This window comes from Triplophysa rosa, linkage group LG2 (genome assembly GCF_024868665.1).
Source record: "Triplophysa rosa linkage group LG2, Trosa_1v2, whole genome shotgun sequence".
In the NCBI taxonomy this organism is placed as follows: domain Eukaryota; kingdom Metazoa; phylum Chordata; class Actinopteri; order Cypriniformes; family Nemacheilidae; genus Triplophysa; species Triplophysa rosa.
This window is the reverse complement of record NC_079891.1, coordinates 818,496-876,421: the sequence shown is the minus strand read 5'-3', so window position 1 is coordinate 876,421 and position 57,926 is coordinate 818,496. Positions and strand designations below refer to the sequence as shown.

General features: G+C 40.4%; 2 protein-coding genes across 9 annotated transcripts in view; both read right to left on the bottom strand.

Annotated features, from left to right (window-relative positions):
• Positions 1–24,052: 24,052 nt before the first annotated feature.
• Positions 24,053–49,276, bottom strand: eng (endoglin). 3 transcript variants are annotated; one of them, XM_057325755.1, is made up of 14 exons: positions 49,159–49,276; positions 48,282–48,444; positions 37,570–37,703; positions 32,485–32,616; positions 30,695–30,878; positions 30,461–30,626; positions 29,951–30,050; positions 29,608–29,791; positions 29,393–29,541; positions 28,145–28,366; positions 28,002–28,068; positions 25,953–26,060; positions 25,795–25,842; positions 24,053–25,712 (listed from the first exon to the last, which is right to left on the bottom strand). In XM_057325755.1, exons 2-14 carry the CDS (start codon positions 48,334–48,336, stop codon positions 25,576–25,578), a joined length of 1,686 nt encoding a protein of 561 aa, XP_057181738.1. In that variant the 5' UTR covers positions 48,337–48,444; positions 49,159–49,276; the 3' UTR covers positions 24,053–25,575. The 3 variants fall into 3 exon arrangements, with proteins under 3 accessions (XP_057181738.1, XP_057181747.1, XP_057181754.1); XM_057325764.1 differs by having other exon boundaries at positions 48,282–48,497; positions 49,159–49,214; XM_057325771.1 differs by lacking the exon at positions 49,159–49,276 and adding an exon at positions 48,941–49,053.
• A 4,489-nt stretch (positions 49,277–53,765) lies between these two features.
• The window catches only part of ak1 (adenylate kinase 1), a 10,973-nt gene continuing 6,812 nt past the window's right edge, over positions 53,766–57,926 (bottom strand). For 2 of the 6 annotated variants that reach the window (XM_057355531.1, XM_057355539.1), the window contains exons 2-7: positions 55,827–55,859; positions 54,941–54,976; positions 54,470–54,633; positions 54,218–54,334; positions 53,950–54,141; positions 53,766–53,853 (exon numbers count right to left, since the gene is read on the bottom strand). In XM_057355531.1, the coding sequence (XP_057211514.1) occupies positions 53,785–53,853; positions 53,950–54,141; positions 54,218–54,334; positions 54,470–54,633; positions 54,941–54,976; positions 55,827–55,833 (585 nt within the window). In that variant the 5' untranslated portion in view covers positions 55,834–55,859 and the 3' untranslated portion in view covers positions 53,766–53,784. Of the gene's footprint in view, positions 53,854–53,949; positions 54,142–54,217; positions 54,335–54,469; positions 54,634–54,940; positions 54,977–55,826; positions 55,863–55,898; positions 55,964–56,043; positions 56,101–57,926 lie in introns of those variants that run through there. The other 4 variants (XM_057355555.1, XM_057355563.1, XM_057355546.1 and 1 more) reach the window with 3 other exon arrangements.

Sequence of the window (57,926 nt, the reverse complement as noted above, 5' to 3'; positions counted from 1 at the left end):
CTCTCTCTCTCTCTCTCTCTCTCTCTCTCTCTCTCTCTCTCTCTCTGTCTCTGTCTCTGTCTCTCTCTCTCTCACTCTCATGTGCAGAGCGCTGTAATTATGAACATTTGTCTGAGCCGCTGTTTACTGAAGAGATCGTGTGTGGGGGGGGGACGTTTATGTAACCTGTGCTGTGCTGCACTGTGACTGAAAACACAAGAGATGTGATGTGAAGTACAGTGTTTTACAGGAGGATAATTGCTCTCTGTGCTCAATAACAGTCTAACCTCACTTCTCTTCTGTTTTCTGTTTAAGTCTGCTGAACACTGTCCTCCTCCAAAATCATCACTCCATTGCTCATCTGTGCAACCACTTTTAGTTACGTTTTAAAGATATGTGACTGAAAAACTTCTAGATGTATTGTGGTCATTTCAGTCCAGTGTCTGTTGAATTTCAACAAAATCAAACCTCAGGAGTGACATAAAGTCATCCAACAGCAATGTGAAAGACTGACAGCATGACAAGACACATGAACACTGAGATCAAAATCCAGATTAAAACATGAAAAATATGTTTTGAACTTTTCCTAAACACATGAAATATGACTTGAAAAATACAGATCATGTTTTATCTGTTATTTCACATGTTTCTACAGTTTTCATTTTCTGCAAATAAATGCAAATATAAACAATATTTGTTTTTCAAATTTGTGCAAAATATTGTTAGTAGTTCACAGAATTAAACAAAAATTATCATTTTACCTAAACATAGTAAAAAAAATTCCACAGCTGTATATGAAATATAGCTTACATATGAGATGACATGACATTATTGCAAACTATATTGTCTTCATAAAAAGATTGAAGCAGTATATGCTTTTTGGAGATTATGAGATGATATGATGGATAACATATGGTTAATCATTCTTATCTAATGCTGCGTATGTCATTTCACAAATCACTTCTACATGATGAACAGTATGAATAAAAACACAAATATTGTAATAAAAAGTAAGACGGTGTTTTTCACATGAGAGATGAATAGAGGAATGAGTTTGATGAGACCTCACACACACACGCCGCTGGATGTGTGTCATCATGACTGCTGAAACCTAAAACACATCTTCAGTAATGCTGGACTGAATGTTATAGCCGTTTGACAGATGATATAAACATTTATCATCACATCTTAGCTAAAAATGAAATAAATCAGCTGTCAAAGCATGTAATCGTAAACTGATAAGTAAATTTACATTTGATGTGGGTTTATTACAGTCATAAAGTACCAGCCCACATGCAAAATACTAAAAAATAATCAACTGTAAGAAAACTGTTAGTGTTTTTGAACCACAATAAATATTAAATTACTTTAATATACTTTAGTAAACACTCAATTATACTACAGTCTTCTCATGTGAGAGCATTTTGAGTTTAATGAGTTTCATCAGACGGCCTTCACACCATTGACGGTTAGACCCTTCAGTATTCCTTTCGTTGTAATTATTGTATGTTTTACGATTCAAATAAGAATTAGCCGCTTCATGAAATACTTCTGAGATCAGGCTGGGTCACAACACACTTGAAGAGCTTCATACAAGTGGCTGTCAGATGCATACTACATGTAGTAAAATGAACTCGTCGTGCGTGTATGAATGTAATTTATAACACACACGCTGTTTTTAAAGGACGTTCTTGTGTAGTTGTAAAAGAAGAGATGTTCAGCAGTACAGTATTGTCAGAAGAGGAGTTCTAAGAGTCTCAAGAGTCCACATTAAACACATTGTTCTGTTAAACATGATTAGTGAGCAAAACGAATGTAAACATTCAGCACAACACGATGATTTGCCTGCAGTTTATTACAGTACTTGAGTAAAAGTGGCTGAGGACAAACATTCTCACATTAGTCCATTACAAATGAAACGGATGAATCTTGAGATCTCTCTCGTACAGATGCCTATAGTATCAACAGAAAACTTCTGATCAGCTTTGTACAGCCAAACTTTCCCTAATAACGAAAAACATTTCTTTCTCAGACATCAATGAGATGAAATGCAGAGCGCATGAAAACGTCTCAACTGTGTCTCAGATATTTCTCCTGAGAAAAAGAATCTCACAAATGTCTCCATTAGTCTGTCTGTCTGGAAAAACCCAGCCGCTAAATACATTTCTTTCTGCTTCACAGCATTCGTTTCATCTCATTTCATTGGTCGTCCTCAAGTTCAGTTTTCCGTTTAATCCTACATCGTGTTGGGAGGAATTCAGTCCAAGAATTAAAAGCCATTTTCAATGCAATTCTGAATGGCACGCCAGACTGTTTCGAGCGATTCGGAACACGTCAGTATTCCTGTAAGCTCTTGTTCTGAGAGGAGAAACAGTCCGTCTGATCTGAAAACACTAAAAGTTCAAAATCATATTAAGTGTCTCTAATGCTGTTATCAACAGAAATATTTGTACAAAAACCCTTTCACACGATCCATTTACAGGTGCGATATCTCCACCATCATGCCTTGAAATTCAAGACGGGAGTTTCTCCTCCGTTAGAATGATGTTTTGATCAAAAACACATTATCAGACAGACTGATGGTTCACGCCGGGAACACAAGCTGAACTTGTAAATGGATCTATAGACGAATGGCTGAAGAGCATCCAAACACCGAGGCCTTTTAGTCAAATCAGATTTGGGAGCAATTATGTCCATGATTCTCCGCGCTCATCATCCACGTCCCGCCGGACCGCCATGGATACAGACAGCACGCGTCTGGCAACTGGACTGTAATTGGACAGCTATTTAAGACACATGGCATCATTTCCCCGCTGGATGTAAAGTAATCTCCTTCAGATGGATGTCTTCAGCAGGAGCATGATATCTACAGTATCTAGAGCTAAAGTGTTTTTCTTTCAGCTTGTCATCACCGCGTGAAGTGTGATTGGATAATAGACTTTGGCACTCATCGCATGTGTTTGCCTGTTTCTTACATGTTAAACCTCATTAAAGACTTCATGAATATGAGTTTCAGTCTGAATGTATTTGACATGAAGACATATTCACAGAATAATGGGCATTATCTCACATTTAGATTTACAGTACACTGCTTTTATTTTGATAAACTAGTTTTGAAACAATCCAGACAGCTTGAAACCAACACAAACGTCTGCTGGAAACTGAAAAACAAGCATCAACAACATCAGTTTATTCATGTATTGTGACTGTAAACACTGTAATAATAAGAAAATACAATGAGGTCAAAAATATTCACAAAACTGACTTTTTACCGTAAAAGACTTTCTGTTCTATGTAAATCAGCACAATGTCAGCCTAAGGCGTTTACAGAGAGATATTTCCATAAGACCTTTTTTATTTTTTCATAAGGTAAAGTCACAGATGTATTTCTGATGTAATATATTTATATATAATGATCATGAACAATCTCAACATCAGAATTCATGTTTCTCTTCAGCTTTAACATTATTCACATTAATCACATTCACATCTCTTTCGCTTCATTCAAAGCGGGTGAATGTTGCTGATAAATCAGATGTCAAAGCACAGCTCTGTTTCAATCTGCTTTCATATGCTGCTGGAAATGACTTGGACATATTCAAGGTCTTTGACTGAATGTCTTTCGTTGTGTAAAAGAAGATTTTACAGACGTGATAAAGCTTCTCAAGGTGTTTTCATTGTGACCACGGCCCTCAGTTCACCCACACATCTGATCTGCTGAAATGTGAAGCGTGCGCGCGTGTGTGTGTGTGTGTGTGTGTGTGTGTGTGTGTGTGTGTGTGTGTGTGTGTGTGTGTGTGTGTGTGTGTGTGTGTGTGTGTGTGTGTGTCACATGATAACAGAGGTAACAGCTTTGTATTACTGGCACTTCTTGTGTATATTGCCTTATGTAGACGAATCGCTTGTTGTTTTCCTCAAGTGGCTTTGGATAATAGTGCGTGCCAAATGAATAAATGTAAAATGTAAATATATTTGATATTTTCTATACATAACAACACTAAACAATGTGTATGAGGGAGAAAACCAAGCTTTGACATGACACATCATGAATGTAGATGTTGTGGTAAACATCTGATCTCAGAGCAGATGATGTATGAGTGGGGACGAGTGTTCTTATAAAAGTGAAAAGGATATTTTATGAGATTATTTATATTTTATGAGACCTGAGCCGGTTCGTGCATGAAAAGCATGCGATTTAGAATAAAAAATAATGCAGAGGACAAAAAACAAGGGGAAATAAGAGAGTATCAAGAATTCCTTGTTGTACTAAATTATGCAAGACTACATTACAAGTGTAGTCCAATTAAACTCTAATATGAAATATTATCCTGTCTGACTAAAGACACACCCACATGAATCCAGCAGAAGAGATTCACTGAGACAAGAAACACAAAACACAGATCAACACTTGTCTGTCACGAGCGTCGTTATATGTTTATTGTTTAAAAGTGTTCACGACAGAAATATTGGGAAGCTGAGATAGAAAACACTTTGCTTCATGAAGGTCGTGATAAATCAAGAGTCCATTATGCTTTTCTTGAGCTTTAACACTTCCACTAACACACACCATCTGTTTCTACAGCGTGTCGGCTTGTTTCTAATCACCATGGTAACACATTTACATCCCTCTATTACAAAGACTATGATACGAAGATACAGACACTGTTACAAAACACTTTGAAACAATGAAATACCAGAGGAAATATTTTTATAGATATTCACACATTTATCATTCATCTGTGCACACTACATTTTGACACACTTTGTGTAAAACAATGCACATCACAAACACTGGAATTATTTGTGGATACCATCAATTATGACAAATGTTATTTTCCATTGTCAGACGGTCTGGTGAATAAAACTGACTGCAGTGTCTTTCTCCAGTCCAGAATGAAGGGATTAAAGGCCACAGAGGAACCTCACAGAAGAGTTGAACGGATGCCTGGACCCTGACGTATGCCCTCAGATATTACTGGACCTTCATAAGCCGCCAGCAGAATTCATTCATCACGACCCACGTGACAGTCGACAGCGCCAGCGGCCCATCCGTCCCGTCTCATTATGTACTCGCCCTCGTGCAGTTCAGTGCATGAATGCCTCGTGACATCAGCACCTCCCCTCGTAACATCAGCACCTCCCCTCGTGACATCAGCACCTCCCCTCGTGACATCAGCACCTCCCCTCATAACATCAGCACCTCCCCTCGTGACATCAGCACCTCCCCTCGTGACATCAGCACCTCCCCTCATAACATCAGCACCTCCCCTCATAACATCAGCACCTCCCCTCGTGACATCAGCACCTCCCCTCGTGACATCAGCACCTCCCCTCGTGACATCAGCACCTCCCCTCATAACATCAGCACCTCCCCTCATAACATCAGCACCTCCCCTCGTGACATCAGCACCTCCCCTCGTGACATCAGCACCTCCCCTCGTGACATCAGCACCTCCCCTCATAACATCAGCACCTCCCCTCATAACATCAGCACCTCCCCTCGTGACATCAGCACCTCCCCTCGTGACATCAGCACCTCCCCTCGTGACATCAGCACCTCCCCTCATAACATCAGCACCTCCCCTCATAACATCAGCACCTCCCCTCGTGACATCAGCACCTCCCCTCGTGACATCAGCACCTCCCCTCGTGACATCAGCACCTCCCCTCATAACATCAGCACCTCCCCTCATAACATCAGCACCTCCCCTCGTGACATCAGCACCTCCCCTCGTGACATCAGCACCTCCCCTCGTGACATCAGCACCTCCCCTCATAACATCAGCACCTCCCCTCATAACATCAGCACCTCCCCTCGTGACATCAGCACCTCCCCTCGTGACATCAGCACCTCCCCTCGTGACATCAGCACCTCCCCTCATAACATCAGCACCTCCCCTCATAACATCAGCACCTCCCCTCGTGACATCAGCACCTCCCCTCGTGACATCAGCACCTCCCCTCGTGACATCAGCACCTCCCCTCATAACATCAGCACCTCCCCTCATAACATCAGCACCTCCCCTCGTGACATCAGCACCTCCCCTCGTGACATCAGCACCTCCCCTCGTGACATCAGCACCTCCCCTCATAACATCAGCACCTCCCCTCATAACATCAGCACCTCCCCTCGTGACATCAGCACCTCCCCTCGTGACATCAGCACCTCCCCTCGTGACATCAGCACCTCCCCTCATAACATCAGCACCTCCCCTCATAACATCAGCACCTCCCCTCGTGACATCAGCACCTCCCCTCGTGACATCAGCACCTCCCCTCGTGACATCAGCACCTCCCCTCATAACATCAGCACCTCCCCTCATAACATCAGCACCTCCCCTCGTGACATCAGCACCTCCCCTCGTGACATCAGCACCTCCCCTCGTGACATCAGCACCTCCCCTCATAACATCAGCACCTCCCCTCATAACATCAGCACCTCCCCTCGTGACATCAGCACCTCCCCTCGTGACATCAGCACCTCCCCTCGTGACATCAGCACCTCCCCTCATAACATCAGCACCTCCCCTCATAACATCAGCACCTCCCCTCGTGACATCAGCACCTCCCCTCGTGACATCAGCACCTCCCCTCGTGACATCAGCACCTCCCCTCATAACATCAGCACCTCCCCTCATAACATCAGCACCTCCCCTCGTGACATCAGCACCTCCCCTCGTGACATCAGCACCTCCCCTCGTGACATCAGCACCTCCCCTCATAACATCAGCACCTCCCCTCATAACATCAGCACCTCCCCTCGTGACATCAGCACCTCCCCTCGTGACATCAGCACCTCCCCTCGTGACATCAGCACCTCCCCTCATAACATCAGCACCTCCCCTCATAACATCAGCACCTCCCCTCGTGACATCAGCACCTCCCCTCGTGACATCAGCACCTCCCCTCGTGACATCAGCACCTCCCCTCATAACATCAGCACCTCCCCTCATAACATCAGCACCTCCCCTCGTGACATCAGCACCTCCCCTCGTGACATCAGCACCTCCCCTCGTGACATCAGCACCTCCCCTCATAACATCAGCACCTCCCCTCATAACATCAGCACCTCCCCTCGTGACATCAGCACCTCCCCTCGTGACATCAGCACCTCCCCTCGTGACATCAGCACCTCCCCTCATAACATCAGCACCTCCCCTCATAACATCAGCACCTCCCCTCGTGACATCAGCACCTCCCCTCGTGACATCAGCACCTCCCCTCGTGACATCAGCACCTCCCCTCATAACATCAGCACCTCCCCTCATAACATCAGCACCTCCCCTCGTGACATCAGCACCTCCCCTCGTGACATCAGCACCTCCCCTCGTGACATCAGCACCTCCCCTCATAACATCAGCACCTCCCCTCATAACATCAGCACCTCCCCTCGTGACATCAGCACCTCCCCTCGTGACATCAGCACCTCCCCTCGTGACATCAGCACCTCCCCTCATAACATCAGCACCTCCCCTCATAACATCAGCACCTCCCCTCGTGACATCAGCACCTCCCCTCGTGACATCAGCACCTCCCCTCGTGACATCAGCACCTCCCCTCATAACATCAGCACCTCCCCTCATAACATCAGCACCTCCCCTCGTGACATCAGCACCTCCCCTCGTGACATCAGCACCTCTCCTCGTGACATCAGCACCTCCCCTCGTGACATCAGATTTCACATCACATATCAGGCATTTATTTTCAGGTGTTTAATAATAAAGTGTATGGTAAGGTAAGGGGTAGTGGGGAGGTCCTTATTATCCCCCAGAGATGGAAACTCGAGTCCGCAACTTGGACTCGAGCGGAAGCGGTACTTCAGGCTTGAATCAAAATGTCCCCGTGTTTTACTCGCCCTCAAGGCATCCTGACTGAATATGAGTTTCTTCTTGAAGAATAAAGCAGTCGGAGTTATAACACCACGTATCATTTTACTTCCAAGCGGTAGAATGAGAGTGAATGTGGGGCAATTGCGTTTGTTATAAGTCTCTGTGCATGTTCGTGCATTCTCTCAGTTTCGTGGACACGTTTTGTTTAGATATGATGTGGTGTCATTTATGTTTGCGTTACGTCGTTGTTGTATGGCCAGTTGCCATTTTGGTGAAACGCCACCACTGACATAGAGTAACATATGAAGGCTTGACCGATCCTGTAAACGTGAGCATTAATAAGACAGCACACACGCATGGGGATTTGTGTGTTCAAGCTGCATTGTGTTGTGCAGCTCATTAGAAACACATGAAGCATCATTAAAGAGATCAGCCCATTTTGACTGCCAGAGGAAGCATTACTCCACGCTCCTCAAATGTGTTTTCACATATAGAGAAGCAGCGTTGAGTCTAATGACTTTTACTCTGATAAGTAAATCACAGATAAATAACTCCGACCTAAAGCCCTTTCCACAACATTCACTTCCATTTGCCTCCCGAGTTCAAAAGAATAAAGGGGATGAAATATGTGAAGAGATTCATTGTGATGTGATGCAGAAGTTAGACGTGTGAAGAAGAACACACATGAAGATTGTTAAAGGTCCAGTTCACGGTCTGTGTGTGATACGCCTCAAGCAAATGAGCGATGTGATGACTGAAGGAAATAAATCATCATGATATTGATGGAGCTACTGAAGTTCCGGCTGACCTGTTTGAAGCTCGACTGTGCGCTGTGGCACGTCATTGACTTTCTCCTCCAGAGGTCCAGAGGTAAAGGTCGAGACATCTGGAGATCGATAGATGCCCCCACCGGAGCCGATCGGTTACAAACCCCCACCCGCTCTGACAGACCACATGAACAACAGCTGGCCAATATTCAATTTATCCAAAAACTCATTCTTATTCACAACTCGTTCCATTACAAAACAACAAACTGCTCTTAACACTGAAGTGAAAGAATTGACATTTCTTCAGTCCCTCAAGTCAAGTTAGTTCAGAACTTAACCAAGGCCTTTCGTGGTTTCTCTCCTTTAGATGAGCGGCGGGTGTCATTACATCACAGCACACAGAACCAGAGCGTTTCACTGGACTTTCTTCTTTCAGCATCAGTTGCATCTGAACCTCGTCCTCAACAGCATCAGCAGCGTGTTCTCCCACCCGAAGCCTCAAGTGTGTGCCGCTGCAAATTGGATCGAATGTAATTCAGTTCTCAGAAGGAATTCATCGATAATGCTGAGGAACGGCTTTCACAAGAGAGCGCCCGTCTTGTTTGGAGCGTTTTGCGTCGGCAATGCAATCTGGCCTGATAAGTCATGCATTTCCACGCTGCGGCGAGCCGCGATAATCAGTTGTCCCACCGCTCTTTGCCTCTCCATCTTCCCGCTCGTTCTCATTTTCCGACGATGCGGCACTTGAGAAAGAATCGCTTTTCCATTGCAATGTCTCCATTAGAGCCCAGACGCCGGCTTCACGCAGAATTCCCAACACGCGTGTCCACACATACATTATAACTACACTACAGTACACACTCGCTCTCAGTTCTTCCTCCACATCTCAATGTCTTCAATGTCCCGACGCAGGAAGAAGACATTTGAGATCATGAGATGACTTTTCTTTCTGACATGAGACTCATTATAACACTGTTTGGGTTTGTGTTGAAGTGTTGTTATTGACCAATGTGAACGCTTTTCCATTGAGCTCGAGTAGAGAAGTACAGACTCATGAGGCATGTTTATTTGTTGTGTAGTCTGTTTAAGCAGCGACAGAGATCAGTCTGACATGATTATGGGTTGTCATGTTGGGGAAGATCACTGAATCCGGAAGAGTCCGGGCGGGATCAATTCAATTTAACTTGTCTCATTTCATCATTTCATCTGTTTGACCAGAATCTGTGACGAACACAAACACAATCTTTGTTATTTTCTGGAAACATCTGCGCAGACGCTTGTTCACCTCACAGGGATGCAGAGAGAAACATCTGCGCAGACGGATCCTCTCCTGCTGCTTCTGGAATTTAATGAGCGGCTTCAATTCCCTCCGAACGGCGGCCAGAAACCTGCTCCGGGCCAGCGGGCCGCTCACACACCCTCACAGTTACTGACGGATGAGCAGTTAAGAGACATTCTGTCATTTACATCACAGTAATAGTGATATACGGCGTGCTGAAGAGATCCACAGAAGACTCAAACGGCTGAAAATAGAGCGTGACTGTCAGTCCATCTGCTAATTATCACACGTGTGCGTCTTTATAACACGTCTTGTGCAGTTGATGTGAACAGATCAGGTGAAATGAACTTTCACAGCAGCGAGCGAGTCTTCTCTCTCAGCAGCAGGTTGGGTTGTGTGGTACGACCGCTCTGACACATCTTTCACACGTTCACATCTCTGTGGACCCCAAGCACCGGAAAAGGCATTGTTAAAAGTGAAAAGATGGATGTTCGGGTTCAGCCTGTGGGAAAACCTGATCCCACGTCAGTTTTAATGGAGCGGCCTGTGAGAGACCAGCCTCTGGAAACTACTGGATAAACATGCTCATCATCATCATCATCATCATCATAGACTGAAGAACACAGACATGTGTGCATTTCATGTGTGCAAAGATTTACAATAATAGTTCAAGTTCCTTTTGATTTGAATTCCTTTTTGAGTATGAATATTATTCAAATACAGTAATCATTTTTATATACATGGCAAACATGCACAAGGTCAAACACAGTTTGCATGGCCCGTCACAGAACAATATTCTAAATTCACATTCCTTGTTAATCAAATACTAGTATCAGGGTTACTTTAGTTCACGAAAACTAAAATTCTAACTATTACATTTCTGTTAACTGAAACAACATAAAACATACAGTAGGCATATATACTCTTTCTAAATTGTAAACTAATCTAAAATTAGAAATGTTGCCTAAGCAATAAAGTGAAATATGTTTAAGTTGCGACACTAACAATGTTTACTGTAAATAAATAAAAACTATACTAAAACCTAAATAAATTCATGATAGAGCAATATTAAAATTATAATCGTAAAAAATTTACAAATAATAAAATGAAACACATCATAAAAATGTCATTAAAATTAACGTATATTGTTAAAATATAAGACTAAAAGCTAACTGAGACCAGGGTTGGGCCGATAAGACAATGCCATGGTCCATCGCCAATGGCTGATAGACATGACGACGTTGAGCCGGTGTCATGAGGTCAGGCGCGCAGATGGCACTGGGGACCACTCTCACTACGAAAGGCGACAAAAATCATTAAATCTGAGGAATAATCCGGGTTTCCGCTATGTACATTAGCCTCTTAATTATTTTGCCGTCACTGCTTGAGAATCGGGTCGGGGCTGACGCTAGGTAATAAACCACGGTCACCATTACTTTGTTCCCACCTTCTCAATCATGGTGCTGCCACCGACGTTTACGTTCTCTGCTCTCAGTAGCTGTGTCCCAATTCGGGGGCTGTGAAGGCTGCATTAAGACCGATTGCGTCACAGCAGCGCGACTGAAGGCCGGTAGGACTGTCCCGATTCAAAGGTTGCTTCAAAAGCAGCCCCAAAATGCCACCTTATTTCTGTGGGTTTTTAGGGATAGAACGAATGTATCCTTCACAGCCTCGGCTATCCCGAGATTCATTGCGCGCCTGTAACAGCTTGACATGTTTTAATAGTCATGCAAAACTTAAATAAAAGTATGTAATTCACAAAAACGGTCCATTTCAGTGTTTTAATATTATATATGATGTTGTTCATTAACATTATTTGGTGCATTATTGTGTTTTAAATTATACATTAATAAAATATATGTTAAAAAATAAAAGACAATGAAGAATGTGGGCTAAAAGCTATAGATTTTGATATGATCGGTGTTCTTAAACTTAAAGGCGGGGATTTCTCTTAGCCCTTGTTGATGTTTAAATCACCAAAACAAACACACCCCTACCCCCATCTGTTGCTTTCGTCAGCGCTCGGCTCCACTAATGTCTGTCCTGTGCCTTGTGCTCCTTACTGCTGATTGGCTACAAGGTTGTTTTGGTACTCGGCCCGACTTTTCCTAAACAAACGTAATTCGGAAATCGGACACCCCGCCTTTAAATGGCATCTTTAATCTTTTATTTAAAATAAACACTCTATTTGGTTTGCTATCCCATCCTATCTTTTTTTTTTAATAAGACGTTAATACTTTAACAACGTATTTCATCTTAAATATTGAGTTGCGTCGGAGCCAGGTGGTCGAGTGGTTCATGCGCCGACATATGGCGCCGGTGCGGCCCGAGTTCTAATCTCGCCTCGTGGTCCTTTATTGGTTATTTCTATCATTTGCGTGTCTTTAATTTGTGGAAAAACTGCCTCGGTCGCGTTTTGTGGACAGGCACCGCGACGGTCTCCTTCCTTGGGGTCCTTACGGGAGACCGAATTGCCATGTGTTTTTGTTTTATTTGCATCCAATAATTTATTTATTTTTGCAACCAATAACACAAAAACATGCATTTAGTAAGTTGCCATCCACCATTAAAAGGAAAAATAATAAGAAACATGCATATAATAGTGGGAACATATAGTTTGTTTGTAGAATTGTTTGTCTGTCGACTACCCAGCACAATGGATGCAGACAGACTTCAACAACTGTGGGGTTTTGGTTTGTACGGTAAGTTTCAGCAACAGTAAATTAATGTTTTTACCTTTTTATCTTACATATTAAACATAATTTACTGAAATAACTTTTTTGCATTAGATAGCAGAAATGGAGGTGAGGGAGAAGTGGACATAGCTCCAAACAGATGATCTGTGGCACCTGCGTAGGTATCGCGCGTCATATTTGCCAGCATATGCTATTCAGCACTTGACATACAAGAGGAAGGCCTATGTGTTAATATGTTCTCATCATTATAAACGGCCTGAAAAGCCAATGCAAGTAAAATGCTTTCCCGTTGTAATTTTCAAACTACAGGACAGTGGAGGAGGTGAAAAGAGGAGGAATTGTTTCTCTCGTCAGTGATTCCGAAATCCAGGTTTGTATATATTCATCTGGAGCACCGGGAGTCTTCCCGGGTGGCGCCGCTGATAGGACGAATGGATGGAGTGCCCCGTCCCTGGAACATGGACAGAGCTGGTGTGTTGTGGTATGTTGCGAGGGTGTGGTTGGCTGCTCTTGGCAAAGATGTCCAGGGCCACTTTTTAGTCCAGGCTGCCCCTGTATGTATTATAACATTTTAGAGGAATTCAAAAATATGCATAGTATAGATTGCTGGAAAGGTCATCTCAGTAGCCCTAACTTTTCATCCTGCATTGTCGGCGCATGTGGAGGACCTCGTAGCAAAAATAAGCAATGTTCTGTTTGAGGGCAGGAAGGAACAATTGCTAGAAAACATTCAGGTGGTTTTTAATGAACTGATTCCAGAGGTACATTTATTTTGCAACAAATATATTACTATTGTATATTACTATAACATAATTACTATGCGTTGTGAAATTTACATGACCTATTCTGTTGTTGCCAAACAGCTCAGCATTCTGATACTGAGAAGAACCGAAGGGTTCAGTAAACTTTGAGCCGAGATGTCATTTCTTGTGGAGTGTGTCATTAAGATCACCAGATAGATTCTCCAACAATTCAACACAGCCACAGAAGTGAGTTCTGAGTCTTCAAGCTGTTCTTTTGTTCTCCGACATTATTCATTTGATATTTTTAAAGGTTTATAAATGTCAAGTTTTGACATACTTTTGATGTTTTGCAGAAATCCTTTGCCTACCTTTGGACTGCAACAATGTTTAAAGGGATAGTTCACCCAAAAATGAAAATTCTGTCATAATTTTTGTCAGTTCAAACCTGTATGACTTTCTGTCTTCTGCAGAACACAAAAGAAGATATTTTGAAGAATGTTGGTTACGCCATTGTTCTGTTGTTCCATTGTTTGGTTTGCCACTTTCTTCAAAATATCTTCTTTTGTGTTCTGCGAAAGAAAGAAGTCATACTGTTTTGAAATGGCAAGAGTGTGAGTAAAGATTACTTTTTTTGTGTGAACTATCCCTTAAAAGGCAGGGGTCCCCAAATCTGTTCCTGGAGGGCAGGTGTCCTGCAGAGTTTAACTCCAACCTGCAGTTAAAATTTCTTACAATTATAGTGTCCATGATGCTTTAGATTTTGTGTAAAAAATGTAATATCTGTTAATTAATTTAGTACCAGTCACGCTGTACTTCCCTTCGGGACGTCCCAGTCCCACGCTGACAGTTACTTTTGTATTTCTTACTGTTGTGACAAATTGAAGTAACATATTTAATAATGAATTAATGCCAGTGTTTTAAGTGTATTGTATGATGTTAAATACATTAAGTGCACAATCAACATGCTTGAAATATTGACCACATAATTATAATTAACACCATAATTATAACAATATGAATTACTGAAAATATAACAATGTTTGTATTAACTATAATTAACTGCACATGTATTGCATAATACAATAAATTGTAAGCACAACAATGCCTAACACGATGTAATGTGTTTCTCTAAATATACTAAACAAAACTGAAGATAAGATTGCTGTGACAGTACTTTTTGTTACAGACATGTATTACTAATTTAGACCAAAACACACAGTAAAATTTGTACAGTATATAATAATACAATAATAATAAAATGGTCTTATACAAGCAATTGTTTAAAAAGAAAAAAAAAACAATAAAATATTGTCATACTAAGACCTCTTTGCAAGATGTAAACACTGGTCCAGAAACACTTCCATAATTAATCCTTATATAATTAATATGTAACTAGAAAATCTACGTGGTTAGCTAGCGCTAGCACGTGCCGAACGTTCACAAAAAAGCACAACAATCTGCAATGTTTTACATAAGCGTTATTGTCCAGATATTTTGGTTGATCTTTTAAATTGTTGTAATTGATGGTGTTTTTATGATTTACTGTTGTTTTGTTTAGTTAAGCAAGTGTCGTTTATTTTAGCAAGAAAGAACTAAGGTCAGTAATCAACTTCTATGCTATAGAGGGTTAGCACGTGTCGTCACTTTCCCACGTGAACACTGGGCAAAATGAATGGTTACAATATCATTAAACTCAATTCCGCGCAACATTTGAGTGTCTAAGAACACCCGATTCCTTTGTAAGTCATAATGTAGTCGTAAGGATCACCGTCGAGTCCAGCTGCTTGTAGTTTCAGCAAATAATTACGTGTTTTAGTCCCGTTTTTCGTTCCTCCTATTTAACGCAGCCATTTTGCCTCAGTTTTACCACTCAAGGGAGCGTGTCCCGGCGTGTTCACGTGGGAAAGTGACGTCATTGCATACCCTCTATTGTTGATAGTAAGCTAACTAAAACAGTAAGAACGAGATCTCTTTGATTTCACTACCTATAGCCTCATATACATACTAGCATAGCAAGCACTTAATGTAAAATACGTTAATGGTAATTTTAGCAAAGTTCTAGTGAAATGAATCGTAATGTAATTTTGTAAGAATTGCAATCAGGCGCTAGAAGAATACCCAAAGACACGTTCTTTCAGCCAATAGAATCCCTCGGGGTCCTAAAGGGGATCGAATTCGAGGGGAGACTCAATACCTCATGACACCGGCATCGTGATTCCAACAAATGTTTCACTTTCGTCACGTGACACTTGCTTCTCGGGGTCGGTGCTGCAAATCGCGTTGTAAACAAATACGAAGAAAGCTGATGGGCATAAAACCTCACACTGTGCAGATCAAACTAGCCTGACTTTATAACTGTGGAGCTCGCGCTGTATAAAGAGCACGCCTGGCTTTATAACTGTATAAAGAAGACGCTTGTCTAGTCAATCTGCGTTGTATAAAGAAGACGCACCTCACTTTATAATGCCACAGGCGATGGACGAGCCTAATTCAGACATAATAAACTACTGCTAACCCTAACCCATATGATGACAACCACGAGATCTTACATAGACAGCAACTAAACATCATTTATTTGCCTTTTAGGACTCAAAGATTAAGAGTAAAGCTACATACAAATGTGTAAATGTGTGACAGTCAAAATTTGAGAAAAAAAAACGAACAAGAAGATACAAATCTCTTATGCTATATATTATAAAAGTCAGTTGACTTGACTATATTTGTCAACTACCCACATACAGTATACTTCCCAGAATGCACTGTAAACAATATAATATCATGTTGATGGTTCAGAAGTCGATCAGATCTCTCTAGTTTCAACAAGTCCGTTTTTTATAAAGCTCCATACAGATCAGAATGCTGCCTAACAAGGGTAGTGTACAGTGTAGACAACAAGACAGTCGAGTGGGTTTCAGAACAGAGCTCTTCTGCCATTAAATGAACTGAACAGTCCTGTGACAATCCTCCAAATCCTTGTGTCGTTTATTCTGCTTGTTTTGTAAATAACATTAGCATAATAGTGACCGAATAATGCTTAATGGAGCTTAATGGAAGATCTCAGAAAACAACATTTTGTTTCATTGAATTGTTTGTCCTGATTATGTAACAGCTCAATTTTTTATAATGTAACATTTCATCAAATCTCCAGGAAATGACATTAGGAATCACGTGATTGGCTGAATGATGCAGCGTTGACTTTCTACGCTTGTGTACTTTCTGTCTCTCAGTTTCTCGTGCGGCTGAAAAGCTCACGATGTTTTTACATTCACATTTACATATTTGGCAGATGCTTTTACCCAAAGCGACTCACATTGCGTTATACTACATTTGTTTTTTGTATGTGCAATCCCTTGGATCGAACCCATGGCCTTGGCGTTGCTAGCGCTGTGCTCTAACCACTGAGCCACAGGAAAGGTTTTCTTCAGTGACGCTCTCTCTCAGTGAATCTCAAAGCAACACGAGAGCAGGTGAGACTTGGATGTGTGGAGGAGGACCTTCTCTCTCCCTGAGCTCCTCTCAAACTAAAGGCCAAGTGACAGTCTGACATAAAGTCAATATCAGCCAAAGGACGCCAGATATTTGATGGGATTGTCCCCTTTGTTTCCTCTCTATATGAGCGTACAGGAGGGATCACGTCTGAACAACACAACCATATCACTGACAACAACGCCAGCGAGCTTCTAAACACATTCTCAAAACATTCTTTCATAAAGACTTATTATCCGTGAACCAAATCAATGAGTGAATCACAACACTACAAATTAGGGTGGTACGGTGTAGCGTGTGTGTATGTGTGGGAAGGGTAAACTCTACGGTACGGGGACAAAATGTTTTTGGGACATTTTTTTGTCCCCATGAGGAAACGAGCTTATAAATCATACAGAATGAACTTTTGTGAAAATGTAAAAGAGCAGACAGTTGTGTGTGATTGTTAGGGTTAGGGGGAGGGAATATGAGATACAGTTTGTACAGTATAAAAACCATTGTGTCCATGGAATGTCCCCATAAAACATGGAAACCCAACATGTGTGTGTGTGTGTGCGTGCGTGCGTGCGTGTGTGTGTGATTTTATGTGATATTAGGGTTAGGGTTAGAGGTTAGAGTTAGGGAATAGAATATACAGTTTGTTCGGTATAAAAATCATTACGTCTATGGAGAGTGCTCGTAAACCACATATGCAAGTATGTGTGTGTGTGTGTGTGTGTGTGTGTGTGCGTGTGCGTGTGCGTGTGCGTGTGCGTGTGCGTGCGCGTGCGTGTGTGTGTGTGTGTGTGTGTGTGTTGTTTACAGAATCAAACAGAAGGTGAGTTTCTGACGTCCTCTCTGTTAAAGTGAAAAAGCACATGATTATTTTACTCGTCCCATGTGGTAAGCATATCTTTCTGACCCGCTGTGGTGTTCAAACATTCAGATTGATTTGTGAGCAGTATCCGAAGCGCTTCAAGACCTTCAGTCAACTCCACACTGGTTTTATGACTTTATGAAGTTTTTCTCGGGGTCTGTTATGGTGTCGGGTGGAGCTGTGGTCGGGTGTTTATCTCTGGGTCCACACCTCGTCCTCCCGCTGTAGCTTCTCCTCTTCCATCTCTCATTCATTCTAACTCCAGCCATTGACATTGAATAGAGGCGGTTTGTTTACGGGCTGTTTAGCATTCCAGTCGTCTTCACAGTCAGCTCAACGTTTACCTAAAGCAACTCCTGCTGATTTCTATTTATGTTTTGCTCGGTTATTTTCATATCTGCTGTCAGGTGGGGGTGGACGGGTGGGTTACGGCTGATTTTCTGCTTTCCCTCGCAGTAACAAGGCGTTCTGATTATGAAAAGTCAAATGATGGGTAGAAGAGCTTGTGAAATGACATGATGGCTGTTGTTTGTGTCACATGTTGTGTGTTCTTTGGCTCATGTGAATATTTCAACAGCGTCGTGTCATTCGTTTGTGCTCAATCACTGTTTTTGCAGTGGCGGCAGCGCTCACAACAGTTATTCTCACACAAAAATATACAATATTCTATCATTCTTATACTTCATTAAACCATACCAGAAATACAAAACATTATAACCTCAAAGCTGTACATAAAAAAAGAACACATTTGACCTCACTTGATGCACAGATATACTCCACTAAACATCTGTCTCTCCACATCCAGCAGATATCAAACAATCCATCTTCAAATCTCTCTCTTCATTTAACCAGTTTAATAACTTCTGTACAAACACCTCAGACGATGACATATCTTGGGTTTATTTACCATAACAACACACATCACATCAGCTGCTGAATCACGAGTCAACAGTGCCGCCATATTGAAGAGGTCAACGCTTTCAATGATTTATGATCAACATTGACTGCGTTCCATTTTGAAGGGCTCATCCCTATGCCCTAAGCCCTTCAAAGGGATTACCCTCCCGAGTGAGAGCTTCAAAGGGTTGAAGGGTGTAGGGCACCAAACAAGTGTTTCTTGAAGTGCCCTTCTGCGTCATCATTCCATTGCCTTAAGGAGGCGCCGTCGCCACACAAAGAATGATGAAGGCGCGAAGTGTCCGTCGGCTGTACCTTTTGAAATCCTTCATTCCGAAGGGCCCTTTGAAGTGGCCAGTTATGAGCAGGACCCTTTGGAAAGATATATCCCACGCACCGATAGAGATCTCCATTCACTTATAATAACTTATGAAAAAAGTGTGGGTATCAGAGTGCATTATGGGTATTCTGTAGCAGTTGACTGCGCACATGAGACAGGAAACACATGCAAAAAGATTTCATTTGTTACTGTGAAACATGGTTATGTGTCAGGACTCAATCCTGTGAACTTCTTCAGTACTTTGAAACATTAAATCAAACACAACTGTGCTAAAAGTGAATCTGTATGTTTTCAAATCATCTAATCATTTCAGTGTCATCTAAAAACTACTTCACAAATATTTTTACAATCAAATCTAAATTAATTTGCTCAAAGAATAAATTGGCACAGTGTCACTGGAGGCACACAACACATGAAGTGTTTCATTGGATGTTTACATGCACCCAGTTTCATCAATCCCAATGAATTCAATCTGACTGCAGATTATGAAAGTGCTGTTTACATGTCCCCTAAACGTTGCAATACGATTCAAAAATGTGTTTCATATCCATGAAATATATATTACGAACTGAACTTCTGCGCAAGCGCACAGCTAGGGTTGCCAGATTCGCGTAACAAATCCAGTCCAATGACCCTTCAAAACAACCCCAAAACTCTCAAATGACCTCGCATAGCCCAATGATCAACATCTGATGAACAACATTATTCCACTTTCAACCGCGACAACCGTTAAAAAAGTTCCCGAATGACCAAGTACTTTAAACGTAAGGGGACCTGGCAACACCGCGTCCAGCGTCTAACATCTCACTTCAAACTTCGTCTCTGGATGGATGTTTAAGTCAGTATAGTCAGTATTTTCACATTTGCAAAGAAACCAAAGTTTTCAAATAACACGGCGCTCTGTGTTTGCTTTATGTAATGTTATGAAAGAACTCACGAGCCCTGTAGAATGTTCAGCGTTACCTTAATAAAGTGCGTGACATTTCCGTGGATAAAACATGTCCTTGTAGTAAGTTTTGTGTGATTTTCAGTATTTGACGCAAACATTAGATAATTAAGACATGCGCAGCACTGCGCATGTGCGCGAGGTATTTTTAAATCCGATTGAGTAAATACTCTGATTCAAGCGTTTACCTGCTTCATTCTTTCCTCTTGATCGGTTGCTTTCGGTCTACACCACCCCATGAAATTTCAATGGTATCGTCCTCAAGCGGATTGATTAAAGTGTTTACATGAAGCCATCAATCCGATCGCAAGTGGATTATTTGGTTGCAGGTAAACATGGCTACTCTGACACTTCTGTTCTTGATTTTAAAATATTATTTTGTAGTTGGTGACTTTCGTTCTGAAGACAAAGACCTTGTTCTCACAATTAAAAATACCTGTATGAACACAGCAAGCACAAAGTGATTTTTGAGTAAGTGAGGGTGTGTTAAAACAGAGAATATCCAGACAGCAGGACACTTTACTCCCGTTTCATTTTAATCTCTACTGGAGGGCATATGAAATATATATGTGTCGCTCTGAGCAAATCCTCAATATGAATGTGTTTTATTTTCACATGCAGTTCTGACACACACACACACACAGAGAGAGAGAGAGAATATCAGTAACCATGAGAGTTGATGAGAAAACGTTTACACACTTCCTCAAGCATGACCTGTGTGCATTCACACACGTTCAGGTGAAAAACACGTCTCATGTGAAGAATTAACATTAAAGAAACTTCACCATATACTTCAAACATCAATACTTCTCTTCTCATTTGTGTCATATTTCAATTTTCACATAAGTTCTGGAAGCACGTGCAGACATGAGCCTGTGACCCAAACAAACAGAAGCACAGGGTCAAAGGTCATGACTCATACACCTGATGTCATGTCAACAGAGAAGTCGAGAAAGAAAACAAAAGTTGTACTTCAGACGCTCTCGAGTGTGTATCTGCATGTATGACCGTACAGTGAAGGTTATTTGTAGAGTGCATCAGTTTAGTGTACATACTACACTAGACCATCAGTACAACACTTCAGTCTGAGAGCACTACACAGTACACTACTAACCCACATCTGTACCAACACACACACACACTTCACTTATAAACACACACACACTTCACTTATAAGCACACACACACACACACACACTTCACTTATAAACACACACACACTTCACTTATAAGCACACACACACACACACACACTTCACTTATAAACACACACACTTCACTTATAAAAACACACACACGCACGCACACACGCACTCACACACACACACACACACACACACACGACAGACTCTCTCTTGAGTTCAAAATCTGAAATAATGTTAAATCTCTTCTGACTGTTGTGGCACATGTATGCTCAGACGTGATGTCATTGAAACACTTCAGTGAATAAACACACAGTTTGTGTGTACATGTGTGTGCTTGTGTGTTTATGTTGATGTAGATCAGATGTAAGGCCTCTGGAGGACACAGACATCACAGTTGTACATCGTGTGAGATCATCTGTCCTATATGAAAACCTGAGAAAATATTCACATACATTCCCTTTATTCCCCTACATCTGTATTTGTATTACTATGTCTGTTTTATTGTCTGTTTAACGACGTGTTTTCTGAATTTGAAACGACGTTCTACTACAAAAAAGCGCTAGAGAAATCAACTTGACTTCTTCGGCACTATTTCTCTGCGCGGATGAATCAATGTGACGCTTTGTTAACTACCTGTTCAGCTGAAGAAAAGTCATCTGCGTCAGTCTCTTCGTATCGTCTCGGATGTCTCCATTTCTCAGAAGTCCTGCTGATATAAATTCTTGTTTCAGCACGACACAAGTTGACTTTTCAAATGACTGTTGTAAGAACAATCCACAAACACTATTTAAAAAAATAAAGTTAACTTATTCAGTGTTCTCCATTTGTTCCAATGTCATGATATATATATATATATATATATAAATCATTATTAAATTGTGAAAAGTTTGGTTTACATAAGGCCCACTTCGTTTTATGTATATGATATTTACTCACACACGTGATATAACCGGGGTCCTCTTCTCTCTCGTGACGTCATCGCGCAAAGCCATAAAGACGTTTACCGCCAAATCAGATCCTAGAGCTCAAATTAAAAATCATTATTATAAGTTTTCCGTTGAGAATCGGGGTTACTTTGTGCTCTTTTATGTATTTATGAAGATTAATGATTTGCTGAATAACTTGTATTTGGTTATTTTAACCACAGAAACTACGGATTGCTTTTTAAGCGTTTTTTTGTTGTTGTTGTTGTTGTTGTTTCCTAATATTATAAGCAACATTTAATACTGCTATGAGTAAGGTTTGAAGGTTTAGAGTCAATACAGTCTTTCGCCACATGAGGGCAGGAAAATCCCTCACATCGGGTGCTTTTTTGTTGTGTTTTTTGAGATTAGAAGCTTTAATAGTTTGCCAATCATGATGAAATCAAATAAAATGAGCAGAATGGGACAGTAAGAGGGATGGAGGGGGTTAAAGGGACATTGTTAAAGAATATCGAATACTCGCAATGTTTCAACAGACTACAATTTACAACTACATTCTTACAGAGGGTTTAGAGATTCAGAGATTTTAACTCCTCAGAGTGGTAAGATTCAAGCAGGCATTTGCCCAAAACACGACCAGGAGGTGTCTTCCAGAACGATATTTTAAAACATTCTCTTAATATATATATATATATATACAGTATATATCTCCCATCACTTTCTTTTTCCACAGTGAGGTCACTTTAAATAGTAAATTTGAAGACTACGCACTTTCACGCCCTATCACAGATCTCTTCGCCGTTTATAAAGTGATTAATATTACTGCTTTATTCCCGAAAGAATCGTATTTTCCTCTTGTTTCTCTTGCACGTGAAATTAAGCTCATTAATAGGAAATAATGACAGACAGCACTGAGGTTGATGAAAATGTCTCCACTAATGAACTATTAGCTACATTATGTCCTATGATTTCCTATTTCAATGATGATCTCATAATTCATTCAGATTAAAATACAGTTTGAGGGCATGCATATATTTTTTAAATAATTGTAGATAATTGTGTTTATATCACAGCCATGACAAGTTAACATCATCAACCAAAGAAATGGTTTGAGATTTAAGATTTAAGTTTCTGTCATTTTAATTGGGTCCAGCATTTATTAAGTGTAATGTTGTCTGTATTATTCATACTAAATGACACTCAGCATGACGTTCAGAATGTGTCCGTGTCACATTTTTCTCAAATGGAGCTGAATATCATTTTGCCGCCACATGTGAAAGTTTAAATTGGTCAATGTTTAGAACCCTCATAGGCCTTTACACTATGAAGAATGACTGCAAGACACTATACAGATGCTCCCCAGAGTCAGTCATCTTCTGTAAATATGTGTTTGCAGATATACTGTGAAACTTTTGTTCTGTGCTTGAATTCAACACAAACATGATATCAGCTTCCCCAAAACAAACAGACAGTTGTGTGAGAACCCAGAAATCTGTCTCTCTCATCATCTCAACTCCAGCTTCAGACTCATCCGGCGCACTTCACATCAAACTCCTGATATCATGTGTCTGATAATAATACAGGTGTTCCGGTGAGGATCAGACTGACCAATCACCCGTTTGAGAGCACCGATTACATGTTCATACAGTATAATGATGACGTGTGAGATGAGTGAAAAATGAAATTAAATGGAAAGCAAATAGAAACGTTTGCATCCCAAATATTGCTCCTGAGGGACAAAAATGTCAGAAATGTGTCTGTCATGAGAGTTTGAGAAGAGACGTCAACAGTGTGCCAAACTGAGCTCAGATTTGTCTCGTCTGCCATCAGAAGTCAATATTATTGAGTTATTCTCAAACTTTTCTCAGATGATTTGACCTTCAACATCTTCATCAATTACAGTCTCCTGAGCAATGAAGGAGCAAATAAATGACTATTAAACATGATCACTGTACGTGTGTGACAATCTAACATCATTATAAATCTGTGGTGTTTCTCTCCAATACAAGTTCAGTCATTTTCAAAAGTTGAAACAAGGAATGATTTCAATATATATATAATTTATTTATTTAAAATATAAAATGAAATGTATTTAAAATTGAAAATGCTTTGATTTGTGGTGAAATGTTGTGAAGTGGAATGTGATACAGTACAGCAGAATATGATGATAAACCAATAAGACACAAATCAAGAGGTGTTGTTTTCCTACTTTAATTTAGAAAATAATATGATGCAATAACATGAGAGCAATGTCACAGGCAGAAAACATGAAAAATTACCAATTTAACAAAAATGAGGGTTAACATAATTTAATTGATCAGAATTTTACATAAAGAAAAAAAAACAATTGAAACACCTTGAAGTTCTTCTATGTTCTTGTTTTCTAATGCGATATTAAATTGGGGCCGTTTTTATCCAAGTGTAAATTGAATCGGAGCTGATTTTCCAGCACATCAGCATGAGAACATAAGAACCCACGAGTTCTCCGAACAGGACATTCCCAGAACATCACTGCAGAAGCAATAAATAAACTCTACATTGACATTAGGAGACATAACTGACAGGATTTCATGATTAAAATACTTCAGAGGATGAATATGATGATGAAGATACATTCAGTAAGTGCTTTCAGAAAAATGTTGAGAAAAATGACAATATAAAACTATAAACATACAGACACGGTTAATTATAGGAACATAAAAAAAAGAATATGACAGATATTGCACAAATGCACAAGTGGCATTTTACACACACACACATTTGGGTCTAAAATGATTTTTTGATGACTTTTTTAAAGAATTCTCTTGTTGATTGTATGAAGCGGTCTGGACAATCTGCTTGTGAAACAAGGGTGTAAACAAATATAATATTAATTTACATTTGTTAGCAACACAAAGATCGTGGGTTTAATTCCAAGTGAACACACAAACTGATCAAAATACAGAAAATGAATGCACTCTTGGTCACTTTTGGATCAAAATTGTCATTGTTGATTGAAGCAATCCTTAGATCGACGTTATCGTGTATCTCTCACACAGAGAAAAACGCAGATCTCCAGATACATGAATAAGCTACATCATAACTGAACTCCAAACATCCAATCTTCATATTCTGAACTCTAAAAGATGTTGAGTTGACAAAAGCGAGCGTTGGGTTAGAAATGAACCGCTGACCCGACCGTCGTCTGAATCAACTCAGCATGTTTTAGAAAGTGGAAAACGTGTTCGATTTCAGTTCACGGAAAAGAACTCGGAGGTTTATTCTGAGCCCCAAAGAAACTCAATTGAACTCAAGTTCAGGAATTTGATGGGAAGCGGACATGAATCACAGCTGTTAGTTCTCTGATTGACTCAGAGTAGCCTCTTCCCAAAACACCCCAAACGAATGAGACGCTCATGACAGTCAGAGCTGTGAGAGAGACATGCGTGTACTGTAGGTCGTGAGCACATGGATGAATCAGACGCTTCGAGAGCGAACGCGTGCGTCACGGAGACCAGCCGCTGTTTGTCTTTTATTTTGCCTCCTCGACCGAGGAATGCGATGAATTTCCGGTTGGTTCCCGAGGGCTTGTGCTTTGTTTTTCCTGTCGCTGGTATCCAAGGTTCTTGTGTTTTTTCTGGAGGCCTGATGACTTCCGCTGGCCGGTGACTGACGGAGGTGCTGTGAGGTAAAGGAAGGTCTCAGGACCGTTATGCCACGCTGCTGGTGGGCGTGCTCTGAGTGCTGCCGATGCTGGCGTTAGCGCTGCTGTTCTCAGACGCTGACGGATGGGTGGACACCGGCTGGCGTTTGGTCAGACCGCACGGGCATCCCGACAGAGACAGAACTGCACCAGACACACACACAGAGAGAGAAGATTAGAGCACCAAATAAACACGGACGGATCACCATCAAAACAAAGAGTTTACCTGAGAGTTCAGCCGCCGTGGATCTCATGTCCAGACCTCCAGGATGACCTGAAACACACGTGATCGTCCCAGTTTGCATGATTACTTACTGAAAGCCTGTTCGAGCTGAAACTGAAGTGCAGGAGAAGAGAGACGGCGGCGGAGTGTCTGTTACTCACCTGTGCGGATTTTAATGAACCATAAAGCCCCGGTGAGAAGAACTCCGATCATGAATCCTCCGAACGCGATTCCCAGAACGGCCGAGAGTCCAAACTCAAAACACTGCTCTGAAACACACCACACGTGTCAAACGCACTCCGCCTCACTTTCCATAAACATGAAATCAAGTCAATCATTTTCACATCAAATAAAAGATGAGCTCATTATCTCATGAGGCCTTTTTCTAAAAGAAACGATGAAAGCATTATAGTGTCTCTGTTTAAAACGTCCAACTTCCAGCTTTAGGGAAAAAAAACATCAAAATAATAAAAGCTCAATCGTGTGTTGTGTGTGTGATAAAGTCCGAGCACAAGAATGTTTGTGAAAACACCTCGACTGTTCCACTCCCGGATTCGTACGGGCCGCAGAAAGACGCGGACTTGTATTTGTGCGTCTGAGCTGAGCAAACACAGTCCGGAAACGTTGGACGGGTGGATGAACTCCAGGCTCTTCAAACAGGAAAGACGTCCCGAGATCTCACATCCCGTCTGGAGCCTCTGGAACACCACAACACATTCTGAGGCGTCCGCCGTGATCTCTGTCAGATGCCGGTCAAGCCTCGGTCATTGTTTCAGCAGCGGATAACAGGACTCAGTGTCACAATATAACGGTGAGGACTCATCTGCCCCTCTGAAGAACAACACCTTTTCTTCTTTGTGTGAAGCTGACAATAGTGACCCGCGATACCAGACCTCGGACACAATAAATCCCCCGCTGGCTCATTATTTCTGATTGGGGCCATGAGGTCAGCTTCCTAACCCCCCCCCCCCCGTCCTCCTCTGTGACCTCGTCGACGTGTCCACTGACAGCGTCACATCCAATCTAACGGAACAATGCAAATATTTCACAGATCTATTGTTGAATGATGCTGGACGCTGAACCAGAGGATGACCTCAGGGTTATCAAAGGGGTCAGGATGCACTGGACATTCCTTCTCTGTGATTGACACACACACGGGTCAACATCAGCTCAAGACACATGTACATTACTCAACAGAATCGGCAGAAATCGCCCAATGTTGGAACGCCCCAATCCATCATGGATTAAAAGAAACAAAAACTGTCTGCTCACCTCGATTCACAACAATAAGATTATAATAATGATTGATATCTTCAGATTTCTACACATCTATGGGTCAAAGGCGTTAAGATGTCCGCATCAGAAGAACTTCACAAAAGTGATTTCAGGTCCATAGAAAGCTCATTAAATGTAAGTGAAATGTCTAAGTTATGTTACATTGTCATTCAGTGTAACACAATATTTATGTACATGTTCAAACAACATGCGTATTGACTTCTGACTTCTATCTATCCTAAAAAACAGAATAAAAGCCTAAAAAGCTCTGTATACTGTGGTGGGCTACATGAGACCAGTTGATCTGCACTTTTTGTTGCGCTTACGTTGCTCCAACTGCTTCCATTGTTTCCCTCGTCTGTAAGTCGCTTTGGATAAAAGCGTCTGCTAAACGACTCCATGTTATTCTGACTTGTACATATCAAATAAATAAAAGAATAAGGGAGCATATTACATTTTATTGGGCTTTAAATGAGTAAAAAACTCTTATTGACAAAGGATAGTGGCAATTTCTTTTTTTTTTTATGTAAAATTACAACTAATTAGCATTTGGGGTGAACGTAATTAAGTCTTTTAATATGTCATGAATTGATTTTTGTTGTAAATAAGATCGTTACTCTGAATGACATTTTAGTGGCCGTCTTCTGTAAATCAGGGGAAAATGTATGATATTTATTTATTGCTCAGAAAAACAAAAGTGCAATAAAAATGTTTTTTAACAACAACGATTTAAAGCCGTATTACACTTATTGTTTTTATGCTTAAATTCGTCTTTGACCCATTTACAAAAGATAACTGCAAATAACCAGCAACTGTGTGTTTTCGACCCGAGATAATGATGATAGATTTCAGGTTTAAATGTAAGGTGTTTATCATGACATCACGCATGTTGTCGCAGAAAGAGCTGGTTATGTTGTGAAGAGCACTGAACTGACTTGGGCTGGGTATAGAAGATCTGATGACCTGCACGTTCCTCTTCACCTGCGTTTCATTCAAGCAAATCTGAAAACTCAACACAGCAGAATGAAAGAGGAGTTTATCAATCGAATGAAAGTGAAGATGTTTCTGAAAAACAAACCTTTGCCAGGTCATGACAGAGTCTGACGGCACACTCCAGATCCCACGAGCTGGACGGCACGTCCTGAAGAAGCTCTAGAGAGAAACTGAGTCTCTTCGGACAGTCTGGAAGGAAACAGGTGTCTTCTTTGAAGGAAATATTCCTCACCAGCGGCACGGAGCGAACCCAACATCTGCTGACTCTGATCCTGAAAGAGATCTCTCCTAACGGCTGACTGGAGATCTGATTCAAGAAGAACGCCAACAGAGCCACACATTACAACTGATCGTAGGAAGCCATGTGATATAGCACACGGGTCTTATCATTATTATTGTTTGTGCTGATATAACACTAAAGGACCTGTTCAACCAACAACTTTCTCAACAGCTCCTTGATCATAAACCCGTATCGTGCATTTATTTCTTCAGTTCCTTCCAGCGCAAAGGAAAATGTCAACATTGTGCAGTGGACAACCATATTGAATCCGTCCAATCACACAACACTATCAAATGACCGAACAACAGCAGGTAACGACAAGTATCTCAGTATGATGGAGGAGAATACTCAGTCACGTGGATGTTACCCAACCAATTCAAGTGAAACAGAGATCACTGACATGATAAAAGACGTCTTAGGCCGTGTTCACACTTGACTTCGTTTTCGAAGCTGCTAGCGTCTGTTTTACATTGTAATCCTATGGCGTAAACAGTGTTTTCAAAAAAGTCCTGAGCACTTTTTTAAATGCCAGCCCGGCATCTTTTGCTACAGCTCAGAGCGTCTTTTGACGTTGAAAAAAGCTAAACTTTTCTGAAAAAAAAACGCCCTATGTCAAGCACCTTTTTTCACAGCTAACCAATGACAAGCGAGTAGCGAGACCTCTTATTTCCATAACAACATGCGAGAAAGGTGATTGGTCGAGCAGGATCAAGCTGGTTGGAGCATAGTTTTGTATAAATGAAAGTTTAATTTTCACTTTCAATATTTTAAATATGTGATTGGTTATGGCAAAGACGCTCTCTGTTTATAATTCAAATAGACTTCTGTCACGCTGCCTATGAAGCTGAGCTGCCTTCGCGCAAAAACACTGCCTCTGAAGTCTTTGCCGGCTGCTATGTGTAACCACAACTCTGCGATCTTCTTTGTACTCAAAAAGCACCATTCTCAACTTTTTCTTGTCAAAGAGACGTCAAATGTGAACACAGCCTTAAAAGTGCAGAAGCAGGAATCTGAATGACAGTTCAATGTTGATGTGAAGTGATGGTGTTGTACCTCTGCGTAAAGTCTCTTATCACTCTGAACTTTACTGCTGTCATCCAGAGGAGATCTGTAGTCTGGAGAAGAGAATAACTGCATCTCGATAGGAACGGATGAAGAACCGGGTGATGACTTGCTCAGCTCTTCTTCTACTGACTCCTCATCTAAACACAGAGATACTCTTCAAATCAAGTTCAAACGGAACGGAAACTCTGTTGTGTATTTATCACCTGTAGATGTGCTGTTGGTCTTGATCCACACTCGTACGGCTGTGATGTTGAGATGAATCTCAGTGTAACTGCTGATGGATGTTGTGTTAAAGTGTGAGAAGACCTTCTGTATGAGATCATCATCATCTGACAGATCACTGTGCGGTGACACCCGGAAGCTCTTAAACATCACCACATTATTAGACTGAAACACACACACACATCATCATCACGTGTTATCATCTCTGAATCTGTGTGTGTGCGTGCGTTCATGTTTGTATATCCCGGTGGGGACCTAAACCTGAACGAACGTGCGTGTGTGCGTGTGTTTGTGTGCATTATATTCCCGTCAGCTCTTTCTCACCATGAACTTCACTTCTTGATCGGTGTGGATCTTCCACTCGGTGTCTGGCGGACCTCTCAGGACAATCTTACATGCTGATGGTAAGTTCACAGACACTTGTCTAGAACAAAACACACACACAGATATTGGTTAAAACTGAAAAGGTTTTCTGTATAAAGAAACATTTCTGTCCTTGGCATTGCGCAGCATGCATTCATACGCTGCAAAAACATATACATCCCATACATTTAACATCAATAAAACAAGATGTATTCACTTCAGAAACAAACACACGGGTCTTCTTTACAGCATTTTTCCTCTAAATGAGAAACAAACATGTTTGCTAAGGGGAAATAAAACACACATGCTTTCGACTCTTCTGAACACAAGATATGAAATATTGAATCATTTTGCTTGTGTAGTTAGCATATCTTGTTTCAAGAATGTTAACACCTGAACATGTGGTGTCACCGTGAGTTTCTCGTGGCATGATGTCAGGAATGCAGAAGGACATTAAAGGGTTAGATGTACCTTATGATGACATCATCAGGAATATTAATAATGTGAAGCTCTTCTCCAGGATGTTTTGTGTAACAGGATTTCAGATGACTGGATGCCATGAGCTCTTTCTGATGAATGAAGAGTTTCTCTGATGGCACTTCAGGCTGAAGATGGCAGTGAGACGGCAGTCCCGTTCCTGAACAACATTCCCATCTTTAACCTTAGAATGCATTCGTGTCTATCATTGGGTTTGTGTGATGTCACCTTTAGTCCCTGTTAAAGTGATGCTCTGAGGGTCTCGTGCTGAGGTGAAGGACGTGACTCCACCGAACTCTTCTCTCGCCCATTTCACCAGCTCAGAGTCCACACCTGTCGCCGGAGCGCCTTGTGTCTGAACGACCTCTCTTCTGGTCGGCAGGAAAAATTGGATTGAAGTTCCAGTTGTCACCTGTGAAACAGACGGAAAACATACATGACGCGATGTTTATTAGGAATATGACTAAATCTGATGATGAGAATCTTATCACAGCAAATACTGTACATATACATTCACAGCACAGGCTTCATGTAAAAAAGACAGAAAAACATGATTATGAGAAGAAAATGTGTGATCTTTACAATTCAGCAATTCATTCATGGAAATTCTTGTGGAGAGTTTTTTAAAGAGCTGCAATCCATCATTTTAACTAAACAAAATTCAGCAAAAGTAGATAAAAGATCTCTTTGCTCCAACACACAAGAGTAAACTTGTATGAAATTATATTTAATAATGATTTATAGTTATGCCATACATTTGTCTAAATGTCTGTGTTGAAGTTCATTCTGGGGTGTGTGCGTGTGCGCGTGTGTGTGTGTGTGATCAGCACCGTCCAACAGGCAATTGCTTGGGACCCCACGACAACACGGGGCCTCCAAAACCCCAAAAGAATTTTGCTATTTCACCAAGCGAGCAGACGAGATCAGGCGGAATTGAGCGCTACATGAGCAGGGACCTTACTGACTGACAGGAATCACAGAAACGCCCACAGGGATTTAATATCAGGATCAACTCTCCACACAACAATCGACAGTAAAATGACAATAAATACAAAACATCCAAATAAATAAAGACAGAAAACATTAGAAGATAAAATAGGAGCAGAGTGGGCTAACCTGGATAGTGTTTGTGACGCGACTGCGGAGGTGTGTTAGGTGATGTCAAATACGTCTCATTGCGCATGCTAGGAGTGTTCGAGATCATGGGTAATGTAGTATGTCATTACAACGCCATGTAATGTTCACGTTACATCAAGAAATGCGCATCATCTTAATTGATTAAGACATATAGAAGGAATGACTTATTTTAGTGAGGTTGCGGTGGTGGGCTTAGGCAAACTATGGCACTAAAACTGTACTTTTCAGGAGCTAAAAAGAGAAAAGCAGAGGAAGAAAAGCAAGCTCAAAATAAAGGTACGATCTGCTTTACATTGTTTAATGCGTACGCTAATAAAAAAATCACACTCTATAATTCAACCGACATGAAAAGATACTATGATCATTTACTATAGTAAACCGTGGTTAAATTCTATACAATTGACTATTGTAAGGTTAAATTCCTTGTCTTCACTTATCTTGGTTTAAATCTGTTTATATGTTTGTATTTATACATGCTGCAGTTCTGTTACAGTTGAACTATAACAACTTTGTTTAATACTGTATGTTGCACTTAATATACACTTTTACACTTAAATTGATAAATTGTCAATTTTGTGTGTTTTCACTTGTCAAATTGCGGTCCTATGCCCGTTTTTATACCAGTGGGGCCCATTTTCATGGTCTCTCCTAGGGCCCCACAGCCCCACGAGCCGGCCCTGGTGATAGCATCAAACCATCCCAACACAACAGCAGCGGCTGGAGATGAACTTTCACCTCCTCACAAACCTTCATTCTCTTTCTCTTTACACTTGACTGTTAAGTGCGTTTGTGAATTCGCTCTCAGGATTGACTAAAACAAACACACACGTGCGGTTAAAGACGTGAATGTGAACAGATTATGTGTGATGTTGTATACTCACATAGATGTGAAGTGTTGGATCATCAGAGAGCAGAACACTGATGGTCTGTGAGCTGCTGGACGTCAGAATCAACACCGATGACTTCACCGCACTCACATTCAGACTGAAAATAGGCAACTCCTGTGAAAAAGACTGAAAAACACAGTTTCACAACTTCATTAATCATGCGTTTCAAACAAATCTACTAAAAATACATGACAGTGCGGTTGACAACAACATTTTAAACTATATGAACACGTGTACATGCGTGTGCTATAGAACTAAACGTCCAGGGCTCTGATGTACAAAACGTCATGTAGATGAAATTCTTTAAGTGTCTGTATGACATTAACACAAACATTTAGATTACAGGAGTAGTTCCAAAATCAAATGTCATGCTAATTCCCTCAGCCACGTGTCATCCGGGTGTTTACTTCTTCTGTCAGGAAAGTTTTTCAGGGTTCTCGTGTTGGTTAAGGTCCAGATCTCAGTTTCATCGCAGCTCTACACCAGGCGCGTGCAGAGGTGGGCCTTGGGGGCTTGTGCCCAGGCCCTTTTTCTTCCTCCAGCGAAAGTGCCCTTTTTTCTGGGGAGTTTTTTTTTTAAATAAATAATATATATGTGTGTTTCTGTTTGTGCACAGCTTTCCCTGTCAAACAAATAGAAAATATCATGTCATGTTGAGACATGTTGAGAGTTCCGATGCCCGTATAGCACAACATGGTTTGGCACATCAGGCAGAGAGCCGCAGAAGTGAAGCCGTCCCTCCTCTCCAGAAGCGTTTGTCTTGTGTGGAGGTGACTGGTGATGAACAGACGGCCACGTGCCTCCAATTCACAGCTAATTATCCAAAAGACAAACCGCAAGTATTGTTTTGCTAACATCCATCACTTATGAGCTAATGAGTTAGCTCAAGTGTAAAGTCATTGGCATAAGTAACATGCTAACTTGATGGAGAAACGACGGCTGAACACAGTCAAATTAATAACGTCATCAGAGTCGCCTCATTGATATGTAAACCAGGTGTTAAGTCATTAAAATGTGTTAACTTGCATACATTTGTCAGGCAATGCAGATGAACAGGATAAACAAAAGAACTAAAGCAGTTATTAGTTAATATGACTTACATCAAGAGTCTTTTCCCTTGAAATGTTATGTTTACATATGCAGATATACAGTATATGCAGCTTGTTTTGGGTTAATTTAGAAGAAATCTACAGAAGCAAACAGACGAGGGTATAGAAGGCTTAAAACAAACACCTGTTCTTTCCATTAGAGCAAAAGAAGACATGAAAGGAAAATAGATCAACATCTCAAAATTGAACAGTACATTAAGTGTCCCGCCTTAAACAATAACTTGATCAGTTTGATGTCAGACTCCTCATCTAATGACCATTTTATATGTTGTGTATATGTTTCCCCTCAATTGTGAAACAAAGTTCTGGTCACCATCAGTGTGTGTGCGTGTGTGTGTGTGTGTGTGTGTGTGTGCGTGTGTGTGTGTGCGTGCATGTGTGTGTGTGTGTGTGGGCGGGGGGAAGGGTAAACCCTACGGTACGGGGACAAAATGTCCCCACAAAGATGGCAATATCCAAAACCCTTGTCCTTGAGGGGACATTTTTTGGTCTCCATGAGGAAACAAGCTTATAAATCATACAGAATGAACTTTTGTGAAAATGTAAAAGAGCAGACAGTTGTGTGTGATTGTTAGGGTTAGGGGGAGGGAATATGAGATACAGTTTGTACAGTATAAAAACCATTGTGTCTATGGAATGTCCCCATAAAACATGGAAACCCAACATGTGTGTGTGCGTGCGTGCGTGTGTGCGTGTGCTGTTGTTTGAGTGTTGTTGTGGTCTCAGTTGAAGTAAATCACACACAATGAGATTCAAGTGTCAGAAATTCCCACGAGCACTTTTCCTGTGATTAGCAAAGAAAGAAATGCAGCACATCTGCTCTGACAGAAAACACCGCTGAACCTCATTTACCACGGTAAATACACACAGATCTATAAACATTCTGCCAAATCCAGATTATTTGACCTTCACAATCTGTAGCACTCTATTTCTTTCTTTCTTCAGAATGTTTTCATCAGAACCGCACAAAGGAAACCTCACAAACAAACACACGAGCCTCCAGAAGGGCGATTTGAACAATCTTTGTATTGTTTAGCGTGTTTGCTCTTCTGTAGGTGAGAAATCAAATCACATGGCATGATCTGGTGTATATCAGACAGAATTATCAAACATTGTTTCATGTTTTGTTGTGAGTAAAACAGCTTTAAACATCTGAGGTTCTCAGGGTGAAATCTGTGTGATTTTCATGTCAATTGTGAGGAAACGTTTCCATCTGGAGTCCATCAGAGGACGGAGCCAAACCACCAGAACCTCCCAAACACAACATCAACATTCACTTGCGACTACACAAAACAAATCTTGACAACTGCTCTCTGGACGATCACATAGAATCCATCACGTCAAGACATATCTTACACAAGAGCATTAACAATCAGTGTCATGACGTCAATGTGAACATTCAACTGAGACAACTACAGAAATATCATAACTACACTTCATGAAGATGAGATTTCAGCTCATACAGTATTTATCAGTGCTGTGTGTGAATGAGGACACATGCTGAACTTCTGCAGCAGTCACGTGACTTTATTCATCAATAAACCCTGTCAGTCAAAACTAAACCTCATATATCAATCAATCTTTCAGTGACGTAAGTGCCGCTGTTTTTATTATGCTTGTACACATCACAACTGGGAAACACACACTAGACTACACTACACACACACGCACACACATGTTGGGTTTCCATGTTTTATGGGGACATTCCATAGACGCAATGGTTTTTATACTGTACAAACTGTATCTCATATTCCCTCCCCCTAACCCTAACAATCACACACAACTGTCTGCTCTTTTACATTTTCACAAAAGTTCATTCTGTGTGATTTATAAGCTCGTTTCCTCATGGGGACAAAAAAATGTCCCCTCAAGGACAAGGGTTTTGTATATTGCCATCTTTGTGGGGACATTTTGTCCCCGTACCGTAGGGTTTACCCTGCCCACACACACACACTCACAAATTGTGGATTTGATGAGATATGTTTGAGTTGATATTGAGATCTTGATGAAAGATTGACTTTGATTGCAGACGAGACCAATCTGAATGTGAAGATGTGTGTCGTGTTTTGTGCAGTTTGAGGATTTGTCGTATTGTCTTTAGTTGTGTTTCCGGGTCTGGTGTCTATATTTACGATGTAAAGTGTGTGTTGGAGGAAAGAATCCCGTCGGGTGTTAACAGAAACGCAGGGTCACTCATGTGGGTCAAACAATGTTCACCGCACCGCCTGAACACTTGCCCTTGCTATTTTTGTTCCTGTACTTTCAAGATACAATTGTTTTCTTTTGCTCATTTTTTTCTCAACAGCACTTTTTTGGGGGTCTTTGCTGATGCATAACAGCTTCCCGTTATTCTTTGGCTCTCTGCTTAACCCCGGACGGCTCCAGTAGTCCAGACTCGGCTCTTAGCCAACATGCCAGGAACATGGCCAGAGGATGACATCAATGAACGCACCAAACCCCGCCCACAGCAACACAACTCACGTCAACACATCACACGCATGTGTGTGTGTGTGTGTGTGTGTGTGTGTGTGTGTGCGATTCCTCAAAAGCATGAAAGAAATTGAACCTCTTATCACCACTGAATAAACTTTCACGTCATAATTATGTGATGAACAATAAAACATTGACAGCCAATCAAAAATCCATTTGAACTCAAATGCATTAAAAATGTGAAACTGTGTTTGTTTGAATGAATCACGTCTGTAAAAGCCTCTGAACATCATGAATGTTGCACAACACTGTCCCGTTGCATCATGGGTAATGTCGACTAACGATCTGGGTTGGTCTTTCTCAACCTCCTGCAGGGGAACCGGAGTCTCCTCCTGACGCTTCTCGTGTACTCAACAGAGAGCATCATGGGAAATCTAGAGGAGCTGCTCATCTGCTGTTCATTGTGTTTGATCACCAGAGCACGAAATTCAGTCTGTGTGAGTTTAAGACGTCCAATGACATCATTCTGTCTTTGTTTACTGTGGTATTAATAGGGTATTCCATGGATCATTCACAAATATTGATACAAAAACATTATATTGGTGAACTGTTATTATAATGAGAAAAACTCCAGCTGTCCCAAAACGGTCAAAATCGCTCTCATGAACTTCTCTGTGATCTGCCCGCTGCTACAAGATCAGATCAGATCAGATTCTGTGGCCATCTTTAAGAACGGGCTGAAAACACATCTCCTCCGTCAGCACCTGACCCAACAGTCCTGACTTCTATCTCTTTTCTACTCTATCATATATATATAAATAAAAAAATCTTTAAAACTTCGCTCTGTACACTGTAGTAGGCTTTGTGAGACACGTTTTTGTTGTCCCAGTAGCTTTCATTGTTTACCCAACTTGTAAGTCGCTTTGGATAAAAGCGTCTGCTACATGAATCAATGTAAATGCAGTCTGGTATGAAAATGAAGTGTGGTTTTAAACTGTAGACAAGCTATGGTCTCTGTAGTAATCAATACTAATCAATGATAGTAATCAATCTGAGTAAAATAACATGGTTCTTACACTTTTACTATAGTAAAACCACGGTGAATGTACATTTGAATGATATTCAGCGGTTATGGTATCAGAAAAAGCACAAAGATGTCAATGATTCTAATGTAAAACTCAAGGTATCACATGTGAAACATATGTGTGCGCACACGTGAACGTCCTCTTTTCTATAAGGTCAACGGTGAAGGTTTCATTAAATAAAACTATAAATCATCGCTGTCCTTCCAAAACCTCGGATGTCTAAATTTGCTGTTTTTCAGGAAATGGAAAAAAACACTGTTCTTTTTAAATGACTGAATACTGTGTTGTCCAAGTTGACGAGCACTTTTTAACCCTTTTCATTGGTGAGATTTTTGCAAAACCCAGCGACAGCGTGACTAATAATGGCAAAAAAAATGGAGATACGAGGTTTCAGAAGGACAGCAGCGATATATGAATATAAACAGCATTGTGTTAATAGGTTCGTTTTTCTTTACCAGACTGATGACGTGAACTTCTGCTCCGTCCGGTCTGATGAAATCTGTCCAGCATCCCAGAGGCGTCTCCTGCACCGCGATCCAATCGTTTCCATTTGCCGGTACATCCTTCAGTTCACACACAGCACCGCCATCTAAACAGATTTAACGCAGATGTTAAAGGACCCATTGCACGAAAGTCAAAGTTTTTCTGTGTTTATAATCGGGTCCCCGGTGCATCTAGCAACCCAGAAAACATGAAAATAAGAACCCAGTAAGTTTGTTTTGGTGTGCCTTTCCCTGCAAGCATGTGAGAAATCCAGCCGTTCAGATTTCGCTCCTGATGTGACGTAAAAGTAGGATTTTATTATAATGTTACCGCCCCTTAATCTACACAGTTCCACCCACCGTGCTCCGCCATTGTTGTTTTCACAAGCGACAGCGTTGTACGTGACGCCATGGCTAAAGTTCGTGGACAACATGCAATGTAGTCGCTGCACAGAGTCCAAACCTCGGAAGAGACAGGAGTGGATTTATTTTATTTTTAGTAGAAATCCATCAGAAACCATAAGTAAAAACCTGCTTGTTTGCGCGAATCACTTCAAACCGGAGTGCTTATCAACCTGGGACAGTACAAGCAGGATTAGCTTCAGAGTTGTTCCTTAAGAGGTATCGAGACCGACTGAACGAGACAAAACTGCCAATGTAAGTCATATTTATCAACAGTCTGAATTGTTGTAAATGTACCGTATATATAGGAGGATAACGTTAGCATATGATAGCGAAGGGAGCTAAGTCAGTCACGGGCTAAATAGAACATTCAAAGCCAGTGTTAAACTTACTGTACATAAGTGCAGATGGACACGTGGAGTTTAGCTGAATGAATGTTAATACATTATGTGCGTTAATATGTTCAGCTGCGGCAAGCTGTTTGTTTTGCTAATGAACGGGTGAACACTGGGGTTAGTTTCGTTTTAAACGTCTCAAATCATTCGTGCTTAGGCTGAAAAATCTGTCACAGCAAACTAGCTCTCACGTTGTGTGTGTAACGTTATAACTTGTCAATGACAAGTGCTAAAATCCATGTAATTCCGCTGAGATCTGCCGTGGATATTAGGTAAGCATACACGCACAACGTGAGCGCATTAGCTGTTTGCTGTGACTGATTTTTTAGTCTCCGGACGAAGGATTTGAGACGTTTAAGACGAAATTAACCACAGAGGAGTTCAGGCAACATAATTTAGCTAAACCATTGCCACTGCACTTGTGTTGTGTTGACACGCCGGACAGAAGGGGGTGGGGTTCACTGTAACTCATTATCATTTAAAGAGACATGCACCAAAACGGGTTGCTGTGAGTTGAAAACGCTGATGCTGAAATATTTACAAATGAATTTATTTTATTATAAGACCAACTTTATCAAAAAGAGGTCAGAATAGAGGTGCTGAGGGTGAGACCTGAAGAAGCTGACTGATAAAATGACAAGAAAACCTTTCTGTAAATTCAAATAAAAATTTGTTTTATCGTGCGATTCTTATGCTCTCAGTGACTTACGGTTAAATGCCGCCACATCCGAAAGCCAGAGGGCGCTCTCGGGCAGAAACAGAAGAGGAACGTTAGTTCCAGGAAATGCCAGTGGTGATATTCTATCGCTGTTCTTCAAGCCTTCTCAGGTATCTTCATGATAATAAAGTATATTTATAGTGAAGGTGTATGATGAGTGTTGCTTTTTCAAATGCAGGTTATAAACGACTCAATCTCGTAGTGATTTTAGATCGAGCAGCACTTCCTACTGATCAAAGAGCTGTCGTTCACAGAAGAAAAGATGTAGAATTAGCGTGAATCGCGATATATATCGCCCAGCCCAGTTTTATGGTTTAATTTGAATGTTTTCGTTACACTTGTAACTTGAATGATTGTGTTCTGAGACGGTGGAATGATGAAAAAGGTAAACGTGTTGCTTCATGAACAGTGGAGAGCACAGGAGGTCAAACAGGAAACTGTGGGACAACAGGAAGTGCTGTGTTTAGACGTAAAGCTCACAGTGACGACAGTCTCCACTCACCAGACCAAACTCAAGAAACAAACTCATTGTCACATTGTCAGTCTGAATAATGTGCCGTTTAAAGGTACAGTTCAGCCTAAATTTTGAATTCTGTCATCGTTTCTTCATGTCATGTCATTTGAGTTTCTGTCTTCAGCACTCCATTGACTTCCATTGTATGAACACAAAACCACTGAGACATTTCTCAAAATATCTTCTCGTGTTCCATTGAAGAAAAACTCGCATACAGATTTACAAACACACCAGAGAAAATAAATGATGACAGAATTGTGGTTTTGGCTGTTGATGCTTTTCAATATTCAGTAAAACTAAAGCATGATTATTAAAAATCCGAAACATCACGGATCAAGACAAAGTGGTTCTTGGCACTGGTGTGTGTATCTGTGTGTTTTATCGTTTTGAAAGTCTCACACGAGTCTCCACCATGGGTCTGGAGCAGCTGAATCATGTCTCACACACACACACGCACACACACACACACACACACACACACGCACACACACACACACACACACGGGCACACACGCACACACAGGTTATAAATGATGCTGGTGCTGCTGACCCACAGAAGTGACCCGGAAATGCCAGAGCTTTCACTAAGCGTTTCTGTGTTTAATGAGCTGTTATGAGCTGTGTGTGCGTGTGTTTTATCTCCTCACACATCTGAAGCATGGATGGCTCTTTCCCATGCAAAGAAATGTTTCAAGCTGAAGATCTTCAACTGGTCTAGAACACCAGGGAAGCATTTCCCTCCGTCTGAGATAAAACTAACATCCGTCTCATCCATCACCTAGCCTTCACAGGGACTCATTTACTGTTTCTGTGTGTGTGCGTGCGTGCGTGCGTGCGTGCGTGTGTGTGTGAGAGCATCACTGTGGTGGAATTGCCTTATTTTGGCAAACATGCACACACACACACACACACACACAGATGAATTGCATTTCTATCGTCGCCAGCTCAGAGAAACTGTGGATCTCAGATGAAAAATTCTAATTTTCAATTTTTGGAGAGTAGATTCAAATAAATCATCACAGCTTTGTGAACTGTCAGGGTGCTCGGCTGTCAGGAATGAAGAATATTCCATTTCATACAGCTGAAAAACACACAACACCACAACACAATCTGAAGATACACACGATTGTGCAATAATACACTGATGTGTGGACTGTTCATTACCATCATCATCTAACACAAACTCCATTCAGTCCTGATCCTCATCATCACCACTGCACGCCTCAACACAACACAAGTGCTTATAAAAGAGATCTCCGTTATTTCTCACCTATACTGTACCAATGAGATGAAACGGAGAGCATCCGTGTCTCCTGAGAAAAACAATCAGAGTTTGAGAAGAGATGTCAACAATGTGTCAATGTGAGTGAAGATCTCAACATCAACTCAAACATTCTCATCACATTGACTCAAATCCACAATCGACATTCATTTACACCTCCAGACTCTTCATGCGATTAGGGGAAACATCTGAGACTTAAATGAGACTTAACATCAAATGTCTGAGCAATCTGAGCAATGACATTCTCCACTGAATAAACAGAAGCGCTCACAATGAAAGAAGTTTCTCTCTTCGTGTTTTGTAAATGCAGTGACGGGTACATTATATTTATAGTGTATTTATGAGAGACGTCTTCACTGAACATCACTCAGAACATCTGAAATAAACCTGATGTGTTGAAGCTGAAAACAATCTGAAGCGGCAGCAGAGATCACGTCCGGTGTCACGCTCCTCTTTAACCTGCAGAAATCTGTTTCCTTCACATGAATCACTCCCTAAAAAACATTTCCACTCCTGCCAGAAAGAATAGCAAACAAACCAAAGCATCATCTGTAAACAGGCTTGGTGTGTGAGTGCCTTTGGTTTATAAGCTGGTATTAAAAGCCAATTCATCTTGTTTTGGGGATCAAAGAATCACACTGAAAAGAATCAAGTACAGACACAAACCGTGAGCAAAATCAAACAATTAGAACAACTAGAATTAGCAATGAAAGTAATCAAACCCATTAGACTTCCCAATAACTGAAAAAGAACTTGAAGACAAAATCAAAAACCTTAAAGCAAAAAAAGCATCTGGACCTGATGGGATTTGAAATGATAAAACATACAAACAGTCGATTCCATCGGGCCATTTTAAAATGCTTTAATGTAATTATGAGTGTAGGTCACTTCCCTGACATCTGGAATTAAGGCTTTACAACACCAATCTTTACAAACGGAGATCAGTTTGAGCCGGCATCTGTGTGACCTGAGAAAACTATTCTGTAGTTTAATAACCGCTCGACTCTTAGACTTCATCACCACACACGATGTCCACACGACTGATCATATGACGGCTTACAACAGTGAGTGAGAGAGAGAGAGAGAGAGAGAGTTTGTAATCAAAATGACATATTTAGAAGAATTAAGGAAAGCAAACAGTTCTGGAGCACCTTTGAAGACCCTTTTAAATTTTTCTACTATAGTAGTCAATGATGTCCCAGAACTGAAAATGACTAACATTCTTCCAAATATCTTTCTCTGTGTTCATCATTTATACAGGTATGAAATGACATGAGGCTGAGTGAATGATGACAGAATTTTCACTTTTGCACTGTAAACCCCGTTAAGTTAAGATAACTCAAAACATTTGTGGAAACTTATTACCACAAAACTTTTAACTTGATAACTCAATTCTTTTGAGTAAAGAACACTAAACACATGAGTATAGTAAACTGAAAATAATTCATTTTGAATAAACTTCATTTTACATTTACTTGAGTTTCATTTATCAATGTTGTCATGAAGGAACAACAGCTGTAGCATTATCAATGTAATGCCTTTAGATCAAGTTTGAAATCAAGCAAATGCTCTACTCGTCTGCACAATGGTTACCTCCTTAAAATCACTAATGTCACAACACTCTTTAAATAACAGAATAGAACAGAATACTAAACATTTACAAGCCTCCTCCCATTGTAATTTTGATATAAATACATAAAATAACACTTTATTTCAAGATTTACTTCCATTATCCAGTCCACACAAAGTATGCTGAGAATCGCTCTGACGTCATTGGAAGATATAATAAAAAAATTTTTAGTTAAGTGACTTGTTATTTTTGTGTCCCTGGAACTCAAAATATTAAAATAGTTAAAAGATAAATGAACTTTTTCACAGTTTTGAGTACAGTTTGCTTGTTTTTGATGAGTAGATTATACTGTTCGGTGAACTGTCACTTTAAATGGTAGTCAAAGGTCCCCCAGAACCGTTGGCTTGCCTACATTCTTCAAAATATCTCATTTTGAGTTCAACAGAACAAAGAAAAAGATACAATCTATTTTTTTACAACTTGAGGGTGAGTAAATGATAACAGAATTTTCATTTTCGGTGTAAAACCACCAATAACTGTTAACATGTCAACCCAATACTGGCACTGAATTATTGGCTATATAATCAAACAGTGTGTTTAATGTGAGCACAATAATCACAGTTATGAATATCATGCTAGTTTAGAGATGAAATGTGTGGAGCTTTACTCACATCACATCACATCACATCACGGTGACAGAAATAGATTCCAGGAAGCAGATATTTTGGCCTCTTGATTGGTTTCCTCAGCAAATATGAACAGATCATCTGAAACTTTTATCACTATTGTTTGTGTTCATTCAGTCAGTTTACAGTCACAGACTATAAAAATGTCTCATTGTTTAAATCATTTCAATTGTACATTTTTTAACCGGGTCTGCAGTATAATCCAGTGAATATTTAAACATCAATTCTGCATCTGAATTAAGAGGAAGACAGTGAAGACTTTTCAACTATTGACCAAACAGGACTCTTTTTCCTCTCGTTCTTCAAATGAAAGTGTTTTGCAGGCCAGGACGGAAGAGAGGCGGTGAAACGGTGAGGTGGGCCGAGCCGGGTCGAGAGAGAGCGAGAGAGAGAGAGAGAGGAAGAGAGAGAGAGAGAGTGAGAGAGAGAGAGAGAGAGAGAGAGAGAGGAAGAGAGAGAGGTCAAGGGCTGCTCCGCACACCTATTGTCTGAGCGTTTCCTCGGCCGCAGACTGAGGTCTAACCATCCACAGGAAGACAAACAAACTCTTATCAGCGTCGCACAGAGACCAGCGGGGTCCCCCGGCCTCTGACCCCCGCGGCTGCCCCGAGTCCCGCCTGATCACAAATCCCTCAAGATTCATCTCTCGCGGTCATCCCAGTGACCGGTCGCCGCGGAGACGCTGCTGGAGGCTTCGCCGTTCTAACGGCACCCGGGCAGGACTTCTGGAGATGGCGGTCTTTGTGTAAATCTGTTTAATCCTTCGGGCGCCCGCTGTCGGCCGTCTCATCATGTCGGAAATAAACTGAGCAACAAAACCGTGTGTGGCAGATTGTGAACGCTCTGCCCTGTCCGTAACCCCAACCATCTACACTACCGGTCAAACGTTTTTTCACTCACTCACTCAATCATACTTTTTCCACATTTGAGAAAAATTGTAATCTCAACAAAACATGTATGCCACAAAGAGGATAATATATAAAAAATCTAAAGAATAAAATAAAACCTGTTATATATGAGCATCTTCAATGTAGGCACCTTTTGCCTAGTAGAAATGTTCTCTTGGCCTTCTATCGTGCCACTCCTTGGGTTCTAAGATCTAACATCAGGTCCCATCAATTCTCCGCTCTTATTGGCTGCTCTTTATTATTACTTAGTCAAAGTCATCCATTAAATATATATATATATATTAGTTTATCAGGAAAAAAGTTTCTATTTGCACAATTATATTTTTGTCTATGAAACTACTTTCATACATTTCAGCGAACACCTTGCCATCAAAACTTTTTAAGACAATAAGGGTGGTGCACCGACAAGGAGTAGGTTTAAATCTAGATTAAATCAAGGTTTATTGAATAATTCCGTTGCACCAAACTGTAAACCTTGTTTAACAATAATCAGGTTTATATTTAAGATATCATTTGATCCAGGTTTTAATTTGACCGTAAATCTAGATGAACTTTAATTCTGTTGCTCCATTATGTTAAACTCAGATGTATCTCTCAGTTTTGGGATTAACTTTAAACTTGCTACTGAGGAGGTTTAAATAATAAAAAAACACATATCTATATTAAAATGTGCAGGAAAAGGATCAGAAACAGACACATAAGCGTCACGTCACGCTTCAGTGATGTGTTTATTGTAAATAAAATGATTTGTTTTAATCAAGGAATTATCCAGAGAGAGGTTTTAAATCGCAAAATGATGTTTCTTTTACATGCACGAGCTGTTATTTCCTTTTTACATGTAACACTGTTACACCGGCAAATCCAAACGAATCACATATGACGGTTTAAATACAGGTTCAAGTTTTAATCCACGATTTGTTCATCTCTGTTTAAATTTGAGTGGTGCAATGCAATCTGAATGAAAATAAAACTAGGATCAACAAACCCTAGATTAGCTCTAAACTCGGTTTACTTTAATCCTTGTTGGTGCAACCCACCCTAGGAAACATTTTATTCAAGTGTTGAAAACGTTTGAGCGCTAGTGTAGATGCTGTGCACACGAACACCACAGGTACCCTAGCAACCGCTGACAGCACATCACACACGAGATCATTTGTTATGTTCTTTGATGTTTTAAAAGGAATAATTCACCCAAATATGAAGAATCTCTCGTGGTGTAGTCACCCTTACATGTAAAGTGACAGACAGATTCAGGTGTGGTCATGAAATCTAAACCCAAAGACACATTCACATCAACACAGTTCTGTCATATCAACACACTTTCTTCCTCAAATAAAACCCACCGCATCAGCTTTCTCCACACGCTATTTAAATACTTGCATTTGCTTGCAGTTTTTCTTGCACGGCCTTGCGATTTTCTTTCCGAGAGCGACTTCAGAACGCCTTCCAAGCGTTCACGGGCCGCTGGCTAAAGGATTTACGATGCACAGAAGAATCCTGAATATTTACACACAAACACACCAAACATGTATCCCTTTCACAACATCACTGACAATCACTGCAAGCAAATGTCACAACGAAACTGAAGTAAGAACATGCAAATCACACCGGTCCACACCTGAATCTAACCTGAAGAGACATCAGAAAGATTTGATTTGACACACCAACATTTCTACGGGGTAAGCAGATGTCAACTTCATGCAGTGAACACAAACTGTAAATATATACAGTAGATGAAGAAATAATGAGAGATTTCTGATGAGCTGATGGGAGTAAAGACTGACGTCTGTTCAGTGATTATTCCTCAGAACAGATGAAAGACGATTCTGAGCAGTAAAATACAGAACAGGATGAGATGACGTGATGTGATGTGAGATCAGACAGACTGAGGTCATATCGACAGCTCTTATCAGTGACGTGTCGCCGGCCGCTGGCAGGGTGAGTTTATCTCTGACTGACGCTAATGAGCCATTCATGAGACCGGACGAGACGCAGCCACAGAGACAACAACACACAACTTCACAGGTCACAGATTCAGTTTCATAAAGACATCAGACCTGTCAACATGAAATCTGATTATCCTGATTCACAACAGTAAGATTATAATAATCATTTATAACTTCAGCGGTTTGGAGGATTTCACTGAGAAATCTCAGTCTGACATCATTTGACTTCACTACACATGTTAAGATAAATATGTAAAGTAAACCGCAGTTTCATGTTTTGAACCGAGATGATGAAAGTTAAAGTTAAGCTTTCAATAATACATGCTCCTGATCTATTAATGCACTATTTCTTTCTGCATGTTATGAAACAAATGTAATAATGATCTCTGGATCTGAAATATTTTGTGATGTCACAAAGCCTTCCGGTGTCATATACAGACCACCCGTCCCCCTTTCTTCTTGTTAAATGACAAGAAGGTTTCGCCCAGAAAAACATCCCATTACACAATTCTTACAAAGAAAGAACAGACAACAGGTGTGTAGAGTTCTCTCTTGTGTTTTTGACGTGTGTGATCATGCTTGATAATGTACTACACTCAGCCTTGTTTATTAGATTTAGCATGCTTATGTTTCTCCAGGTTGTCTCCCGCAGTCCCATCGCAGCACCAGTTTGAGATGGAACTGCAGTCTCGGTTTGTCCGAGCAATGGTGGACAGAGGAATGTTTGGGAAACCAGTGAGAATTTCTCAAAAACAAGATCTCAAGAATCACTGTTTTCGAAACAAACTGGATGCAAACGTCACATGAAACACGTCAGTGGAAACTCATTTAAACACCAGCAGAAGTGAACCACAAATGAAAACATACAGCGCATGAGACGTGAATAGTGCAAGAAGACTAAAGGAACACATCTGAAGAAGAATGAGAAAATCACGTCGACGCAGCGGCAGGAAAGAAAAAACAGATTGTTAATTGCGAGCGCGAGATAGAAATCGGTCTCCATGCAGTCGCGTCACCGGGTCTCAATGCCACCCAGACCAGCCGGCGGTCCTTCAGCGCACGGAAGTGCCTCATTTAAACACTACACGCCATATTTAACGCCGGGGATTTTTTCCACTTACCGTCATTGTGCTCAAATCCTCTGTCTCTCTCTCTCTCTCTCTCTCTCTCTCTCTGTCTGTCTGATGAAGTACAGCAATCAAACTATCACTGCTGTAACATCAGACAGTTGCATAACATGATCAACCTCCATCTGACAACACAAACAGACACATACTGTATATACAGTCGGTCTGTCCCTAATGTACATAACAAACCACCAATGACACAGACTGGCATGCTCTTAATCGACTGCAAAACAACTATGTGACCCTGGACACCCAAACCCCTCTTAACCAGTCTTTTAGTAATAGCCAAAAATACATTGCATGGGTCAAAATAGGGCACATATCATAAGCACAATTGTTTTGGCCAATATTGAGATCCCAATTATTTAACACGATTACTGATGAACTTATCATAAAACAACATAGAAATAAAAACAACTTGGCTTTTAAACTGTGAATTCAACTGAAATATAAATGTAAATAAATAGCACCGCTGAACCACTGTAAAGGGATTTCTACCACAAGAAAAGAGAGGATCTTTGCAAAAAGGAATGCGGCACAATAATCATTTCGTCTCGATTCTTTTGTTTTTGTAATTGTTGAAGGCCAAAATTGACGATTACGATTCATTTTCGATTAATTGCACAGCCCTAGGTCAAAGTGATCCATTCTTCTTTTGTGCCAAAAATCTTCAGGATATTAAGTAAAGATCATGTTCCATGAAGCTATTTCCTACCGTAAATACATCAGAACTTTATTTTTGTGAGCAGTGTGCTGTGCTAAGGACTTTATTTTCTCAATATTTGGATTTTTTCGCACCCTCAGATTCCAGAGTTTTAAATAGTTGTACCTCTGCCAAATATCGTCCTGTCCTGACAAAATTTCAAAACATTTGTCTGGGGTCACATTTATCTTCACAATATATCACAGTCATTTAATCATTAATCATTTGATCATCAGACATGAGACCTGAACACCTGATCAAACCACAACCTCTCATCTGACCCAATCTGTCCTTCATTTATCCAGCAGCTGGAGAGAATCTCTTTCACAAACTCTCAAATCAGCTGATTCATTCGTACACATTTAGACTTTTTACATACATTACAGATGGAAATGTAAAAGTATGTTGATGTTGAGTGAGTAATAAACTCTCACCTGAGGTTGTTGTGAAGTACAGAAGTAGAGATAAAAGCTTGGTGATGTTCCTCATGTTGTGATGGTGATGGTGATGGGTGTGAATGTGTCTCTCCGGCAGTGTTCCACTCAATAGTGTGCGATATTTTAAGGGATTGACAGAATATTCCACATTCAAGGATTCCTGCGAGAGACATTAAATACAAAAACATCTCTTTGTAGAATAGGGTGAAAATACTGAAAAAATAACAGAGAGACATATTTCAAATGATGTGACCCCAGTGACTTTGCTTAGAAAATACCTCAATGTTTACATGCTTTAAAGATTCATTTTCCGTCATCTGTTGACTGTATATACATGAGAATATTTGTCTATTTTATACCACAGTCATACTGGAATATTAGTTTAGATGACAGAAATGAGAAAAAATGAATCACATCTCAGTTTTGATGTTTGAAACGGCAGCTAAAGAAGTCATTGTGACAAGTTTCATTTTCCTCAATCAACAAATGCAATAAATAAAATGATCCTAAAAATATACCGAAATGTTTATTCATCTAAATAACCTGAAGAAGTGTCGCAACGCGGTACATATAAATAATAAAACCATAAACTATTCTTCAATGTGGATTTAAAACTCGTCAGGAAAAAATGATTAACGGTTAAATGTTTTACTCACATTGAAATACGAAAGTGCGGAACTTAAAAACACAGAAACGTCGCACAACTTTAAACATTAAAACAAGCTCGAATTTAAAGATGCATAACTGCACGTAAGCAAAAGGACAGCGAACGTAAACTCATATAAAAGTGAAAGTTATAATAGCGCTGCGCGTGAACTGATACAACAGACAGTGACGTTAAATGTGAAGTTGACATGACAGATCTCAGTTTTACCTTCAGATGAAAGTGTGAAGCGACGCGTGCAGTAACCCAGCTGAAGTTTGATCAGTAGTGAAGTGAGATCAGACCTGACATCAGACTGCACGACCCACCCACAGAGAACACCGTCACGCAGTTTATTTATCCCACAACACACACACACAACCAATACTACACGCTCCTCTTCTACATAAAACACAATCATACAACAACATTTAGAGAACATGAAGGTTTTATTTCACTCAAGCGATCAGTGGGCATTATTGTTTGCTCATGAGAGACGTTAGGCTTCATCAAGTGCACTTATAAGTGAAGTGTCTGCTCTGACAGCACTCGTGCACGAGCCGGTGATGCTGCCGAGGCATTGAAACATGAACACACATGTGCGGTGTTGTCATGTTCTACCTGACATGCCTCTGATGTGATTTAGGAGTTCACACGCCTCGTGCCAGTGCTGTAGTACATCTTTTAAACAGCGCCCTCTTGAGTTCACTGGCTCTCATTACAGACAAAAACACTCGATTTTCATCCATTTTATTATGACTGTCAGCTAACTAGTGTAATAATAATTCAAAGTGATTCATTAGTGATTATGTCACCTCACATGGTAATTGAATTTAAATTGTCCTGACAAATGTGAAACAAGATACGAGAAGAAATGTAGCCTATCGTACAGTATATGATTCGTGACACCGAAGTGATGTCTTGATGTCTTGAGACGTTTTGAGGGAACGATTTGGTCCACACTGAAATGACTCTGAAACACAAAGAACTGAATCATTGAAATGAATCAAATCATTTGTTTTTGTACAGTAAGATGAGTCGTCAGTGTCCCAGTGGAGACTTTAACAGCAGTACAGTATAGATTTGCAAATAGACCGATCTGCATATTCGATTGATTCAAAAGAACAGACTCTAAATGATTCAATATCACCATCTGCACTGCATATGGGACTTCACACCTACTGTAAAGCTTAACTTAAAGGGATAGTACATCCAAAAATGAAAATTCTGTCATCATTTACTCACGCTCATGTAATTCCATACCTGTATAAATTACTTTGTTCTGATGAACACAGAGAAAGATATTTGGAAGAATGTTAGTCATTTTCAGTTCCGAGACATCATTGACTACCAAAGTAGGAAAAATTAAATGATAGTCACAGGTGCCCGAGACCTCTTTGTTTTCCTAAATTCTTCAAAATATCCCATTATGTGTTCAACAGAACAAAAACAAGTCCTACTATGGTAGTGGATGATGTCCCAGAACTGAAAAATGCTAACATTCTTCCAAATATTTTTCTCTGTGTTCATTGGAACAAAGAAATTTATACAGGTTTGAAACAACCTGAGGGTGAGTAAATGATGACAGAATTTTCATTTTTGGATGAACTAGCCCTTTAAGAAACCGTGTATTTTATTTCTAAATTTAATTAAAGCTATATTGTTATTAAAATAAATGCAATTCTCTGTTGGATATAATTCACTGAAAATGTCGTCTTTAATATTTAAAATCTAGCCAGCATCAAACTGAGAAATGTTGCTAAAGACTTGAAGGAGGCTTTCAGGGACTTTTGAACATGTCTGTGTCATAAATGAAGCAACCAGACGTTTAATGCATACAAAAGACATCAAAATATCATGTGAATATTGTAAATATAAATAAAAAAACTATAAATTGTAAATAATTATTAACATGGTTGAGAATAATGTTGCATTTAAAGTAGTTTTGCACTCACAAGTTGACACAATCATGTTTTAAACAGCTAAAAGTACATTTGTTTATTTGACCTTGAGTCTTCAAAGCGTCTTCTGATGTATATAGACACACACACACACACACACACACACACACACACACACACACACACAACAGACACACACACACGCACGCACGCACGCACACACACACACACACACACAGACACACAGACACGCACACGCAGTCAATCACAGGAAATGGTCTTCTGTCTGTCTGAACGCCTCCAGCATGGTGCCACAAGTTTCTCTGTCATCAACACACAACACATTAAACAAAGAGAAAGTGTCTGAGCGTCGGTCTGTGATTTCCTTATGACCCTCTGAGGATCAGCTCAAGAACAACACCAGTCACCTCAAACACATTTTTATATGATGACTTTAAAATTTTCCCCCACCGCCTCATTTCTCATTTCAGACTCCAGATGATCATATTTTGGAACCTTAAAGGTAGTTCTTATAGTGTGTTTAGTGTGTAGTGATTTTTTTCTTCAGTCCTTCACAAACACTCAAGACTTTCCTGCTGGATGTTTTCAATGTTTTGATCAGATATCCGCTGGGAGGATGTGACATTCCTCACACAACCTGCCGTGATGTTTTAAAAGACAGACGTCCTGTTCTAAGAAGTTTCCAGATAGCTTCTCCTCAGAGGGTAACCCGGATACCTGCACACTTCACAGGAACACTGTGTGTGTGTGTGTGCGTGCGTGCGTGCGTGTGTGTGTAGAAGTGTGGGGAACAGGAAGTGAGAAGCTGTGATGGTATCCCTGCAGCCTCAGCTCTCTCTCTCTCTCTTCCTCTCTTCTGCGGCTTGAAGGTCACTTTTTTCAGTGTCTTTCAAATCAGGACCTCAAAACGATTTAAAATAGGACAAACAACTAAAACAACTACAAATTAAGATTTTGGTTATTAACAAATTTACATTTTGACTTCTAGAATATTTTATTGTGCAGAAGTGTTCTTGAGAAGGTTTTTCTGAAGGTCTTTCATTGCAACTGCATGTTTTGTCCACTAGAGTGCAGCACTATTCAATGTCATTGGGCTGGATCTGTGAAAGTCTGCTCGTTTCATACCATAAATTAAGGGCAAATAAAATAAAAGAGTGATAAAAACTTGATAAACTCAGTTTTGAGTCAGCATGAAACGGAAGTAGCGATTGTCTTTTTTCCGTATCGTGACGTATACCCGAGTGAAACGACTTCTGAAATGAGAAGAAAATGTAGGGCGGGACTTGATTCATCCACCGACAACTGATTGGATTGTTAAAAGATTTGATCTGTCAGTCATTGCAGCCCCGCCATCGCGTCATACCAGAGGGGGAGGAGCTTAACGTTTTTGATTAAAGATTACAAGTGCAAATTAATTAAAATAATGATGTGCACGGATAAATAATTTATAATAAATATTTCACCACTGTGTAAATCAATCAGAGGTGGGTAGAGTAGCCAAAATCTTTACTCAAGTAAAAGTACAAGTAACTAGAGAAATTGTTACTCAAGTAAAAGTCACTATTCTAAAAATTACTTGAGTAAAAGTAAAAAAGTATGCAATGAAAAAACGACTCAAGTAGTTAGTTACTTTGTATCTGATTATATAGGCCTACTACATAAAATTAATATTAACGCCAATATTTTAATATGACATTTTAATCAATATTTTTAATTATCATAAGCAGATATCTTTGCAATATGCTAGAGAGACTAAAGCATTTCTGTAAATTTCATCTAGTCCTGATGTCAATGTAGTTTACACAACTTATTTAGAATAATAGACCATGTCAAACTAAAGCATGAACTAAACTCAGAGCATTTCCTAAGATGATCTAGAACATCTGCAGTGCTCTCTTAAATGAAATACACATTTTTGAACAAAGTTCATGTTTTCTCGTGTTGTGTCACGTGTGTGTTGTGAAACGCTCTTACTTGTAAACAAACAGTAAACAGTGAACCCATCAACACGTTTTCTTCCTTCTGTTCTTCAAATGTATATTTCTGCAAGCCCACGTCTCTGTGTCTGACAGGTAACGCGCATGTTGCTGTGTCTGACGAACAGGTCGCGCGGGTGCGCGCATATGGCGGGCATTTATCATTGCTGGCAAACAATATGACACATTTGCAGTTTTGATTGTATAGATACAGATTAATATCCACTTCATCCAACGCTCTTTGTGTTCTGCGTGTTCTTAAATTTCGCGCTACGAGGAGTGAGTAATCCGTCTTCAGATGATTCAGATCGTGCTGCGAACTGAACAAATCATTTGAACTGATTCATTAGCCTATTCAAGTGGTTTTGCCCATTGTTCAATTAAAGCTTTCAAAGGAATCGACTCAAAAGAATCGATCACTCGGGAATGCCCGTAAAAAGAGACGACAACCTTGAAATAAACAACGCGTTTTAAAAAGCATATTTTAAAATGAAGGAACGAAGGAACGTCACGCGAAGTAAAAATACAGATTTTCTATTAGAAATTTACTCAAGTAAGATTAAAAGTACACACTTTTAATTTTACTTAAAAAGTACATTTTCCAAAATGTTACTCAAGTAAATGTAACGAAGTAAATGTAGCGCGTTACTACCCACCTCTGAAAACAATTAGAATTATTTTTAATTTCATGCCAACTTTAAACAGCAGACCTCTGAACCCAATCCAACTCAATACCTGAGAGGAAAAAACCAATAAATAAGCTGCTTTTATCAGCACCACGAGCGCGAGTGAAGTCTGTTTCTTCTGAGATGTCTTCAGGTCACTGATGTTGGTTTTCAAACGTTACGCTTTTTTATCGATTCTCAGCGTTATTCGTCTCTCGAAAGGGGTTTATTTATAACACGTATGTATGTGACAGAAAGAAAAACCAGAACACCAGTTTGTTGTCAAGTGCTGTTTTATTTGAGCTCGTCGATAGCTTTTTCGACGATAGCGAACACCTCGTCCACGGGCAGCTCAGAGTTGATCTGTCAGAGGAGAGAGAAGTCATTCGTTCCATTAAAAACACACATCTTAAAGTAAAACGAAACCTTCGTCAGAAAACAGCCACCGGTGATGCTCACCTTCCTGACAATGCCGCGTTTCTCATAGTAAGCGATGACGGGCTCAGTGGCTTTATAGTACAGATCCAGACGTTTTTTGATGGTCTCCTCGTTGTCTTCGGCGCGGCCGCTGGTCTCTCCGCGCTTCACGAGTCTCTTCACCATCGTCTCGCCTTTAGCATCCACGTACAGCAGAAGAGCCGGAGCGCCGATCTGTGACACACGAGAGAACATGAGGATACTTTCACGTCACACAGATCACTTCCTGCGGTCGACATTATTCTCCAACCTTCTTCTCTAACTCTTCGCCCTGTTTGACTTCACGAGGGTAGCCGTCGATGAGATAACCTTTAGACACGTCTGCTTTAGCGATCATGGCGTCTTTGATCATGTCAAGAACCGTGTCCTGCACAACACAACAGTTATGACCATCTGCTTTCAGTTCACTGACCAATCAGCATCCAGGGCTGAAACCATCCGGTTTATAAGACGAACGAATGTTTGGCAAAAAACACGACACATGAGAGTGATTTACACGGACCAGAGGCACAAGCTCTCCTTTCTGCATGATGGCCTGTAGCTGTTTTCCTCGGTCTGAACCTGACGCCACCTCAGCACGCAGCAGGTCACCTGACGACAGGTGAGTGTAGCCGTACTTCGCCACAATCTTCTCACACTGAGTGCCCTTACCGGAGCCCGGTCCACCTGCGCCACAAACACATTTCACTTCATGTCATGAAATCAGAACAGTGTTTAGGTGACTGCAGAAATATACAAACACCATCACAAATGTGCAGTTAAGCAGAAACAATGAATGCATTAAAGTGATGATTACATGCTGTCATCATAATGAGAAGATTCAATCTGGACAAATCATTTCTCCACAAAAGTGAGTGTTTTGAAACATCATTATACTAATCCTGTATAATAGTTCAAAAGAATGCTCTGTTGATAGACAAAGAGAGACAAAACCCCACAAATGACATGAAAAAAACCAACAGAATAAACTTACCCACAACAAAGACGATCTTGGCGTCCTTAATTTTATCTGTGACACAATTCAAGCATTGATATGAACAACATTCACATGAATAATAATAACATTAGCTTTTGGATAAACAGAGGTTGTAGTGCATGATGTTTATGTTTTGTGCCATGATGTTTTACCATCATCAGGAGACACAGTAGATTTACTCAAACACCCTGAGCCCATCTCTCTCTCTCTCTCTGAGTCCAGTCTCTACTGATCTAGAACTCAATGCTCTCAGAGCTTCACGTCTCCATGGCAACTGTTACCAACATCTCACTATTCAACACAAGCACCTTTCATGTGTGTCAGTTTGAGGAAACCAATTGTTATCATAGCAACATATTTCTACTTGATCATAAGAGTGTAAATTACACATCATAACATGATCGGGTGTGTGTGTGAAGAGTTTGGTTCCAAAATGAGATAACTCCTTTTTTAAAAATGGTCAAAAATCATGTTTTTTATTGTGCATTCCAATTAATATCATCAAACTGCAGTTTGTTTGTTTTGATTTAAGCCATAATAACTCAAGAAATACAGCTAACTAACACAATAAAACACAATAAAAACATGTCATTTTTTCATGTCCTTTTTGTGGGGGTTAACATAATAAAAACATGATTTTTCTCATTTTGGAACCGAACTCTTCATAGACGGTATGTAAATGTATGCATGAGGTCTGCAGCGTTTCACTTTTTTCTTGCAATACATTGAGTGTCCACGTGAGGTCATGAGAGACCATAAATGACCAATGACACACGCGTTCTGTTGTTTGTGATCGTCCCTTGTTCAGTTCACACAATAATTCCTTTCGTTTAAAATATGATGACACACGTCACAGTCATACATGTACATACTCTTTGCTTACCTGCCATGATGATCTGTTATGTGATGGATGTTCCTGCGGGTGAAAAAGAGAACTGTAAACATGTAGACTGACCTGTGCAGTTACTGTACATCCTCAAAATCAGCTCAGAGGTGTCACATTTTCACACGGTATCTCATAGAAAACACGAGTCAGATCTCTTCAGCACCTCAGCCGGCAGCACACACATTACATGAAGATCAAACTGAGGCTTTCTTACATTTCGTTTGGCGTTTTTTGTTGTTGCGCGGGGCGTCATGAAAGTCGTTAACATGTGACGAACTGTATTTGGTTATCAGATCAGCTCTGCCTCAGCGCTGTCTAGTCCTCGTCCATGTCAATGTGGCCAATCACATCAAAGAAGGAGCCAGTTACTAGCCAATCAAATGAAAAAAGTCTGTAGCTGCTGGCCAATCAAATGAAAGAAGGCGGAGTTACTTTTGCCAGACACAGAAGTACAAATTTCATCTCGGTGATTCAGACAAAGCGCACCTTGGGATATAAGTAACTAAACAGGTAATATTTGACTTCTGTTTTAAGATAGAAATGTTAAACAAACGACAGTGCAAACATATTTCGTATAATCAAACTCGTGATTGTCAGTGACGAGACGAATGTGAAATGTAATGAACTAACCTTGAAAACCTTTCAGTAAATTCAGTACATTTTAGGACTCTTTACATTAATTAACGTGCTTAAAGACAAACCGTTGCATTTCAGTAATACGTACAAAAACGAATTTACATATTCGTTCAAATGTACCTCACAATGACAATGGTACTTCATGTGTCTTCCACTAGAGGGCACTGTATGTACAGTAAACAGTCCCACCACAAAACTGACTGACAGGCCATTGAGTATGGAGTTATTCTGCGGACTATATTAAAAAGGAATTGCAAACTGCATTTGCAAATGCGTTTTCTATTTGTCGTGTCAAAATTGTGACATAATTCAAACGCAAATGCAAACCGTTTTCATTTGCATTTACGCGAACGTACAATGTCTGCCAAATTTCAAAAGGAAAAGCAAAGTCTATTTGCAAATGAATGACCTGTGTCTTACGAGTTACGACCCTGCCAAATTTAAATCGCAATAGCAATTCCCCATATGCCATTTCACTTCCTCTGGTGTCGCGTATTAAGCCTGCCAAAACTCAAATGAAATCGCAAATCTCTTTGCATTTGCGTTTCCTCTGACTTGTACAGAAACCTGTCAATCAATGGCGGGGGTGGGCTTATTCAATGGGGCGTGTTTGTATCGGGAAGTGAGTGACGTCATTCACCGTCGCAGTGGTGGCAGTCAGTCCAACACTAAAGTGACACCGTCAGGGCGACACCGGTTGTGGCTAAAAGGGATCAGCTACAGCTAAAAGCCAAAATAACAATAATGGAACACACGAGGATCAGGTGCAAGTTTCCTATAGAGAAAATCTTTACAATGAATCACAATTGTGGTACTTAACAAGTATAATTTACAGAAGTTCAACGGGCTCGATAAACAGATGAACACAAACAGTGGTCTGGTGAGCTCAATGAGCTACCAATAAAAGTCATATTGAAGCCGTGTGGATTCATCATAATTACTTGAATTTCTCAGGTTGGTGCATCAGCTGATGGGCTCATTTACTGCACATGTTGTTGAAAAGGCTGTTCGGAAATTAAATTTTAAATACAGCAACAACTCCATCCAGTAATTTGTAGATGACAGCTACTTCTGTGTCCAGCAAACTCACTAAAACACTGGAGCACACGTTTGTCTTTGTCTCACTATGTTATGATACACAAATAAAGAGATGTAGAATTCACGTACTTTTGTGATTTATTATTAACTTGTTATATGCATAATGAACAACAATGATATGCAGGATGCTGTTTATTCATACAAAGTGAACATGTTTTGTTGTGGTTTACAACACGTATTAATCATGATGCAAAATATGGTCACAGTGTTGTTAAGAAATGTCATGTCCTCGGAGTAGCTACTGTGAAAACGAATATCACGAACAAACATGTTTAGAGGAATGTTGCTGCACCGAAGTTTCACGTGCTAAGTGATGCCGCTCTGAGCCCAGAGTTCCAGCGCGAGTTATTTCCAAACAAAAAA

Bases quoted from the DNA above. Each gene is read 5' to 3' on its own strand.
- eng (XM_057325755.1), bottom strand. From the start codon at position 48,336: ATGAGGAACATCACCAAGCTTTTATCTCTACTTCTGTACTTCACAACA. The intron at 28,367-29,392 runs GTACAACACCAT...TTCTTGAATCAG, and splicing joins ATAAGAGACTTTACGCAGAG to ATCTCCAGTCAGCCGTTAGG. The intron at 25,713-25,794 runs GTAAACTCTTTG...TGTCTGGTGCAG, and splicing joins CACGGCGGCTGAACTCTCAG to TTCTGTCTCTGTCGGGATGC.